At 43.8% G+C, this 72,089-nt stretch overlaps 2 protein-coding genes across 2 annotated transcripts; both read right to left on the reverse strand.

Annotated features, from left to right (window-relative positions):
- Positions 1-17,070: 17,070 nt before the first annotated feature.
- On the reverse strand, positions 17,071-48,408 carry LOC310868705 (uncharacterized protein). Its single transcript, XM_083779161.1, has 19 exons — positions 48,318-48,408; positions 47,419-47,708; positions 46,684-46,766; positions 46,371-46,527; positions 46,008-46,169; positions 44,859-44,984; positions 43,985-44,244; positions 43,277-43,409; positions 36,862-37,023; positions 36,516-36,641; positions 35,626-35,885; positions 35,159-35,291; positions 23,188-23,709; positions 21,646-21,728; positions 19,933-20,089; positions 19,523-19,684; positions 18,835-18,960; positions 18,168-18,388; positions 17,071-17,264 (listed from the first exon to the last, which is right to left on the reverse strand). Exons 1-19 carry the CDS (start codon positions 48,388-48,390, stop codon positions 17,162-17,164), a joined length of 3,339 nt encoding a protein of 1,112 aa, XP_083635287.1. The 5' UTR covers positions 48,391-48,408; the 3' UTR covers positions 17,071-17,161.
- A 19,753-nt stretch (positions 48,409-68,161) lies between these two features.
- On the reverse strand, positions 68,162-71,167 carry LOC310869495 (uncharacterized protein). The gene is made up of 2 exons (XM_083780261.1): positions 69,165-71,167; positions 68,162-68,820 (listed from the first exon to the last, which is right to left on the reverse strand). The coding sequence occupies exons 1-2, from the start codon at positions 71,158-71,160 to the stop codon at positions 68,726-68,728; spliced, it is 2,091 nt and encodes a 696-aa protein (XP_083636387.1). The 5' UTR covers positions 71,161-71,167; the 3' UTR covers positions 68,162-68,725.
- Positions 71,168-72,089: the final 922 nt, after the last annotated feature.

A 72,089-nucleotide genomic window follows, 5' to 3' on the forward strand; every position in this document is an offset into this window, starting at 1 on the left:
CACTCCACACACTCATGACAATCTTACAGGAGATTATTGTCCTTGTTGAAGTCAGTTTGTTACCTGAACAGACCAGCTCCACTCTGCTGGAGGCAGCATTACTATGGTGCTTTAGTCCACACTCCCTCATTGAAGATTCGGATCCATCACATTGAGATCCAATAATCCACCATAAACGTTCGGTTTGAGAACCAGGACTCTGTTTTGATGAAACAACATTACCACAGTCCAACTGTCTACACACTACAGATGCTAACCTAATGTTCCAGGCATAAGGGTCCACTTGTCTCCACTCTCCTCCGTTTTTCAACTCCAGTTTACCAGCACAGTGACTGCTTCCTCCCACCAATCTGACATCACCATCTGTGCAGAGACAAGAGAATAAACAGATATATATATATATATATATATATATATATATATATATATATATATGCATATATATATATATATATATATATATATATATAGATGCATGACATAATTGGTAGCGTATCGAAATCGTCCATAAAAAATGCCATATCAGTATCGAACCAATCTCAAAACTAGAACTGCACTCTGTCGAGTGCATACTTGCTTGTTGCACACTAGTAGGCCAGCGCCAACTAGTGCGCAAGCAGAGCGCGCAAGTACTTTTGACCGCAACAAACTGTCAACCAATTACATATACATATACTATGTATATGTATATGTAATTTGTAAGTTGATTAGCAGTCTACTGTGGTTACTTTGCGCCATACGCACCGTCCCAGCCAACCCGCCACTTTTGATGCGTATGCAACGTCCCAGCAAATTGTGCCTGATACGGCAGTAGTGCCAGATTACATACATGTATACACAGGAGCATTACCTTTAATCCTCCCAACACTAAAACATATCGTCATTACGTTATCATCGAAAACCAATTACACTCTGGCATTGGGTCCTTTAATCCACATATTTCTTACGTCATCATTGAGAGCTAGTCATACATATACTATATGTAATTTGTAAGTTGATTAGCGGTATACTGTGGTTACTTTGCGCCAAAAACCGTCCCAGCCAACCCGCCACTTTTGATGCGTATGCACCGTCCCAGCAAATTGTGCCTGATACGGCAGTGGTGCCAGATTACAAACATGTATACACAGGAGCATTACCTTTAATCCTCCCAACACTAAAACATATCGTCATTACGTCACCATCGAAAACCAATTACACTCTGGCATTGGGTCCTTTAATCCACGTATTTCTTACGTCATCATTGAGAGCTAGTTATACATATACTATATATATATATGTATATGTAATTTGTAGGTTGATTAGCGGTATACTGTGGTTACTTTGCGCCAAAAACCGTCCCAGCCAACCCGCCACTTTTCATGCGTATGCACCGTCCCAGCAAATTGTGCCTGATACGGCAGTGGTGCCAGATTACATACATGTATACACAGGAGCATTACCTTTAATCCTCCCAACACTAAAACATATCGTCATTACGTCACCATCGAAAACCAATTACACTCTGGCATTGGGTCCTTTAATCCACATATTTCTTACGTCATCATTGAGAGCTAGTTATACATATACTATAATTATGTATATGTAATTTGTAAGTTGTTTAGCGGTATACTGTGGTTACTTTGCGCCAAAAACCGTCCCAGCCAATCCGCCACTTTTGATGAGTACATGCACCGTCCCAGCAAATTGTGCCTGATACGGCAGTGGTGCAGGATTACATACATGTATACACAGGAGCATTACCTTTAATCCTCCCAACACTAAAACATATCGTCATTACGTCACCATCGAAAACCAATAGACTGTGCGGTAAGCCCCGCCCGCTCGCTCAGCTGCCTCGATACCGTTGTTAAGCAGGACAAACATCTGCGAACCTCCATTGAGGACCGTGTTATGTCGGCGTTTTTCCGAAGAGGAATAGAAGCATTCATATCAACAACATTCATACTAACGCCATGGTGAAACGTTGCTGTTGGGCGTCCTGCAACAGTGCTTAATAAGTACCCAGAACGTTTGGGGCATTTCTTTTTATTCCTTTTCCCGTGGGTGCGCACATCATGCACATGTCAATGTTTACATTCTGGAGGTGGAGGACGCGGCGGTCACTCATTCACCCTCCCTGCTACTAAATCATACTATTTTGAATTTAGGAACGGCAAAGAAAATAGTTTAGACCATTAGCGGACCTTCACTTTTTGGATGCAGAAGGGGGTAAGCAGCGTTCTTTTTTTTCTGATCCGCAGTGGGAGGGGACGTGACTGGAGCCTGTGGTTGAAGACAGTTATGTGGCTGCTGTCCAACACAAGCAACTAGAAAGTTACAAAGCACACCATTTGCTCCATGGTAAGTTGTTTGTTGTTTATTAGACGATTGATTTAACCATTGTTTAGTAAAAGTTTACGTTAATACTAGTATGATAGTAGCAGGGAGGGTGAACGAGTGACGCCAACGCCGCTTCCTCCTCTAGAATGTAAACATTGTGCGCACCCACCCAAAAGAAAATGCCCTAAACGTTCTGGGTGCCTATGAAGCACTGTTGCAGGACGCCCATCAGCAACGTTTCACCATGGCGTTATAGTATGAATGTTGTTGATATGAATGCTTCTATTGCTCTTCGGAAAAACGCCGACATAACACGGTCCTCAATGGAGGTTCGCTGATGTTTGTCCTGCTTAACAACGGTATCGAGGCAGCTGAGCGAGCGGGCGGGGCTTACCGCACGGTCTATTACACTCTGGCATTGGGTCCTTTAATCCACATATTTCTTACGTCATCATTGAGAGCTAGTTATACATATACACACCATGTAATCTGGTCCCAGCAAATCAGGCACAATTTGCTGGGACGGTGCATGCGCATCAAAAGTGGCGGGTTGGCTGGGACGGTGCATACGAGCCTGGCGATAATGTAATGATTCCGATTATTTTCACCAATGTTAATGACGCAATAATAATGTGACGGTCAATGGCTTTGTACTCGCAGAGCAGACCGTCTCACTGTGGGGAGGGGTCCTTTACCATATACTTTCACCAGCAAAATCGGAATTGGCCATAAGAGAGAAAGAGCAAAACATGTAAGACCATAATCTATCATGTTTAGTTGTTTGTTCATGTCTGCTTACCCGTTGTGTTGTCTGTCTGTTGAACCTCATCTGAAGAGAAAAATGATAAAACTGATGAGTTTCAGTGTAACTAGCATATGACTATAGTAACTAACTCTTTTCTTGTGCATGGAGGGGGGGGGGGGGGGTTCAAGGAAGAAAAAGTTTACATTTGAAGCTCTTGCCACAAATCACTCTTGCCACAAATCATAAATATAAAGGCTTATCCACGTTAGATGTGGCAAAGCCTTCCTACAAAACTGCACAACTGAACTTTTTTTGGGGGGGGGGGGGGCAGCAGGGTAAGTACCTTAGATTTTACATTAATCTTGTTCAGACCTCTATGGAGGCAGTGGGTGCTGCGGTCAGCACTGTGGGGAATGAAAGTTTGTATACATCTACGAGAGTCCAAATCTTTGGCTAGATACATAGATGAATATAACATGATCATAGTAAATATACATATACACAATAACAGAATCACACATATAACAGAACTAGATACCACATTTCATAGTACAATCCATCACATTATAATCACAGAATCGCCCATTACAGAACTAAATGCCACATGGAGGAGGAGGTGGAGAGAATCTGAACACTGACATCTGAGTGAACAATGCACTGCTCTCTATCCACACTTTTCCTGGGCTGTGTGTGCTCCACTTCCTGTCGATTTGATCCAATGAAATCCAATGAAACTGGTCAGATGACCAATGATATTTAATGAAATCGACAGGAAGTGGAGCACACACAGCCCAGGAAAAGTGAAGATTCAGTTCCGTCACATTCAGAATCACGAATCCACCATGTAGGTTTCTCTTCATCACCAGGACTCTCTTTTGTTGAAACAGCACTGCCACAGTTCAACTGTCTGCATACCACAGATGACAAATGAAAGATCCATTTATAAGGGTCCACTTCTCTCCACTCTCCTCCGTTTTTCAACTCCAGTTTACCATCACAGTGACTGGTTCCTCCCACCAATCTGACATCACCATCTGTACAAAGACAAAGACAAACAAATCTATATATTAGAGATGTACAATACAAGACGGCTAGGGGCGAGAAGCGACCTCGCCCGTCGCGTGCACTGGCCATATATGGAGCGAATCTTGAGCGTACAGGGTGTAAGATCAAGATATGCAATGTCAGAACAGGTCAGCTCCATATATGGACATCTAAGGGTTGCAGCAGGGGCAGTGTATAGGATATACAGGGTTTGATGAGGGCCCAGGTAGGGCCAGGCCTTAATTCTCGGGCCTATTGAGAACTCTAGTTTTTGCCCTCTGCCAGGCGCGGGCGGCTGCACAAATAACTTTAGGGCAGGCCCGTCTAGAGTTTAAATGGACAGGTATCAGTCAAAAGGGATACATCGAAAAGGAAGGATGGATGGGGAACGATCAACATATGGAATGTCAGAACAGGTTCTGAGATATATCCATATACTAATATTGATGACATCAGGGATCTCCATATATGGGCTAAATTGTGACAGTATTTACTATATGACATCACGGATCTCCATCCCTGATGATGTCATGCGATGTCACGAGACCTGGGCACCATATATGGGGCTTTCCCCATGTATGGGGATTTTGAGAGATACACTGACTGACTGACTGACTGACTGACTGACGGGAAATGCATGATTCCATAGTTAACTGTGACCTTTGCAGCAACCACAGTGGTTATCATGAGACTGTCACAATAATGACCATATATTGGCATTACTAGGCTTAAGAGGTGGGGACGTGGGTGAATTGCATTGAATTGAATGGGGATTATGGGGCTATGGGGTGGTGTGCTAATTTGCTTATTTCCATCGAAATAAGTAGTAAAGTGTGCCGCTTGGGATATTATTTGCATTCTGAAGAGAGGATATAATACAAAAAAACACCCCATAGCCCCATTCAATTCAATGCAATTCATTTAGGGCTTATCGTAGGGGAAATAGCCAATAAGAAGCTTTTGCACAAAATAACACCTGGACCTCTTTGGTGGGGACGTAACAACGACAAAGAAAGGTAAGAAATCCTTTTAGTATGGAATTCTCCTTTAATATTGATCACAGTCAGGGATCTCCATATATGGGCATAACAGAAGAAGAAAGAAGAAGAAATGCGTTCTGGTAAATCAAGTTTACCAAGGGTAACTGGACTAAGCATCAGATACTTGTTTACAGCCAGGCCCACATGGAGCATTTCATGGTAGTGGTTCAATGCCTTGTCCAAGGGCACTTCAACGGTGGTAATTTTAACGTGTCGGACCGCTGATTCGAACTGGCGACCTTCCGATATCTAGCCCGCTCCGCAATCCACTCGGCCACCGCTGCCAACAGGGATTGTATTAGGGTATCAGCTGGGAATGCCCAAGTATGGAACTTTTTCACGTGATGTCACGATGACCTGGGCACCTGGGGCCTTGCCTGGGGTGAGTGACGGGGATTGCGAGTGAGGTGACAAAAACGCAAGGTTTCATAGTTATCTGCGACCTCCCGTCGCAATAAGCGGTAAGCACCGGTAGGGTATCGTAACTGTACAAAAATCCATATTGGTATGAATTGAACCGATTTCAAAACGATCCCCATTATTTTCACCGAACACAAAACATGTAAGGCAAAATGATCTATAATATGTTGAGTTGTTTGTTCATGTTTGCTTACCTGTTGGGTCTGTTGGTTGAACCCGGCAAGCTGAAGAGAGAAATGATAAATCAATGAGTTTCAGCGTATAGCGCTAGTAACTAACCTTTCCTCCTTGTCCTTGTACTTTTACACAAATTGTACAAATAAAGGCTTCTCCACCAACCTTGTAGCTACATTTAGGACACAGAGGTCATGACCTCTGTATTATATTGTGTTTCCAAGAACATACAGATTAATTCAGACATTTTAATGATTCTGCTGAAACGAAACACTGGGTCAGTTTTCCATTCCTGACTTAAGGTGGCGCCGTTTCTCTTTTTTGTAAAGATAGTCAGATGACTTTTACTATTGCTTGTGTATGTGTGTGTGTGTGTGTGTGTGTGTGTGTGTGTGTGTGTGTGTGTGTGTGTGTGTGTGTGTGTGTGTGTGTGTGTGTGTGAGAGTGAGTGACAGATCAGGAGGAGTCAACTCATGGTTTTTATGTGAACTTTTGGCCTTAGTTATTAATCCAGGACCTGAACAAGATCAATAACCTACACCTACAGTGTCTACAAACAAATTGTCATAGCTGGCTCTGGCAAAGATTGGGGAAGGAGACGAGGTAAATGTGTAACATCACCATCTGTACAAAGACAAAGACAAACAAATCTATATATTAGAGATGTACAATACAAGACGGCTAGGGGCGAGAAGCGACCTCGCCCGTCGTGTGCATTGGCCATATATGGAGCGAATCTTGAGCGTACAGGGTGTAAGATCAAGATATGCAATGTCAGAACAGGTCAGCTCCATATATGGACATCTAAGGGTTGCAGCGGGGGCAGTGTATTGAATATACAGGGTTTGATGAGGGCCCAGGTATAGGGCCAGGCCTTAATTCTCGGGCCTATTGAGAACTCTAGTTTTTGCCCTCTGCCAGGCGCGGCTGCACAAATAACTTTAGGGCAGGCCCGTCTAGAGTTTAAATGGACAGGTATCAGTCAAAAGGGAGACATCGAAAAGGAAGGATGGATGGGGAACGATCAACATATGGAATGTCAGAACAGGTTCTGAGATATATCCATATACTAATATTGATGATATCAGGGATCTCCATATATGGGCTAAATTGTGACAGTATTTACTATATGACATCACGGATCTCCATCCCTGATGATGTCATGCGATGTCACGAGACCTGGGCACCATATATGGGGCTTTCCCCATGTATGGGGATTTTGAGAGATACACTGACTGACTGACTGACTGACTGACTGACGGGACATGCATGATTCCATAGTTAACTGTGACCTTTGCAGCAACCACAGTGGTTATCATGAGACTGTCACAATATGACCATATATTGGCATTACTATAGGCTTAAGAGGTGGGGACGTGGGTGAATTGCATTGAATTGAATGGGGATTATGGGGCTATGAGGTGGTGTGCTAATTTGCTTATTTCCATCGAAATAAGTAGTAAAGTGTGCCGCTTGGGATATTATTTGCATTCTGAAGAGAGGATATAATACAAAAAAACACCCCATAGCCCCATTCAATTCCCATTCAATTCAATGCAATTCATTTAGGGCTTATGGTAGGGGAAATAGCCAATAAGAAGCTTTTGCACAAAATAACACCTGGACCTCTTTGGTGGGGACGTAACAACGACAAAGAAAGGTAAGAAATCCTTTTAGTATGGAATTCTCCTTTAATATTGATCACAGTCAGGGATCTCCATGTATGGGCATAACAGGGATTATATTAGGGTATCAGCTGGGAATGCCCAAGTATGGAACTTTTTCACGTGATGTCACGATGACCTGGGCACCTGGGGCCTTGCCTGGGGTGAGTGACAGGGATTGTGAATGAGGTGACAAAAACGCAAGGTTTCATAGTTATCTGCGACCTCCGGTCGCAATAAGCGGTAAGCACCGGTAGGGTATCGTAACTGTACAAAAATCCATATTGGTATGAATTGAACCGATTTCAAAACGATCCCCATTATTTTCACCGAACACAAAACATGTAAGGCAAAATGATCTATAATATGTTGAGTTGTTTGTTCATGTTTGCTTACCTGTTGGGTCTGTTGGTGGAACCCGGCGAGCTGAAGAGAGAAATGATAAATCAATGAGTTTCAGCGTATAGCGCTAGTAACTAACCTTTCCTCCTTGTCCTGTACTTTTACACAAATTGTACAAATAAAGGCTTCTCCACCAACCTTGTAGCTACATTTAGGACACAGAGGTCATGACCTCTGTATGATGTTGTGTTTCCAACAACATACAGATTAATTCATATATTTTAATGATTCTGCTGAAACGAAACACTGGGTCAGTTTTCCATTCCTGACTTAAGGTGGCGCCGTTTCTCTTTTTTGTAAAGATAGTCAGATGACTTTTACTATTGCGTGTGTGTGTGTGTGTGTGTGTGTGTGTGTGTGTGTGTGTGCGTGCGTGTGTGTGTGTGTGTGTGTGTGTGTGTGTGTGTGTGTGTGTGTGTGTGTGTGTGTGTGTGTGTGTGTGTGTGTGTGTGTGTGTGTGTGTGTGTGTGTGTGTGTGTGTGTGTGTGTGTGTGTGTGTGTGTGAGAGAGTGAGTGACAGATCAGGAGGAGTCAACTCATGGTTTTTATGTGAACTTTTGGCCTTAGTGATTAATCCAGGACCTGAACAAGATCAATAACCTACAGTGTCTACAAACAAATTGTCATAGCTGGCTCTGGCAAAGATTGGGGCAGGAGACGAGGTAAATGTGTAACAGAATGGGATTTATTAAATTAGGCGTATACAAACAATAAACTAAAGGATAAACTGAAGAGCAACAGAACAGAACGGCATGGATCCTGTGAGGTGTGGAGTCAGTAATAACTGGTGTAATGGTGGATGTGTCAAACAGTAGTATAGTGTGTGTGAGGATGTAAAGCATAGCATTAAACATAACAGGACATGGTATGGAGGGAGTCAATTAGCCATTAGCGTAACGAGTCATAGTGTGTGTGTATGTGTGGGGCATCACAAAATACAAATTCAAGGCAACAACACATCTCCGTATCTATAGGACATGAGGTTGATACTTCACTATCATAACCTGTTATAAATGAATATTCTCCAGAACAAGAGAGGTTATCAGTATACTATGAGACACATAAGCTTTAGTAAACTATCTAGAACCAGAAAGTGTAACGGTTCTATGTGCAGTGACGCAAAGTAGCATGTAAGTAGAACATTTACTCAAGTAATTAAGCTACTAAGTGTCCCTAAGTAGGTGTACAATTTCGACCATTCTTTTTTACTTTACTGGAGTCCAGTTTTCACTCCAGTACTCCACTACATCTCAAAGGCAATTGTACTTTTACTCCACTACAATTATCTGAAAACGTTACTAGTTGTGATTATTACAAAACATAAAATGCTCGCACACTGAGGGCTCCATTAATTGCTCCAATGTGACAGATGCTTTAATGCACCAACAAAAAATAAAACTAAAACTGTGAGGAATAGCTTTGAGGTGAAAATGTCACAGTATTTTGTGGAACAATAAAGAATCTGTCGCATTTGGAGCCCTCAGTGTGCGAGCGTTTATTGTTCTCTACACATGTGATCAGTGTGAGATGGTCCAGTCTCACCATGGTATCAGGAGGTGAAGGATTACATCTACTTACAGTGCAGCTCCATGGTTAGGGAGGAAAGGAGGAGAGAGGTCACACTCAGCCACGTTACCATCTTCATCCTGCTGCCTGAAGACACCTTCACCCCCTGTCTGCTCCTGTGTCTGCTGAAGCTCCACAGATACCTTCACCCCCTGTCTGCTCCTGTGTCTGCTGAAGCTCCACAGATATACCAGACACCCACTGTCTGGTCCACCCCCCCTCCATAGCCTCCCCACAACCGGCGCGCGCACGTGCACATGCATGCACATGCATGCACGCACGCACGCATGCACGCACTTTCCATGTAACAGTTCAGACTGACTGTTGACTTTGATAAGAATTGCTCAATATAATGATAGTGAAGGACTTTGACATTGGATTTGGATTTATTTGAGGTTAGGTTCAAAGGGAAAACACATGATATACATATTCAACTATTGTATACTATTGTATAGCACCTTCATGACATGCAATGCAACTCAAAGTGCTTTACAGAGCAATAGAGAATGAAAGAAAAGCAAAGGCATAAAACTGCATTAAAATAATAGCAGTGATGCAATAGAGTGAGGACATGAATAACAAGGATTTCAACTAAAAGCAAGAGTAGAGATAGGTCTTCAGCTGTGCTTTCAAAATGTCTACAGATGCTGCCTGTCAAACGTATAGTGGGAATTTGTTCCACGGCGTCGGCCCGCAGAAGCAGAAAGCTGCTTCACTGTGCTTTTTAGTTGCCATTTTTAGACATCGAGCAGCCCAGCAGTGTAGGACGGTGCAGGGGAGGTTTTGGGACATATAGGCAGTCCTGTAGGTATAGGAAGGTGCGAGACCATTGATAGCTTTAGAAACAAGTAAAGTAAGTTTTTTAATATTTTACTTGTTTACATGCTTCTCAAAAAGAAAGACCTGTGCCATGCCTGGAGGTCGTCTCCCTGACTTTTCCCCTCGTGTCCCCCTGCGCCCCTTCCCTTCACCCACCTTCCTGAGACTGTGATTGGAAGCATTTCCACCTTTGTGCCCAGGTGTGCTAATGACTCCCTTTTAGGGTTGTCCCAATCTGATCACGTGATTGGAAATGGGGGGCCGATGAGCTCATTTTCAAATAATCGGAATCGGATTGGGAGGAAAAAAATGTGATCGGGACATCCCTAGTATCAATATTATATCATGATATTAGACTGGATATTGCCTGTGATTTTGGATATTGTATTGTTTTGATATGCCACAAATGTTATATATTGGATCGGGAAAAATCTGTATTGCCATGGATCGTTCCCAGTGGAAGAAAGCCATATATAGACTCTATATATGGCTTTCTTCCACCGTGTGGATTGGACTGGACTCTATATTATAGAGTCCAGTCCAATCCACACGGTGCCTGGAAAGTAGACTTAAAACCAATGATGATGACGACATATACTCAAAATCAAATGATCGGAATCGCTGGACCAGGGGGAACTCAACCAGGGGTAACTGGACCAGGGGTAACTGGACCAGGACCAGAGTTCCATTGGATGGCTGGATCATTCCGTCAGGACCCGGATGTGTTTCATTGGACCCAAATGCTCATACTCATTTCAAAATAGAATCAGTTAACGACAACTTTACTTAGGAAATAACCAACATTAAACAAAAAAATCACACCTGTGTGAACTGAGTGGTGCAACTCCTCTCTCTCCCTCCCCCTCTCTCTCATTAGCAGGCAACAGTACAGCACTACCTCTCTCTCTGTTTCTGGCACAACAGCGCCCCTACTGGTACTAATAGTCATACTCGTGCTCATTAACGTCACATACATAGGTGAACAACACGGACATTGCTGTTCCTTGGAGTGGTTGCACCACTCAAAAACATCACTTACCCTACCTTTTAAAGGAAGGAAGTCAGATCAGCCAGAAACGTGTCTAAATGCATCATGTCATGATTCACAGATATGTCATAGAGCGTTGTTTCCCCAAACACTGGGTCGGGAGTCGGACCTTCTTCAACAAAACTGATGGTTTAGGATCGCTAAAGAAGGAAAGGCCAACCAAAAAAAGAAATCAGCGATCCGGTTTGATATCAATAAAGCTTATCAATCAATCAAACTTTATTTATATATCACATTTAAAACAACAAAAGCTGACCAAAGTGTTAAAAACAAACAGAACATCAACAGCGCCCATCAGCGCTTATCAGACGGAACGTTACGCCAGAAGCAGTTGCCGGTTAGATTCCAACTGGCGGAACCTTCTGTCAGAAGCAATACATTTGTTAAAAAGGACAATGAACAATACCTGCAATGAAGATAAATATTTATATGAACCACAATGAAGATAGTGTAATGTCACCAGCAGAGTTGAGCTGTAGCAGGATACATGTCCTTATGGAACATGCAGAACCAAAGGGTATCTGATATGTTGTCTGTTATGACCTTTGTCTGATATGTTATGACCCAACTGTAAAGTACCTGATTTCTGTCCTGCCTGTGAAGCACTTTGAACTGCAACTCTGTAAGAAAGGTGCTATATAAATAAAGTTTATTATTATTATTATTATGGTGAAATAAGATGTTAATCTTTAATGAGTTGCTTTCTATCCTAGAGACTAGATTACAATCATTGTTCAAGTCATTGTTTGTCACCTGAACAGATCACCTCTATTCTGGAGATAGATGCATCATCCCACTTTAATATACACTCCCTCAGCAAAGCATCATGTGACTTACAAGAAGATCTGATCAACCATACAGGTCGATTAATTTCTCCAGAAATAATTTCTTTCTCTGAAACAAGAGAGCCACAGTTCAGCTGTCTACACACTGTGCCTGCTGTCCGCTGGTTCCACTGATAATCAGTCACTGTTCTCCACTTTCCCAGGTGATGCAGCTCGAATATACCATTACAGCGACTGGTTCCCCCCACCAACCTGACATCAGTAGCTGTACAGAGAAAATTGAATAAGCGGTTAAAAGAATCATACTTTTATTGTAAACTAATAGTCCAAACCTCAAGTGCATTTTTTATGTATTTTTTTTTTACCTGAGCAGGTGAGTCCAACAGTCTTGTCAGGTGAGCAGGTGTTTCTAGTTGAGTCTAAGGTTCTACAGTCCTGGAGAGCAGACTCACTGCCTTCACACTGGAACTCTTTGGTCGACATTGGAGCCTTCCCTTCTCCATAGAGCGCCCCCTGGAGGACTGAAGGAGCCCCACAGTCCAGCTGCTTACAGACCACCTCTGCATCCTGCTGGTCAAAGTCACCTTCACACACTGAGACCCACGACTGAGTAGACTTCACCTCCACTCTGCCTGAACACGAACTAGACCCATTCACCAACCTTACAAACTCTGGAGAGAGAGAGAGAGAGAGAGAGAGAGAGATTTAGGAAAAGTTTAACTTCACAACCCCTAAGACTAACCACTAAATTATATTCCAAACCCTAATATTTTCCTAATTTTAAGCTATAAATTAACTCCCTGTCCTCTCTCTCAACAGAGCAGAACCTCCACAAATATTTCACTTGGGCCTGTCACAGCATCACCAGGAGGCCGATTCTTGCTATTAAAGATAACATTGGTAGCACTTTATATTAAGGTCGTCTTTATAATGCATTATAATGTGCTCATAAGGCATTATAACACTCATTATAAATGTTTGTAATCATGTATAACAACTTATAACCACGTTTATAACATATTATAAGTGCTGGTCACAAAGCGTTATTATGCTCAGTGGAACAGCACATTATAACTATTATAACTTAGGTGGTTATAAAGGCACATAGAGAAGTGCTGTAATGTCTGTGTCATAATGCATTATAACCAATGTGTAATAAATGGAATAATGTCTTATAAGCATCACTAATGCTATAGCAGGACTTTGAGACCTTTAATTAAAGTGACAAAACTTTGTATAATATGCTATAACATATTATTGATGCTTATAGGATATTATTCCATTTAATAAACACATTGGTTATAATGCATTATGACACAGACATTACAGCACTTCTCTATGTGCCTTTATAACCACATACGTTATAATAGTTATAATGTGCTGTTCCACTGAGCATAATAATGCATTATGACCAGCTCTTATAATATGTTATAAACGTGGTTATAAGTTGTTATACATGATTACAAACATTTATAACATGTGTTATAATGCCTTATAAGCACATTATAATGCATTATAAATGAGCTTATAATGAATTATAAAGGCGACCTTAATATAAAGTGTTATAACATCTTATGCTATGGTTCTGCATGTTCCATAAGGATATGTAACCTGCTACAGCTCAACTCTCCTGGTGACATTACACTGTCTTCATTGTACGTGGTTCATATAAAGGTTTTCTGTGCAGGTATTGTCCTTTTTAATATTACCCCTGACCTACAGTATGGTATGAGGTATTCCAATTGTCAGATTTGGGGAAGCCAACTGTTGACTCATTATATTATAAAGCTATAAGTATGATGATAATTCTATCTTTAGGACAACGTTGTTCCTCTTCTTCTGAAAGAGTTGGAAAATAAATATTTTTATTGAACCACAGCTATGTTTTCTTTGAGGCATGACTCAGAGACGAGATGAGGGTGTGTGTGTGTGTGTGTGTGTGTGTGTGTGTGTGTGTGTGTGTGTGTGTGTGTGTGTGTGTGTGTGTGTGTGTGTGTGTGTGTGTGTGTGTGTGTGTGTGTGTGTGTGTGTGTGTGTGCGAGCGTGCGTGCGTGCGTGCGCCACTAAGCCTATCTCCAGTAATGTTTTTCACAAGCTGATAAATAGCTACTGAAAATGTATTGTCTGCTCATTAAAGAGGTGGAGAGACAGGGAGACCCATGTTATTGAACAAACACTTATAGCAATGATTACTATCAAAATTTAACCTTTTAACAAAAAGCTTTTTGGTTTAAACAAAAAAACATCACTTACCCTACCTTTTAAAAGAAGGAAGTCAGATCAGCCAGAAACGTGCATGCATCATGTCATGCATTCACAGATATGTCATAGAACGGTGTTTCCCCAAACACTGGGTCGGGAGTCGGACCTTCTTCAACAAAACTAATGCAGCTCTGCACAAACTCTACCAGGTGGCACTGTCACTTTTAAGAGTGCCATTTCATAGTGTCGAGGGTTGGCCTAAAAAAACATCTTGAATGCAAAACAAGCAACCTGTGGTGTGGGGGATTCTTTGAAGGGATTATCTTGGTAAAATTGCTATACTTTCATTGTATATTTTCAGATACACGTGTAAGCACATTATTGATGCAGTATAGTCTTTCAAGAGGTTATGTCAAGGTGATTCAGAATGCATGTTGACGGTTGCAGATGGTAAACAAGAGGTGGAAGCTGTGAACTAGTTCAACTTGGTTGAGTTTCTCTGTCCTCATTGTACTGTAAGTACTGCGTATTTGTATAAGGAGAAGAGACTGGAGCAGCACGGACCTTTAGAGCCTTTTATTAGGTGCTAAAATATACAAAGACTAACGTTTCGTCCTTGCGATCTTCATCAGAGTCATAGGGTGGCAGCATTTGGGCATGTCTTAAATACAGGCTGGGCTATCAATGAGCCAATTCCCCAACATTTGAGGGAAGCTGGGGACCCATGGGTCCCCAGGGAATAGACAAAACCACAGCCCCGCCACGGGGAGGTGATATAATCATCAAATTGCTCCGCAGAGAAGCACTGTGGATACATACACTTGACACATTAGAACCTAATGGCCTGAATGAAGAAACTGAGCCTTTCATCTTTTTTTGAGTGTTTTATTGTCTTGTTTTTCTTGTGCCTCTGTATTTAACTTTTTCTATATATTTGGCCACAAGGCCCTTAATTATGTATGTGCACTGTTGTTCCTAAATATTGTTTTTTACTTTGATGGCTTTTTATGGTTGAATTACTGTTTTACTTTATTTATTTTACTGTTCAACAGCGTGCCCAAATGCTATGACTCTGATGAAGACTGCAAGGTCGAAACGTTAGTCTTTGTATACTTTAGCACCTAAATAAAAGGCTCTAAATGTCCGTGCTGCTCCAGCCTCTTCTCCTTATGCATCTTATGTCCCTGTACCTGTGAAGCACCGGATCAGCCGTTTCAGGCTTGAGGCGCGTTGGTAGACTCCCTTTGTTACTGCTTATTTGTGTTTGTATTTCAATATTTTATGTAGCCTATATATGTTTTATCATGATTTAAGAAAATTGCAAGTTTGTTCCCACAAATGGATGTTTTGCTGATAATGTTGTTAACGTGTGTCTCAGTGGAAAGTGTGTGAGTTCGCCATTCCTATAGATATACAAATTCAGAAACGGGTCTCATGGTTGCAGCAAACGTATTTCCAGTAGGCGGAGCTGACATGACATAGCTGCGGTGTAAACCTGCAGTCCGGCACCTCTTCTACTACATTGAATGGTAGAGTGACTGATGTTAGTCTGGTCAAACGTTACTCTTTTACCTACTTTTTACAAACACTAACTTTACAAAGATGCCCAGATCATCGGGATGAACCTGTGTATAGGCTGCTCCAACAGTAGTGGCAACATTCAACTTTGGAGAAAAATGGAATGTCAAAAAATACACCGCCGTGATTGAGACCAGAGCCAGAGTAAAGGTTGAGACGAAGCAGTGAAAAATCCTGAAAGATACACAACGTCAGTCTTACCCAATACCTAATCTTTCTGTTGTATGAACACACGGCTGCTGTACTTTATACCTCATACTTTAAATGCTTAGTATGAGGTACAGGATAATGAGCTTCAAGCACGGCTACTAGGGTTGTCCCGGTCGGATCAAGTGATCGCAAATCGGCTCCGATCACATGATTTTCAAAAGATCGGAATCGGGGGGAAAAGATCGGATTTTTAATTGTCTATACAATGTTGTCTATAGTACTAATGTAATGTAAATCTCAAAGAAAGATGTATAAGCTAGCTATGCTAGTTGTTTTCCTTCTGGTCCCAGTCAGACATTAGACAAGTGTCTATTTGTATGTCTCTAAATGTTTTGATGAATTGAACAATGTGGACCCTGTTGTAAACAAGTGTAATGCTTAATTGGGTCGTCCACTCACAGTTAACAGTACATTTGTATTGAGTTTGTGCTTGAAATGTACTGTAATTCTACAAACTGTTAATAAATATTTCAATCAATCAATCAATCAATCAATCAAAAAACATCATCAAACAAAGACTAGTCACACTCAGAGGCGTGAAAGACACCAATTATGAAAACAAAGGAAATGCATCACCTATATGCATGATGGCATACAGTAGGTGTCTGTAGTACTCTCTCTGAATGAGAGAGATACTCTTTAAGAGTTTTAACTTGACTTCAGTTCTATAAGCTGTAGAACTGTATTCACTCTAATTAACCAATACATCATTATTTTGCTATGATCCCATGCTTTCAAGAAAAAAACACAATGACAGTCATTCTAATAAAGGCATAGTCACATTTTGGCAAAAAAACTTGTCAATCCAGAATGTGTACCAACCGACACCAGGTTCTAGATATCTCAATGGAAGAGTAATTGTAAGTTATATTGTAGTAACATGTATAGGCTATACTGTACAATGCAAATTGATTAAAATAATGTCTTTGCTTATTGATTAAAAATTAAGTTCCAGATGGCAGCTTACGCCTTATTTGGGTGTAAAGCAGACTCTGTTTATACTTCATTTATACCTCCTATGGCGCAGACAGACACACAACAGACAGACAAATGAGTGTTTTAGTCAGTTCATCAGAATACTTTATTGTTGGATTTCTGAGAACGGCTGGCAGCATTGTGTAAAATGTTGACGTTGGGTTTTATCATTCCAGGGTGCTGGCGCTGGAGCTGACCTCCTCGCCGTCGACAATCTCCTTGGTGACGATCACCACCTTGCGCGTTGTTGTTATTGTTTTAGTTTCAGGACTGTGGGACAACACATTGGGACACAGTTAGACACACGCGTCTCGTTTTCTCCACCCGACAGTAACATCTGCTGTGGTGTCAATTTAACTCTGAGAGTGTACAGATTGAAACAAACAGACCCGTTTGTATGCATTCTGTACAATCCGAGTTAAAGAGTTAAAATGTATACAGTACATTAACACAGATATTGTACTATGTGTGGATCAGTCAACCAATAGAAAAGCTGCTTTGCTTTTGCATTTTCTTGCACATTATAATATCTTTCCAACAAGACATCAGTGTGAAATGCTGACGTGAACAATGCTGTTAACGTTTGTCCTCTGGTAGTAAAACATTAGAAATGGCCTGACAGAGGTATAATATATAGTTATATCTTGGCTTAAAGGGAGTCCTCAATTCACAGACAGGAAGTATTCATAATGTTTTCCAGCAAGCCTGTTCGAAATCTGTTGTTTTAAATCTTTTGAAGTGGATGTATGTAATTCCATAATTTGGCTATTCCGCTAATCCTGCCCCCCCATGTCCGCCTTGCATGTTCAGTTATCTGCAGTGGTTCTCAAAGTGGGGTCCGGGGACCCCCAGGGGTTCTTGAGGGAGTTCCATGGGGTCCCCAGTTAAATGATACTTGTCTGTAACTCAGACCCTAATGGGTTCCATTTGTACACACTCAGAGTTAAATTAACATTGATTTTACAATATAAATTGGGGTTCCAGAGATAGAAATGCCAATGGGGGGGGGGGGGGGTCCTTGAAATGAAAAGGTTTGAGAACCACTGATCTATATCGTGTGTGTGTGTGTGTGTGTGTGTGTGTGTGTGTGTGTGTGTGTGTGTGTGTGTGTGTGTGCGGGTGTGTGTGTGCGGGTGTGTGTGTGCGAGTGTGTGCGTGTGTGTGTACACTCACGTGTACAGCTCTCCGTCCAGCAGTCTCCTGTACTCGGCGATCTCCATCTCCAGTCTGGTCTTCATGTCCAGCAGCGTCTGGTACTCCTGGCGCTGACGCTCCAGGTCAGACCGGAGCTGACCCAGCTGGTCCTCCAGGCCCGTCACCTGCCTCTGGTAACCGGCCAGCATGTTGGCATACCTGCTCTGGGTGTCCTCCAGGGTGCCCTCCAGAGAACTTTTCTGTACAAGGGAGGAAGTAGAGATTATAGAGCTTTCCTAAACCAGAAGAAGTGAGCTTTGTTGTCGTTTTTGCATTTGGAGCATTTTGCTCCAGGATCCAAAAGGCAAAAAGATGGAAGAGATTTGAAATGGATATTGGCCCATTTGGCTGTGTTATAAAGCTTTGAATGAAGGAAGGTGCTTGTCTACTTTCTGTTTTACATAAGTGCCGTTTGCTTGGTGTCATTTGACACACCCTGCTGTGGGCCATGTTCGTTCATGAATCTCTTTGTGGAGCACGAGTCTCCCTGAGAACCCAGCCAGTGTGTGTTTTGTCATGAACAAAGAATGAAGGAAGATAAATAATGCTTGTTTGTCCTTTTGAAATGGGAGATGCATGTCTTTCAAGACAAATGAAACGGAAAACGGGGCGTATGATTGGATAAGAAGACAGCTAGGAGACCTACCATGCTGAGCTGTGATTGGAGCTCGATCTCCAGACTCTGCAGGGTGCGTTTGACTTCGTTGATCTCGGTCTTGGATGTCTGGAGCACCTCTGTGCTCACGGCGACCTCTTTGTTCAGATCCTCTGTCTGTGAACGGACGGAGCACATTGTAACAATACTGTTTCATAATCATGTTATATCATATTATTCATCCGTATTTACATTTACTCGATGTGATGTGTTTTTTTAATTTTTTTATAGTCAATTATTATCAATTAGCCCATTTAGACCTGAGGACGCATCCGTGTCACCTTATAGCTTTAAACCACTTTAACCATTATTTTAAACTTTAGCTGTTGAAAAATAGCATATATTACATATATTTTTGGGAGTCCTTAAAGGTATATTCAGTGATTTCACTCAAATAACCTTAGGTTTCGTTTTTGGCTGTGGGACCCAGCCTTTCGTCCAATCAGGATAGAGAGTCAAAAACGAAACCTAAGGTTTTTTGACCCCCAGGGGTTAACTGGGGACAGGAAGGAACTCCTTATATGGCCAGCACACTCTATAGTAGGGAGGATTATCACAACAAAACAAAAAAATAAGTGATATTTGAATTAAGTGAAATCACTGAATATACCTTTAACACAGATTTATATCCATTGTCCTGGGATTCTCTGCTATAGGCGTCCACTATAGGCACACCTACCTTCTGAGTGAACCAGCTCTCCAGGTCCCTGCGGTTCTTGGTGGCGACTCCCTCGTAGTGGTCTCTGATGTTGGCCATGATGGCGGACAGGTCCTGCTGAGGAGCGGCGTCGACCTCCACGTTCACCTGGCCACTCATCTGGCTACGTATGGCCAACAGGTCCTGGAGGAGCACAAGCATTTTATAGTTAATATCCATGGCAACCATGGATCTGACCGTGGCAGGCCACTGACCAATTTGGTCGCTTGTAGTGGTCTCATACGTTGAAAGCTATGCATTTGTTGATTGTAGACATTAACGGTCCATTAGCTACTGTATATGCCTGTAGTGCAGCCGGTGACCCACAGATAATATACAAGCGTTGGTGTTAATTTATAATGTCGGGACAATACGGAAAAGTTCAAGCCCACCTCCTCGTGGTTCCTCTTGAGGTGGATGAGCTCCTCCTTCAGTCCCTCGATCTGCATCTCCAGGTCTGATCTGCTCATGGTCAGCTCGTCCAGGAGCCTCCTGAGGCCGCTGATGTCTGCCTCCACACCCTGGCGCATGGCCAGCTCGCTCTCATACCTGCGGAGCCACGCAGTCACAGTCATCGTCATGGGAAACCAAACAGGTTTATGTATGGAAGTTATCTGCGCCACTCTAAGGCATTGATGGAGTCCGGGGAACCAAAAGCATGGGTCTGTAACTCTTTTTTATTTTTATAATTTTTATCCCACGATTTTGTAACCCATTTTTCACCCCTGTGTCAATTATCTAATGTGATCCTGGGCTCTACACACCCTCCGCCAACCTGGGGAGAGCAACGGACTTGAACTCATGCTTCCTTCATGCCTGAGTGTCCAAGTTGCTCCTTTACACCTGACAGGGGGGAGTTTCCCTGGTTGGACGTAGCACGTGGAAGGAACACATTATTCCAACCAGTTCCATTCCTCCCCATCAGGCGCCCCGGCTGGCCAGGGGGAGGCAGTTTAGAGACCAGGATTACTGCATGTTTTTGTGAGGGTACCTACCCTAGGGGACACGGGGAGAACATGCAAACTCCACACAGAAAGGCCCTTTCGCCAACACCGCCTCGGGTATGGGCACTGATGACGCGGAGGAGGAAACACGCCGCCAGCACCCACAGCGCCCCGAGCGGGAATCGAACCCAGGACCTTCTAGCTGTGAGGCGACAGCACTACCAACTGTGCCACCGTGCCCCTTGGGTCTGTAACTCTTGACAGTGTACACTATCAGAGTTAAAATAACATTACGATATAAATTAGGGTCTCAGACATAGAAATGCCATTAAATGGGGGTCTGTAGTAACCTGACGCTGCCAGATCCAAGAAGCTTGCTACACAAATTTGTTTCACAGCTTATTGGGATCGCGGAAGCAAATTCGATGACGGGGCTGTTCCTTTTTTTTCAAGATACTTGGTAGATGATTGGATGGGACCGTCTGTCTATCACCGTGTGGGCGTGCAAACACAACCAATCATATTGACGTGTCTATATAGCTTCACATCCGGTTTCGCACATATCCCGCCCTTAGCTCACGCTGATTGGTTCGGTACGGAACGGATTGGTGTTAGCTGAACTCCCTGAGAAATCCCAGATGGAAGCTGTGTTGGGGAACATGGTTACCCAATACCGCCCCCATCTGGCAGCGTCAGGTTAGGTCTGTAGACTAATGCGTGTCAAACTTTCTTTCGTGTCTTTGAAATTCAACGGGTTGAGAATCACTGCTGGAGCCGTGAAAAGTTTCTCTTCACTCGCATTATCTCTACAAATGGGAGTCTGCGGGCTAATTAGTGTCAATTTGGGGGTCCTTGACATGGAAAAGTTTGGGAACCACTGCTGTATACTATTAGTGACACACGGAGATGTGGCACCAACCATGTGGACTGAGCTTCCTTCTACCCTAAAGCACCAACCATGTGGACTGAGCTTCCTTCTACCCTAAAGCACCAACCATGTGGACTGAGCTTCCTTCTACCCTAAAGACAAAACCTAAAGCTATTGTTTTGTTTGGAGAGTTTGTCAATAAGTTAGTCTTTAACTATAGCTGTGACCAAACTATATGAATCAGCCAGTTCAGTCACTGCATGGCGCAGCAGTTTGATGTGTAGCCTACTTACTTGGTCTTGAAGTCATCTGCTGCCAGCTTAGCGTTGTCGATGGACAGGTAGATTCCTCCATTGATACGTGTGGCATACTGGATCTAAACCATGGACAAAGAAAAGACATGGGTCAAATGGTAAATATATATATATATATTATGCAAAACCAGTGGAGTTCACTGAATCCCAGACTAGAGACATTGTGTGTGTGTGTGTGTGTGTGTGTGTGTGTGTGTGTGTGTGTGTGTGTGTGTGTGTGTGTGTGTGTGTGTGTGTGTGTGTGTGTGTGTGTGTGTGTGTGTGTGTGTGCGTGCATGCGTGTGTTTCCGTTTGCGTGCGCGCTCGCCCACGGATCAGAGATGCAATCAGCACACTGAGGGAGAGGGAGGGAGGGAGCTCTCACATTAGCTGTGCAGTCTTATTGTCATTAAACATCATATTCCACATGAACATTTTTCTCCTGGTTATGTACATGAACATTAATATGAATATTCTGACAATGTTCACAAGGTATAGGCCCACAGCCTGGCCTTTGATTTTTTTGGTTACATTTCATTCTCTTCATTTACATTCATCTAATCTATTACTTTTGTAGTTGACACAAAGCCAAATCCAATTTGTTTTTGTGAAGGCCCAAACAAAACGTTAAAACTGTGCCTATGTGTGTGGGTAAACCTTCCCCCTGTGTGTCGTGTGTGTTCATCCCAGGTGAGGGCTTTTAGTTGTGGCTCCAGGGCAGGCAGCCATGTCTCTTTGACTTTCCAGTATACTGAAATTTGCTCCAGGATATATAATACCACTGAGCAAACCTGTATAGCAGGTATCTCTGGACTATTGTTCACTAAGCAATGCTTTTCCCTTTTCTTTCTTGTTTCGGTTGAGGACCAGCCTCTTATGCAAACAAAGTGCTCTGTCTACAGAGCCACACCCTGAGGGGAAATCCAACTTTAAGCTGCAGCGCTAATGCTTTGTTCTGTGATGAAACGATACCTCACTTTATATTGATAATGACTTTGCATATAGATTAGATTAGAATATATAGACAGACAGATACAGTGTAGACAGACAGACAGACAGACAGACAGACAGACAGACAGACAGACAGACAGACAGACAGACAGACAGACAGACAGACAGACAGACAGACAGACAGACAGACAGACAGATACAGTGTACAGACAGACAGACAGACAGACAGACAGACAGACAGACAGACAGACAGACAACACAGACAACACAGACCAGACAGACAACACAGACAGACCTGATGGAAATTCAGTTGCCATAGCAGCACAGCGGTAAGGATGAATCAAATATACAGGTAAGGGTGGGGAACAAGTTGAACCTCTGTCTCTCTACCTTCCATTTTAAATTGAGAGGACTGCAGCAGGACTGATGGACCAATGGGCTACTGCAGTGGTTTAAATGGACCCTTACGGGGTCTGAATGGACCCTTTCAGGTTCTGTCTGTCTGTCTGTCTGTCTGTCTGTCTGTCTGTCTGTTCTGATCTAATCTAAACTATGCAAAGTCATTATCAATACGTCTCCGAGACCACTCACCTGGTCCTGTAGGTCAGCGATGGTGGCCTTGAAGGCGCCGTAGTCGTTCGACTCAGGCTTGGTCTTGCTCTCCAGGAACTGCAGGATCTTCAGCTCCAGGTCGGCGTTGGCCTTCTCCAGGTTGCGCACCTTCTCCAGGTAGGTGCCCAGGCGGTCGTTGAGGTTCTGCATGGTGGCCTTCTTGTTCTCGTTCATGTCGATGGCGTCGGACAGGTTGAAGCCCCCCATGCCGCCCCCCATGCCTCCCCCCATGCCGCCGCCCGGGGCGGCCCCGAAGGCCCTGGAGGCGCTGGCGCTGGAGATGCGCACCCCGCTGCCCCCGGCGCCTCCATACACGCTGCCGCTGCCGGACCTCAGGGGCGTCAGGCGGCTGGCGCCGATGCGGCCGCCTGCCTTCTGGTAAGATGGATCACGTTGGGAGTACATGATGGCGGTGGTCTGTCTGTCGGTCTGTCTGCTCTGGCCGGGAGGGAGAAGGGTCGACGACTGAATGAGGAGAGGTTGGTCACACCACTGCCTTTTATGTCACAGCAGGGAGAGGGAGAGTGAGAGGGGAGGGGTGTGTGTGTGTGTGTGTGTGTGTGTGTTCGTGTGTTCCAGCCCCCATTGCGGGTTGGCCTTAGGCCAATACCTTAAGAAAACACACACACACAGAAAACAGACCGTGTACAAAGTCATATCTGATGATGGAATGTTAAATATACGTTGTTGCACAACGTATATGAATGATGTGCAACACAGGAACACGGATGGACGGGGGCGCTCCACTTGTTACGATGTGGTGTAAATGAATTCTTTCAGTGTGACACACAGCGTTGAAAATTCATGGCTCACATGTCAAAGTCTAAACCACCCATGTACACACACACGCACACGCACACACACACACACACACACACGCACACGCACACACACACACACACACACACACACACACACACACACACACACACACACACACACACACACACACACACACACACACTTCCGCTGCTCAGATTCCTTTTTTACTTGCCTGTACCTGCCCTGTTGTTCCTCTTTGTGTATATGTTGTCTCAGATGGGAGGTGCAGAGATGCTATACTTTCATGTCCCTCTCTCTCTCTCTCTCTCTCTCTCTCTCGCTCTCTCTCTCTCTCTAACTCTCTCTCTCATGTCGGTGGTCACAAGGGAACATTGAAAAGCCTTTGTGTCTGTTCTTCACATCACGTGTTTGTTAGCCACAGCTCGAAGAAACACAAACATATATCAACATGCATACAGTACAATACTCTGACTGTGACCCATGCTGTGACATGTGACCTGTGTTTTTACTTTTATTTTGATTCATATTTTTGTATTTACTTTTGTCTTGTTTGTCCTTGTTTCGTTGGGGGGTGTACGTTGTAACGTTGTTTGCTGATTATGTTTCTGTGATGCTTTGTGACGTTTTAAAAAAAGAAAAAGAAATGGGTGACTATATGTAAAGATCTTCTTGTCAGATGTGCCGCAATGTCCCCAATAAAAACACATGCATGCAGTATATCAGGTGTCACAAGTCACATGGACCTAAACTCAGTCTCAGGGGTTGCTGCTGTCGCAGCCCCCGTGGGACGGCATTCCCCTCCCGGCCCCCCTGGACCCCTCCATTGAATCCTCTAAAAGAAAGCTCAAGACTTGTATTCAGTATATAGCGTTTGAATCCCCCTGGTGTGCATGGCAGATCTTTTTTTTCATATCGTTTTTTTATTTTATTGTTTGTGTGCCTTTGTGATGTATGGTTTTAGCTTTTGCATTATAAATACATTGTACGTGACATGAACATGTACAGTATTCTTCCCACAGGAAGTTGCACGGACGTTTTGGGTTGGGATCATAGAGTATTAAAAGGATAGAGACTGATCTGGCCCGAAGCTCCGCCCCCTCCGCTATTCATGTCCGTGGAAGTTGCTCAGTGGCCTTTTGAAGCACCCGGAAGGACCGTCTATTTCTGCCTTTTTGGGCGCATTTCCGCATTGGACCACCAAACTTTGGTGGTCCAATCTCCTTGGGTCCAATGCGGAAGTGCAACCGAGTGCTCAATGTTAAAGCCCAGCTGCACGGGGTTTCCTCGTCATGAATCCACGGGTCCGCCTGCAGTCCTTCCTCTTACCACTAGGGCCCAGCGCTTCAACATTGGAGTGCCTCACTGGCCCCTTGGTTGGGATGCTAGTTTGACAATTGTATGTATTTCCTGAGGACCAGCATATAGACCCTAACTTTGTCACAGTCCTGCAGGCCATTGTGGCCAAACCATGCTGCTGGTTGGTACTGTGTTTTTTTCTTTTTAGAAATAAATGCATTTCGCAATTACATGATGCTATGGGTAATGTTGGTTTATTGTCGGTTTATTGTAATTGTTTATGTAAACTGTAAAAAGTGTCCTGTAAGTCCATATGGGCTGGGCTTCTTCGGAAGCATGACACTTAAATAAAGAATCAATCAATCAATCAATCAATCAATCATGTTGAAGGCTTTTAGCCGCGGTAAAGTACAATATACAGTAACACAGCCTCAAGTGCATTGTGGTTTAGCGAAGGCTTGCCAAACTTTCTTATTTCTGATTGTGATAACAACATACCGAAACAAGAGAGAACTTCAGTGCATTCCGAAGGGGAGTTCCTAATCCCACCATCCCACCACACCATGAAAACCTGTTCCCAGAACCGCCGCACTGATTCAAGGTTAGTCACTTAATTAGTTCTTCGTCACATTCCAAGTTGAACCCATTGTTATCGTGGTTACCATGGTTACCCAGTGTTCTTAATGGGTAATGCAATAAGAACCACATCTCCCAGTAGTAGAACATTAACTAGAGCCGACTCCAAGCTGACCACTCCAGACATTATATCCTGACATTCTGCCCTATTTATGACCTGAGCAGGTTTACGAGGCACTGCATGAATCACACACACACACACACACACACACACACACACACACACACACACACACACACACACACACACACACACACACACACACACACACACACACACACACACACACACACACACACACACACACACACACACACACACACACACCAGTTGATGACATTGTGCATGCCTGCTGTCATTTGTGATAATTGGATATAATTTTGTGATATCACTTAAAAAAAAAGTGCACAATAGCACTTCCCAACATACAGAACAGTACAGTATCATCAGAGGATAAAAAAGAAAAAAGGTTGCTGTATATTAGATTAGTCGATGGGTGGCTCTTCCAAGACAGATTTTGAAGACACATAACACATGACGTAAACATACTGTATGTTTTACTTGACTTTGGTCACTTTTGATCAATGAAGATTACAGATCATTAAAGCAGCGCTATAGTTTGGGGTATATCAGTGGCCACTTTGGACACTATAACGTCCAACGTCTTTGACTTCATTACCCAAGATTATCTGCAAGGACACGTCTGGCATTTCTGCCTTGGTGCTTTGGCAAATGCCAGGATGAAACTCGATATTCTCTCCCAGTTAAACATAGTAATACAGTCAAGGCCCTAGGCTAGCAGGGACCCCACTGAGTCTATACATTTAAGGAAGGATGATTGTTATTGCTTAAACATGTTATACTTGTCGGGACATAATTTCTATATAGTTGTTAAAGAAGTTACATGGTGCTGCTTTAAGAGTCATAAGAGGGGATTATTGTCACTGGGCTGTACACAACCTTCTCAGGTGTCTGTAGATGGCAGTGTCATGATGATGTATTATTCTGAATAGCTACACCTCTAAGAAGACAAACAATGTTCCTGGGCCATTTACCGAGATTGATGATGAAACATCTTTTAGTCATTGCTGTAAATAAAATAAACATATTATTGCAACCAATCACTCAGCTGATTGGATGTCATCTTGACCAAACAGACATCACCACATACTCCACCCATTTACAATTAACATAACCATAAATAATAACTGGCAAACAAGCTACAGGACATGCTGGAGGTTACTGCACCAGACAAATATACATAGATATACTTACTTAATCCTCTTTGTGCTGGATAGCATCTCCGCCAATGAACGCCAATGCTGTCTGTCTGTCTACTGCCCAAAGCTGCACTTAGGCCTCAGGTCAGATCACTATAGATTATGTACATAAAGGATAAATGAAAACGGTGCTAACATACACCAGGAATACAGAAAACAATGTTTCATTGAACTAAAGGTTGTTCTCTTTTGATATTATGTATTTATGTATTAATTTCCATTTATCATTTACACACACACACACACACACACACGCACACACACACGCACACACACACGGGTGGGTCAAACAACCAATATGTCAATTTGAAGCTATGATTCCCTGCTTTAATATGACATGAAACGGAAATTTAAAAAAGAAATCCAATGGCAGTCCCTCAGTCAAATTTAGTTTAATTTAAATTTGGCTTTCATCCAAGTCAAACAGAGTCTGGATGCTGCAGCCTTGCATGTTGGCTCACTGGTAACACCTGTGTTTACCCTGATATTTGATGTCCTGTGGCTGCTGTGGAAAAAAGCTCTTTTGTAAAGGTGTGACATTGCCACTGGGTTAGTTGTTCGGCTCTCTCTGTTTGGCAAATGGGACTTTTTACCTCAAATCTGATCTTTATAGAGCGGTGGTTTTCAAGCAGTTCCCGGTGGTCCCCAGTTTAATAATAATAATAATAATAATAATAATAATAATAATAATAATAGAGAGTTGGTAACCAAAATGGACCCTTTAATCTTATTCAACGACAAAATAAGACAAGTTTTGGGTCTGAGTGGCTAAATGCCATCAAATGATGGTTTGTGGCTTAAATGCAGAATAAATAATGGACCTTGACATGAAAAACCAACAAAAAACAAACAAACACTGCCCTAGAAAGCAGACACAGTGAATTGATAGACACTCCCTAAGCAGGCTACATGCGTTCTATAAAATCCTCCGGTAGCCACGCCCCCCCCCCCCCCCCCCCCCCACACACACACACACACACACACACAGACACCCGCTGCAAACAACATACAGACGTAAACTGTTTGGTAGTAAAACGAGTGAAATAATAAACAACTTATATAATGTAAATTTACACCTTAAGTTGAGTGTAGTAGTCTGGGTTGTTAGGAAGTGAAAACTTCTCAGTCAAAATGAAGTGTGTGACAATTTCAAATAGAAGTTAATTCATCTTTAAAACAAACTGCCAGATTGTTTTGTTTTTATTCTGCAGGTGAGTTAGCTAGTAGCTACCTATGCTAAGCATTAACGTCACCGGTGCACGTGCGTGCATGCGTGTGTGTGTGGGAATGTGTGCGTGCGTGAGGTGCGCGTGTGAAATGAACAAATGTGCTTGAAGTGTTGCTAGTGTTGTGACAGGATATAATAGGATATAGGTAGGCTATTGTATAGGCTACTACTAGGCATATGTTGTAACCAGAAGGATGCAGTATAGCCTATATATGTTTGTCTATGTATGTTTGTCTGCATGCTGCTGTTAGTGAGTTGTGACAGTGTACAGTGGCTCTTGGTCAGCTCACTTTCTTTCTTTCTAGTTACTACGCCTTACTTAATTATACTCAAAGCTTAATGGTGTCTCTCGCAACCTGCTTCACAGGTACACGAGTCAGGGTGATGACCCATGAAGACTCCCAAGCTCAGCTAGCTTCTCAGCCCTGAGTCCATTCTCCTCCTGTGACATTCTGTGATTGCTGAACTTTAGAGCCTGCCCTGAATCCCTGACCACTGCACAGTCTGCACTACACCAGAATGCTACTGCCAAGGCTGAGTGAGAAGATGTCAGCCAGGAGAATGAGGTTGGTCGGTGGCGCCCTTGATACTGGGAGGAAAGTACTGGGAAATTAGCCAGATGTATGGAGGATGGAGATGACTAGCCGCAATTTGCAACTCTAGATTTTTTTTTCTAATGGGATGAATCTAGCCCTCCAAGCAGAACCCAATGCTACTGAAGTTTCTGACATTTGTTCGACCCAGTGCATTGGGTCCTGTTGCATCACTACCATGCCACCTGGTACACGGCCATTCATAAAACATAAACAACATGTTTAGCGCCTGTCTGCGCTCTTTGACGACATTTTTTCGTGTGAGCGTTTCTGAATATGTGAAGTATAAGTACCCATACATGCCGCTGCGAATATCTCCTGTGGCGCGGAAGCCGTTAAGTATTTTTAATCTTTGTTTGACCGATTTGGTCGCTTTGATTCTTCTCTTCCTTCCTTGTTTATTGACACCTCATTGTACCGCCTATCTGGCTAGCTAGTTGCGCTATAGCTATGACAGAGCAGATCAGAGGCAGGGACGTAGCCGCACAAGCCAACCGCACACCGGGAGGCGGTACAATAAACGGTAAACAAACAAGAAGAAATAAAGCCACCAAATCGGTCAAACAAAGATTAAAAATACTTAACGGCTTCCGTGCCACAGGAGATATTCGCAGCGGGATGTATAGGTACTTAAAGTTCCCGAATTCAGAATAACTCAAGCAAAAAAAGGCCGTCACACGCCGCAGATAGGATCTTAGAGAGCATGTTTACTTCCGCGTTCCGGAATTCCCATACGAAAATATAGTCATGACCAGGGACCCAACATAAAACTCATAAAAATTTCAGAAAAGCTTTATGTAGGGTCCCGAAAGGGGCTAGGATGAATCTAGAGTTGCAACAAGCTCCATCCACTTCCTATTCATAATTTTTGGTTTGCGATCTGCTTGTCTTAAACGACGTTAAACTCACCAACATTGCAGCTGTAGTACAAGCTTGAATTATCCTCTTTCAATCTGCCGAGCTTGTTTTTCATAAAAATCCACCGTAGAGATGTTATGAGCTACTTTCTGTCAAGACATCCTCTGCAAATGATTTTTTTTTAAAGTGTTGCAGTTTGGAAGCACTCGTTTCTGTTACCGGGTCGCGCTGCTGCCTCCTGCATTATGTGCAAATGAAACAGGTTGAACGCAGGGCCGTTCAGTGACGTACGACGAGTGCTTCCAAACTGCAACACTTAAAAAAATAATCATTTGCAGAGGATGTCTTGACAGAAAGTAGCTCATAACATCTCTACGGTGGATTTTTATGAAAAACAAGCTCGGCAGATTGAGAGGATAATTCAAGCTTGTACTACAGCTGCAATGTTGGTGAGTTTAACGTCGTTTAAGACAAGCAGATCGCAAACCAAAAATGATGAATAGGAAGTGGATGGAGCTTGTTGCAACTCTAGATTCATCCCATTATAGTTGCCGCTGGAGGGCTCATCATGAACTCTATATCCATGGGTTCCACAGTTTGACCCTGGCATCACTTACACAACTGATGAAGTCAAGTAGAAGACGGCTCAAGGTTGTTGTTTTTTTTGTTGCTTATTTGCTGCTGTGTTGTATGCTGTCTGTATACTAGTTTGATGATTCAAGCTGTTGTATTGTGTCATTTTGGTATCCAATGACAGGGTGGCAATGAAACATATATGGCTGGCTCTGGCAATGAATGCTGACATGAATGTACAGTTTGTATGTTGTGTTGTATCTGCTGTTGAACAGGGAAGTGTGTGTGTGTGTGTGTGTGTGTGTGTGTGTGTGTGTGTGTGTGTGTGTGTGTGTGTGTGTGTGTGTGTGTGTGTGTGTGTGTGTGTGTGTGTGTGTGTGTGTGTGTGTGTGTGTGTGTGTGTGTGTGTGTGTGTGTGTGTGTGTGTGTGTGTGTGTGTGTGTGTGGAGAGAGAGGTGTTCATTCTCGAGGTCGGCTGTACCTTTGACTATAGCCTGAAAAAAGCCTTTCTAACCAAAGTAATGAAGTGTCAGCAGCTAGTGCAGACCATCTCACAGCTAGGCTACAGATGTAAACTTTTAGTTTTGATCTTTGGCAGCCTAGGGCATGTGCATAAGTTGGTTGTGAGGGGCTTACAAATGGCCCGCCTTTCCAAAAGGAGATCCAAGCAGTTAGCGAGGTACTGCTCAGTTTCAGCCATTATAGGAAGCTGCTCAATTTGGAGGAGGCGTTGTTTCCTTTATCCATGATGTATGTCTGTTGTCCTGTGTCCGACATGTCAGCTGTAGCCTACTGTATGTAACGATGCTTTGCCGTCCATGCACGTTGTAACTGGCTCCTATTGTCAAACTGCACTGGCAGTGTTTATGTCCTTTGTACTTTGCATTTTGTACTTAACAGCCATCATTCTTCTTTCTTTCTTTCTTTCTTTCTTTCTTTCTTTCTTTCTTTCTTTCTTTCTTTCTTTCCTTGTGAAAGAGTCTGGTTTTCTACCTTGTTCACTATAAGCCATTGTTTCTCAAAAGGGGTTACGTGTAGTCTTGTCCCCCTAGGGGTATGATGAGGAACTACAGGGGTACAACTTTCCAATCAACTTCTGTTAAATAGAAGGTAATACTTATGTGCCGTTACGCTATTCTATTTCTGAACATTTTTACATCAAAACTGGACTAAAGTTAAATATTATGGCCACAGTTTACAATTGATGATATGCACACGGCTGCCATCTTGCCAGCAAGGTGCTACCTACAGTAGGTGCAACTTCCCAACAGTCCTATCTAATTGTATTAAATAACATCAAACTCATCAACATTGCATCTGTACGGAAAGCTTGAATTATCCTCTTTCTATCTGCAATGTGTTTGTTTCATAAAAATCCACTGTAGACATGTTATGAGCTACTCCCTGTCAAGAAATTCCTTGCAGATATTTTTTTAGCTGGAGTTTGAAAGTGCTTTGTTGACTATCACTCAACAGCCCATGTGTACCACCTTTTTAGAATTTGCACATAATGTAGGAGGCAGCAGGAGGTTGCTTTACTGATAACGAGTGCTTCCAAACAAATTTCTTAATTCTTGACAGGAAGTAGCTCAACATGTCTACGGTATTTTTATGAAACAAACACTTTGCAGATAGTAAGACGATAATTCAAGCTTTTCAAGTTGGTGAGTTTGACGTTATTTGACACAATTAAATAGGACTTTTCTGTTTGGATGAATGGGCGGTCTATGGGATGTTGCACCTAGGTAGCACCTTGCTGGCAAGATGGCAGCCGTGTGCATGTACATCATCAATAGATCTCCTCAGGAGGCTCTATTTTTAATTCTTTCTCTCCATTTCTTAATATTAATGTTCTTAACTTATATTCTTCAAAAGGTGAGTTATCAATCATTCATTCATGCTAGCTATGGCGCTCTGCAGTTTTTAAACCAAAAATGCTTTAGTCAAGTAAAGCGGATATAGGCCCATACTGGGATTCTGCCTTAGGGCCGATTCATACTCCTATTTTACCGCTGTTTCGGCGCTGTAGTGCCGAAATGATTTTGGCTCGTCAGAAAATGTCAGTATGGCAAGAGAACAGGAGGAGTACAGTATGTCTTATGTGAACACAGTGATGTAGAGCAGGGGTCTGCAACCTTTTCGACATGAAGTTCTGTGTCTTTATTTTCTTGATAGTCGGAGTGCCATATCGACGTTTAATTATGACACCACATACAAACTATATATTTCCATCCGATTTTGATTATTCGTACACACATAGCAACCTTTATTTTTTCTCTTTTTCTTTAGAAACATTTTCTTTCACATCAGCATGTATGATTTTTAGACTCAATTATTATTTTTACCACTGTCTCTCCAGTCAGAGTTCAATGAATGTGAGTCTAAATGAATGTAGAATTATGTGCAGGATGTAATTTGCATACAGATGTGAGTGGACTTAATGTAACTGTAAACCTTTTTTTATATACATTTAAAATAATGTATATAAACATGTGCCAGTGTGCCAGTGATCACCCTCTGCTGTGCCTAAGGTTGCCTACCCCTGATGTAGAGAGCGTGCAAACATAACATTGAACTGCTGTTGTGTTCCTTGTGAGTTCTTTAAGTTCTTATGAAGTAAATGAGCTTTTACTAGAGCAAAATCTGCACAGAATGAACCGTAGAAAGTAAACTGAGGAGTATGCCCATTACATAGGGTCTATGGAAGGGCTTAAAGTCCATAACAGGCTAGGAATGTTCTGTTTCTTTCTTCCTGACTTGCCAGAGGCAGTGCTTAACACTGGATAGTATCCATCTTGCACACATGCAGTTTGAGTACTTTAAGTCACCTGTGTGACCCATGCCACTGTCAAATATGTTCCTTGTATGTTCTTGCAAATAAGAAAGAAATGGGAGTGGAGTGGGACTGCCTAGCCCACCATTATGGGAGTAGGATGTGCTGTCTATGACTGCTTCCCCTAGCCAGTTCTGTAAAGATGTGCCTGTGTAATGCCTGGGATTGGAACGCAAGTCCCCCGTGCAGGGACTTCAGAAAGGCCAAACATCTTATCCAGTGACTATATAGCCTAAAGGGGAATTCCCCAGGCCCTTTCCCGAGGGAGATATGCTTTTGGTCTTCAGAAAGAGGGCTCTCAAGGCCTATTCATAGTCTGGATTTTCGGTGGTGAGGTGACCACCGCTCCAGTGGTGAGCTGACCACCGGAGCTGAAATAACGTTCAGCGGTGGTGAGTAAAAACAGAGAGAAGGGCTGGAGCGGTGGCGGTGGTTTGCTCTTCACCGCGGCTTGTGAGGGGGCAAAACCTTACATATACTAAATAATACTAAATTGTTTATAGGTTCAATATAAGTCAAATAATATAGCCTTTCCACAGGAGTATCTTTTTATATTTTTCCAAAAAGAATACAAACAGCCAATAGCATATTACAAAGTTATCCCCCTCACTGGGGAAAATTCCGGGAGGAAAAACGGGCAAGCACCGGGGCGAGTAGTCCAGTATTCGACAGGGGTGCTTGCTTCTGAGTCTGACACCTATTCCCAGTGGAGGAGTAACCCTATATTTTTGCAACTTGTAGGGCAGACCCTACAAGTAACTGGGTCTCAGAAACTATAATGCTATCTATAAATGTTATCTATCATCTATTTTCCTGTCTATCATCTGTTTATCCCTCTATTGTCTGTCTGTCTATCTACATGTCTGTCTGTCTTCCGTGCTTGGAACCCGTTAATTGCGACTTGCAGCTATTTTTATAAAGGCTGTCATCAGAACGTTCTCTCCTTTCTGTCACAATAGATACGGCTCTATTATGGCTTTTCCCATGAAATGTGTTGTATAGTCTGACTCTGTTGTGTTTGACCCAACAGTCAAACTTACATAATTACACTGGCAACAATGTCAAGAAGGACGTACTGTATTATTTCTGTTTACTTTAGGCCTACTACTTTTCCCCCTGAGGTGTGTTGACTCGCTATTTGCTGACGATGGCGCTTGACACGCAAATATATAATTGTGCATGTCGCCATGCAATTAAATATGCACTTTCAATGGGCAAACAGCCTGGAGGGCATATGGGCATAGACATCCAGGTCTATGCCCATAGACCTGGGAAATCCCCCATTAATTCTGCCTACCTACATGTTTGGCTCATTTAGGGCAATACCCTTAGTGTTGGCCAGATGCTATACTGTAGATACAGCATGCAGAGGGCAGTTTTGTAACCACAACCCAGCTGTGCATACTGAATTAATCTATTTAGGTATTCCTAATGTTTGCACGATGTTTGCAACGTTAACGCTGTTCCACGGCAATAACAATTACAATTTGTGCATTTTGTGATTTTCAGTCCAGAGACAATAATTGCATTTTCTGCCTCTCAGTGCCAATTCTGAACGACCAAATCTTCTTTCTCCCTCTACTTTCTACTGTCTATACACAGCATATGAGCATTAGACCACGTACATCTCAGCGTTAAATACAGGAGGATTTTACAGAGTAGATTGGGGGCTCCCAGAGATAAATTAGTATCAAATGGGGGGTCCGTACACACATAGCCTTACTGCATATCAAAAAGAATAAATCACACCAGACAGCAACCAATTTAAGCTTGACCTCTGAAGCTATTTTATTGAGTGTTGTGTGAGATCAGATCAGCAGAGTGTTGCTCTCTCAGTGATCATTCATCAGCCTCTATGCTCTCCACCACCGTCTCCACCACTGTGACGGTCTTGGTGGTGACCGTGCTGGAGCTGCTGGAGCTGGAGCTGAGGCCTCCAGACAGGCTGAGGCCTCCAGACGAGGCGGACAGGCTGAGGCCTCCAGATGAGGCGGCTGAGACGCTGCAGCGTGGGGAGCAGACAACATATCGGTCAATGGCGGGGCGTCTCATACGATTTACAATTTAGGCATTTAGCAGACACTCTTAATCCAGAGCGACTGACAGTAAGCAAGAACAACACATGGTAATATATCAAATGCATCAAAATAGTCATAAGGAAGCTAAGGACCTATAGCATCTGTCTAACAGTAGAAAAGACTCTAAAGTAAAGCAATGAGTATACACTATAGAGTGCTATATATGTCTACATAAAATACTATCTAAATTACATAATGATGTCGAGGCTAGGGCAAGTGCTACGGGGCTAAAATGGAGTCTGAAGAGGTGAGTCTTACCTCATGCCACTGCTGATACCAGCGCTCAGACTGGCGCTCGCGCTGGCCTCTCCGTCCAGCAGTCTCCTGTACTCTCCGATCTCCATCTCCAGCCTGGTCTTGATGTCCAGCAGCATCTGGTACTCTCCTCCCTGGCGCTCCAGGTCAGCCCTGAGCTGCACCAGCTGTCCCTCCATGCTGGTCACCGAGGCCTGGAAGCCGGCCAGGGCCATGGCGTAGCGGCCCTGCGTCTCTCCCAGCGTGGTCTGCATTGACATATTCTGCAGGAGGCCAACGACAGGGAATCAGTCAGACCCGTATCGGTGTATGATGTGTGCATCCTGTGTTCAACTCTTGTGGATTCATATATTGCCAGATAGCGTTGTCCCGGTCCGATCACGTGATCGGAAATCGGGGGCCGATAACGTCATTTTCAAATGATCGGATCGGGAGCAAAAAAAAGAACGTGATCACAGCCATCCCTAGTATCAATATTATATCCATATCATGATATTAGACTGGATATTGTCTGACATTTTGCAGAACTAAAAAATGGGTATCGGCAGAAATCAAATGATCGGATCGGGAGCAAAAAAAACTAGATTGGGATATCCCTAATTGCGGAAAATGCAATTTACAACATTTACAGACATTTAGTGGATGCTATTATCCAGAGCAACATAAAAAAGTGCTAAATCAGCAGAGTAATGGTGAACTCACATATAAGTAGCATGCAAAGAGACGCACCTTATACAAGGTGAGCAAGCATCAAACCTATATCTGTCTAGAGACAACATGCTCCCTAAATAATATTATTAACATTAGTGGTGGTCACTGGTCAAGCATAATAACCTGGTTAGCAGCATCTAAAAAGAAGAAAGTTGTGCACAGTGACTTGACGATTACCGTACCATGCTCATCTGTGACTGCAGCTCGATCTCTAGGCTTTGCACAGTGCGTTTAACTTCCGAGCTTTCTGTTTTGGATGACATTACGACTTCTGTGCTGGCGACGACTTCCTGGTTCAGTGTCTCCGACTGTGGACATGGAAAACCAAAACACAAGGAGGCAATTATGGTTAAAGCTCATTCATTCATCTGGAGTGCAGTAGGTGGGATTGTGTATAGGCAAAGAAATACATTTTGCAGTGCTGAATGGAAATTATCATAGATTTATAAAATTACTTTTGTGTGTGTGTGTGTGTGTGTGTGTGTGTGTGTGTGTGTGTGTGTGTCTATAAGCAAGTGAGAGTGTTACCTTGGCCATGAACCACGCCTCGAGGTCCTTGCGGCTCTTGGCGGCGACCGCCTCGTAGTGTTCCCTGATGTCCTCCATGATGACTGAGAGGTCCTGCTGAGGAACGGCGTCCACCTCCACGTGAACCTGGCCGCTCATCTGGGAGCGGATGGACAGGAGCTCCTATAGAACAACAACGGTGCAAGCTCGCTTTAGTAGTGTAACAGCATGGTGCAACCACTGGCTTATAGATAAGCCTCCCTTCTTGCTTAGCTACAGCAGGTATACCCATCGGTTGGGTCCTGTTGCATCACTACCATGCCACCTGGTACACGGCCATTCATAAAACATAAACAACATGTTTAGCGCTTGTCTGCGCTCTTTGACGACATTTTTTCGTGTGAGCGTTTCTGAATATGTGAAGTATAATTACCCATACATGCCGCTGCGAATATCTCCTGTGGCGCGGAAGCCGTTAAGTATTTTTAATCTTTGTTTGACCGATTTGGTCGCTTTGATTCTTCTCTTCCTTCCTTGTTTATTGACACCTCATTGTACCGCCTATCTGGCTAGCTAGTGGCGCTATAGCTATGACAGAGCAGATCAGAGGCAGGGACGTAGCCGCACAAGCCAACCGCACACCGGGAGGCGGTACAATAAACGGTAAACAAACAAGAAGAAATAAAGCCACCAAATCGGTCAAACAAAGATTAAAATTACTTAACGGCTTCCGTGCCACAGGAGATATTCGCAGCGGGATGTATAGGTACTTAAAGTTCCCGAATTCAGAATAACTCAAGCAAAAAAAGGCCGTCACACGCCGCAGATAGGATCTTAGAGAGCATGTTTACTTCCGCGTTCCGGAATTCCCATACGAAAATATAGTCATGACCAGGGACCCAACATAAAACTCATACAAATTTCAGAAAAGCTTTATGTAGGGTCCCGAAAGGGGCTAGGATGAATCTAGAGTTGCAACAAGCTCCATACACTTCCTATTCATCATTTTTGGTTTGCGATCTGCTTGTCTTAAACGACGTTAAACTCACCAACATTGCAGCTGTAGTACAAGCTTGAATTATCCTCTTTCAATCTGCCGAGCTTGTTTTTCATAAAAATCCACCGTAGAGATGTTATGAGCTACTTTCTGTCAAGACATCCTCTGCAAATGATTATTTTTTTAAGTGTTGCAGTTTGGAAGCACTCGTTTCTGTTACCGGGTCGCGCTGCTGCCTCCTGCATTATGTGCAAATGAAAAAGGTTGAACGCAGGGCCGTTCAGTGACGTACGACGAGTGCTTCCAAACTGCAACACTTAAAAAAATAATCATTTGCAGAGGATGTCTTGACAGAAAGTAGCTCATAACATCTCTACGGTGGATTTTTATGAAAAACAAGCTCGGCAGATTGAAAGAGGATAATTCAAGCTTGTACTACAGCTGCAATGTTGGTGAGTTTAACGTCGTTTAAGACAAGCAGATCGCAAACCAAAAATGATGAATAGGAAGTGGATGGAGCTTGTTGCAACTCTAGATTCATCCCATTATAGTTGCCGCCGGAGGGCTCATCATGAACTCTATATCCATGGGTTCCACAGTTTGACCCTGGCATCACTTACACAACTGATGAAGTCAAGTAGAAGACGGCTCAAGGTTGTTGTTTTTTTTGTTGCTTATTTGCTGCTGTGTTGTATGCTGTCTGTATACTAGTTTGATGATTCAAGCTGTTGTATTGTGTCATTTTGGTATATCCAATGACAGGGTGGCAATGAAACATATATGGCTGGCTCTGGCAATGAATGCTGACATGAATGTACAGTTTGTATGTTGTGTTGTATCTGCTGTTGAACAGGGAAGTGTGTGTGTGTGTGTGTGTGTGTGTGTGTGTGTGTGTGTGTGTGTGTGTGTGTGTGTGTGTGTGTGTGTGTGTGTGTGTGTGTGTGTGTGTGTGTGTGTGTGTGTGTGTGTGTGTGTGTGTGTGTGTGTGTGTGTGTGTGTTGAGAGAGAGAGGTGTTCATTCTCGAGGTCGGCTGTACCTTTGACTATAGCCTGAAAGAAGCCTTTCTAACCAAAGTGCTGAAGTATCAGCAGCTAGTGCAGACCATCTCACAGCTAGGCTACAGATGTAAACTTTTAGTTTTGATCTTTGGCAGCCTAGGGCATGTGCATAAGTTGGTTGTGAGGGGCTTACAAATGGCCCGCCTTTCCAAAAGGAGATCCAAGCAGTTAGCGAGGTACTGCTCAGTTTCAGCCATTATAGGAAGCTGCTCAATTTGGAGGAGGCGTTGTTTCCTTTATCCATGATGTATGTCTGTTGTCCTGTGTCCGACATGTCAGCTGTAGCCTACTGTATGTAACGATGCTTTGCCGTCCATGCACGTTGTAACTGGCTCCTATTGTCAAACTGCACTGGCAGTGTTTATGTCCTTTGTACTTTGTACTTAACAGCCATCAATTCCAAATGTTAATTTTCAATTGAAGACTGATAAACAGTAGGTTGTGTTGTGTAGTGTTGTGCTGTGTTGTGTTGTTTGTTGAGATGCATTGTGAGTTTTTGTGACAGGGTGGCTGTTGGTTAATGACTGGCATGCTGGCAAAGAATGTCTCTATGTAGTTCTTTCTTTCTTTCCTTCTTTCTTTCCTTGTGAAAGAGTCTGGTTTTCTACCTTGTTCACTATAAGCCATTGTTTCTCAAAAGGGGTTACGTGTAGTCGTGTCCCCCTAGGGGTATGATGAGGAACTACAGGGGTACAACTTTCCAATCAACTTCTGTTAAATAGAAAGTAATACTTATTACTTATGTGCCGTTACGCTATTTTATTTCTGAACATTTTGACATCAAAACTGGACTAAAGTGAAATATTATGGCCACAGTTTACAATTGATGATATGCACACAGCTGCCATCTTGCCAGCAAGGTGCTATAACCTACAGTAGGTGCAACTTCCCATAGACAGCCCATTCATCCAAACAGAACAGTCCTATCTAATTGTATTAAATAACATAAAACTCACCAACATTGCATCTGTACGGAAAGCTTGAATTATCCTCTTTCTATCTGCAATGTGTTTGTTTCATAAAAATCCACTGTAGACATGTTATGAGCTACTCCCTGTCAAGAAATTCCTTGCAGAATGTTTTTTAGCTGGAGTTTGAAAGTGCTTTGTTGACTATCACTCAACAGCCCATGTGTACCACCTTTTTAGAATTTGCACATAATGTAGGAGGCAGCAGGAGGTTGCTTTACTGATAACGAGTGCTTCCAAACTAATTTCTTAATTCTTGACAGGAAGTAGCTCAACATGTCTACGGTGGATTTTTATGAAACAAACACTTTGCAGATAGTAAGACGATAATTCAAGCTTTTCAAGTTGGTGAGTTTGACGTTATTTGACACAATTAAATAGGACTTTTCTGTTTGGATGAATGGGCTGTCTATGGGATGTTGCACCTAGGTAGCACCTTGCTGGCAAGATGGCAGCCGTGTGCATGTACATCATCAATAGATCTCCTCAGGAGGCTCTATTTTTAATCCTTTCTCTCCATGACCATTTCTTAATATTAATGTTCTTAACTTATATTCTTCAAAAGGTGAGTTATCAATCATTCATTCATGCTAGCTATGGCGCTCTGCAGTTTTCAAAAATGCTTTAGTCAAGTAAAGCGGATATAGGCCCATACTGGGATTCAGTTTGAGAACATCTGCCTTAGGGCCCATTCATACTCCTATTTTACCGCTGTTTCGGCGCTGTAGTGCCGAAATGATTTCGGCTCGTCAGAAAATGTCAGTATAGCAAGAGAACAGGAGGAGTACAGTATGTCTTATGTGAACACAGTGATGTAGAGCAGGGGTCTGCAACCTTTGAAGTTCTGTGTCTTTATTTTCTTGATAGTCGGCGTGCCATATCGACGTTTAATTATGACACCACATACAAGCTATATATTTCCATCCGATTTTGATTATTCGTACACACATAGCAACCTTTATTTTTTCTCTTTTTCTTTAGAAACATTTTCTTTCACATCAGCATGTATGATTTTTAGACTCAATTATTATTTTTACCACTGTCTCTCCAGTCAGAGTTCAATGAATGTGAGTCTAAATGAATGTAGAATTATGTGCAGGATGTAATTTGCATACAGATGTGAGTGGACTTAATGTAACTGTAAACCTTTTTTTATATACATTTAAAAGAATGTATATAAACATGTGCCAGTGTGACAGTGATCACCCTCTGCTGTGCCTAAGGTTGCCTACCCCTGATGTAGAGAGTGTGCAAACATAACATTGAACTGCTGTTGTGTTCCTTGTGAGTTCTTTAAGTTCTTATGAAGTAAATGAGCTTTTACTAGAGCAAAATCTGCACAGAATGAACCGTAGAAAGTAAACTGAGGAGTATGCCCATTACATAGGGTCTATGGAAGGGCTTAAAGTCCATAACAGGCTAGGAATGTTCTGTTTCTTTCTTCCTGACTTGCCAGAGGCAGTGCTTAACACTGGATAGTATCCATCTTGCACACATGCAGTTTGAGTACTTTAAGTCACCTGTGTGACCCATGCCACTGTCAAATATGTTCCTTGTATGTTCTTGCAGGCAGTTCAGAAGAAGTAAAAAAAAATAAGAAAGAAATGGGAGTGGAGTGGGACTGCCTAGCCCACCATTATGGGAGTAGGATGTGCTGTCTATGACTCATTCCCCTAGCCAGTTCTGTAAAGATGTGCCTGTGTAATGCCTGGGATTGGAACGCAAGTCCCCCGTGCAGGGACTTCAGAAAGGCCAAACATCATATCCAGTGACTATAGAGCCTAAAGGGGAATTCCCCAGGCCCTTTCCCGAGGGAGATATGCTTTTGGTCTTCAGAAAGAGGGCTCTCAAGGCCTATTCATAGTCTGGATTTTCGGTGGTGAGGTGACCACCGCTCCAGTGGTGAGCTGACCACCGGAGCTGAAATAACGTTGAGCGGTGGTGAGTAAAAACAGAGAGAAGGGCTGGAGCGGTGGCCGTGGTTTGCTCTTCACTGCGGCTTGTGACGTCATGTTGTTGTTCGGTGGTCACCTAACCACCGAAAATCCAGACTATGTATGAGCCTTAAGCCGCTCTGCTACACCTGGACAGGGGTGCTTGCTTCTGAGTCTGACACCTATTCCCAGTGGAGGAGTAACCCTATATTTCTGCATCTTCTGCCCTACAAGTAACTGGGTCTCAGAAACTATAATGCTATCTATAAATGTTATCTATCATCTATTTTCCTGTCTATCATCTGTTTATCCCTCTATTGTCTGTCTGTCTATCTACATGTCTGTCTGTCTTCCGTGCTTGGAACCCGTTAATTGCGACTTGCAGCTATTTTTATAAAGGCTGTCATCAGAACGTTCTCTCCTTTCTGTCACAATAGATACGGCTCTATTATGGCTTTTCCCATGAAATGTGTTGTATAGTCTGACTCTGTTGTGTTTGACCCAAAAGTCAAACTTACATAATTACACTGGCAACAATGTCAAGAAGGACGTACTGTAGTATCTCTGTTTACTTTAGGCCTACTACTTTTCCCCCTGAGGTGTGTTGACTCGCTATTTGCTGACGATGGCGCTTGACACGCAAATATATAATTGTGCATGTCGCCATGCAATTAAATATTTGAACAATAGTAATAGTATTTTTTACAAGCCTGAGCCTGCTGAGTAAAACTAAAGGACTGATCTTGCAGCCTCTCATTTTGCACAACGACATATCGGTGTGTGGATGAACATCTGCACTTTCAATGGGCAAACAGCCAAACAGCCTGGAGGGCATATGGGCATAGACATCCAGGTCTATGCCCATAGACCTGGGAAACCCCCCATTAATTCTGCCTACCTACATGTTTGGCTCATTTAGGGCAATACCCTTAGTGTGGGCCAGATGCTATACTGTAGATACAGCATGCAGAGGGCAGTTTTGTAACCCAGCTGCAACCCAGCTGTGCATACTGAATTAATCTATTTAGGTATTCCTAATGTTTGCACGATGTTTGCAACGTTAACGCTGTTCCACGGCAATAACAATTACAGTTTGTGCATTTTGTGATTTTCAGTCCAGAGACAATAATTGCATTTTCTGCCTCTCAGTGCCAATTCTGAACGACCAAATCTTCTTTCTCCCTCTACTTTCTATACTGTCTATACACAGCATATGAGCATTAGACCACGTACGTATCTCAGCGTTAAATACAGGAGGATTTTACAGAGTAGATTGGGGGCTCCCAGAGATAAATTAGTATCAAATGGGGGGTCCGTACACACATAGCCTTACTTCATATCAAAAAGAATACATCACACCAGACAGCAACCAATTTAAGCTTGACCTCTGAGCTATTTTATTGAGTGTTGTGTGAGATCAGATCAGCAGAGTGTTGCTCTCTCAGTGATCATTCATCAGCCTCTATGCTCTCCACCACCGTCTCCACCACTGTGACGGTCTTGGTGGTGACCGTGCTGGAGCTGCTGGAGCTGGAGCTGAGGCCTCCAGACAGGCTGAGGCCTCCAGACGAGGCGGACAGGCTGAGGCCTCCAGATGAGGCGGCTGAGACGCTGCAGCGTGGGGAGCAGACAACATATCGGTTAACCCATTCTGACCTGAGATCAGATTAAAAAAATGTCTATTACATCCTGACAGTTTCATTATTAACCCATTCTGACCTGAGATCAGATTCTAAAAGTGTCTTCGATTAAAAAAAATAGCAGACCTACAAGCTCGTATCGCGCCACTCGGTGGCGCGATATGAGCTTGTAGATCTGCTATTTTTCAATAGCTAAAGCATAACATGATGCCAACACCAAAATCGGTGCCCGGTCAGAATGGGTTAATGGTGGGGCGTCTCATACGATTTACAATTTAGGCATTTAGCAGACACTCTTAATCCAGAGCGACTGACAGTAAGCAAGAACAACACATGGTAATATATCAAATGCATCAAAATAGTCATAAGGAAGCTAAGGACCTATAGCGTCTCTCTAACAGTAGAAACAACTCTAAAGTAAAGCAATGAGTATACACTATAGAGTGCTATATATGTCTACATAAAATACTATCTAAATTACATAATGATGTCGAGGCTAGGGCAAGTGCTACGGGCTAAAATGGAGTCTGAAGAGTTGAGTCTTACCTCATGCCACTGCTGATACCAGCGCTCAGACTGGCGCTCGCGCTGGCCTCTCCGTCCAGCAGTCTCCTGTACTCTCCGATCTCCATCTCCAGCCTGGTCTTGATGTCCAGCAGCATCTGGTACTCTCCTCCCTGGCGCTCCAGGTCAGCCCTGAGCTGCACCAGCTGTCCCTCCATGCTGGTCACCGAGGCCTGGAAGCCGGCCAGGGCCATGGCGTAGCGGCCCTGCGTCTCTCCCAGCGTGGTCTGCATTGACATATTCTGCAGGAGGCCAACGACAGGGAATCAGTCAGACCCGTATCGGTGTATGATGTGTGCATCCTGTGTTCAACTCTTGTGGATTCATATATTGCCAGATAGCGTTGTCCCGGTCATTTGGTCATGGTCATTTTCAAATGATCGGATCGGGAGCAAAAGAAAATACGTGATCACAGCCATCCCTAGTATCAATATTATATCCATAATATTATCATGATATTCGACTGGATATTGTCTGACATTTTGCAGAACTAAAAAATGGTTATCGGCAGAAATCAAATGATCGGATCGGGAGCAAAAAAAGCTAGATTGGGATATCCCTAATTGCGGAAAATGCAATTTACAACATTTACAGACATTTAGTGGATGCTATTATCCAGAGCAACATAAAAAAGTGCTAAATCAGCAGAGTAATGGTGAACTCACATATAAGTAGCATGCAAAGAGACGCACCTTATACAAGGTGAGCAAGCATCAAACCTATATCTGTCTAGAGATAACATGCTCCATAAATAATATTATTAACATTAGTGGTGGTCACTGGTCAAGCATAATAACCTGGTTAGCAGCATCTAAAAAGAAGAAAGTTGTGCACAGTGACTTGACGATTACCGTACCATGCTCATCTGTGACTGCAGCTCGATCTCTAGGCTTTGCACAGTGCGTTTAACTTCCGAGCTTTCTGTTTTGGATGACATTACGACTTCTGTGCTGGCGACGACTTCCTGGTTCAGTGTCTCCGACTGTGGACATGGAAAACCAAAACACAAGGAGGCAATTATGGTTAAAGCTCATTCATTCATCTGGAGTGCAGTAGGTGGGATTGTGTATAGGCAAAGAAATACATTTTGCAGTGCTGAATGGAAATTATCATAGATTTATAAAATTACTTGTGTGTGTGTGTGTGTGTGTGTGTGTGTGTGTCTATAACCCATTCTGGGCGGGAACCAGGGGGGCAGTCAGCCAGATATTTCGTGAAGCCTCATTTGAAATCGGTAGTTCATATAATGGCCTGTTGTGGCGCTGGACTGGACCCAAAAAGCCCCATAGCTCCATAGAGGCCCATGTATTTTGGCCCAACTTCACCTAGACTGTATTACCTTAATAAACATGGTCATGAATACTTTCTTCTTCCAGTCACTAGTTTAAAGTCTCATTTCTAATGTCATAATATTCTTTTTGGAAAATTATGGTCCCATTAATTAAAAAAATGACCATAAAGTCGCGTATGTTCTGAGGGGCGTGGCTACCGTTACAGTCTATGATCGGGATTCCCCTCCCACTCAAGAGTCTTCTCCTCCCACTCGAGTCAAAATAAAAACCAACAGAGAAGAAGGGGGGAAGTCCCGCCTCGTTGTCTGGGCAGCCAATGACCAGCTGGTACAAAACGGAGCCAGCCAATGGCCAGCTGGTACCAAAAGATGGCGACTTACATCAGGAATTAGCATATCATTACAGGCTTCATTTTACGTTCATGTTAGACCCGGGGAACGCTTTGTCCATATTTTTTACAGTCTATGCCGGGAACCCATTTTGGTGTTAGCACTATGTTATTCTTTAGCTATTGAAAAATAGCAGATCTACAAGCTCATAGCGCGCCACTCGCGAGCTTGTAGGTCTGCTATTTTTGAAAAATCGAAGAGCGACTGACATAGAACACATTTTTAGAATCTGATCTCAGGTCAGAATGAAAACTGTCAGGATGTAGCAGACATTTTTAGAATCTGATCTCAGGTCAGAATGGGATAAGCAAGTGAGAGTGTTACCTTGGCCATGAACCACGCCTCGAGGTCCTTGCGGCTCTTGGCGGCGACCGCCTCGTAGTGTTCCCTGATGTCCTCCATGATGACTGAGAGGTCCTGCTGAGGAACGGCGTCCACCTCCACGTGAACCTGGCCGCTCATCTGGGAGCGGATGGACAGGAGCTCCTATAGAACAACAACGGTGCAAGCTCGCTTTAGTAGTGTAACAGCATGGTGCAACCACTGGCTTATAGATACGCCTCCCTTCTTGCTTAGCTACAGCAGGTATACCCATCGGTTTATGTGTCTGCATGCGTAAGACATTTAAATACATGACTTGTATTGTCGCGCGTGTTTAGGTGTAATGCAAAGAGATGCCAGTCTGACCTCCTCGTGGTTCTTCTTGAGGAAGACCAACTCCTCTCTCAGACCTTCGATCTGCATCTCCAGGTCGGACCTGGTCATCGTCAGCTCATCCAGAACCCTCCTCAGACCAGCGATGTCTGCCTCCACTGACTGACGCATGCCAAACTCGCTCTCATACCTGCATGGGGCAACACAGAGGGGCTGTTGGTTCCTGTGTTGTATATAGCGTAGCTTTCTTTTTAACAAGCGCAAGATCATGAGGCGGGGTGCAGAGGGAAAATAAACACAAGGAGGACAGGAGAGGTTTGACTTCAAGGAATTTGAATTCACTCACTTGACTCTGAAGTCATCGGCAGCAAGCTTGGCGTTGTCAACTGAGAGGTAGATTCCACCGTTGACGGTGGTGATTTCATAGAACTAAGAAGCAATGCAAGCAGAGATGGCAGAGAAGATGGCACGTTTAGTGATTAGTTACAGCACTGGCAGGGCCAAATTAGCCATTGGGCCAGTGGGGCCGTGGCCCAGGGGCCCTTGGCTCTCAGGGGCCCTTCTGGGAAAATGTAAAGCCCTGTGATGGGGTTGAGGCCCTGAAAAAAAGCTCCTGGGGACCTTCATTGGCCATTGGTTTTGTTAAATTTAGGTAAAATGTTTTATAAAAACACAAAAAATCTCAAATTCTAGGGAGGGCCCCAAAGAATGTACCGGCCCAGGGGCCCTTGTGGGGTTACATGAACACTATCAAGAACAATCCAGTACTATGCACATGCAGTATCAATCACTGGACTTAAATATAGGCAGTACTTAAAGATAATCTATAAAACAAACATCACAAACACTTGTACTATAGTTATTACAGTTACATCTCTTATTAATTTGAAAGTAACATCACCACCACCAGAAACACATTGTTTGATTGGCATGTAAAGTCATGCATGTTCTGAGATGCTGTTAGCGCTAGTACAAAGACAGTCTGTTCGAGTGATGAGTGATGAGGACAAGCTATGACGGGAACGCGCCGGCTGACAGTGGGCGTGGCTGACATGCATGAGACGCGTGTCTGTCTCCTTACCGAGACCTGCAGTTCGGCGATGGTCACCAGGAAGCCCCCGTAGTTGGCGGCAGAGGGGCCGGCCTTGTTCTCCAGGAACATCCTGATCTTGTACTCCAGGTCGGCGTTGGCCGCCTCCAGCTTCTTCACCTTGTCCAGGTAGGTGCCCAGGCGGTCGTTGAGGTTCTGCATGGTGGCCTTGTCGTTGGTCTGGAAGTCGAGATCTGCGCCGCCGCCAAAGCCTCCGCCGAAGCCTCCGCCGCCGCCGCCACCTCCACCTCCTCCCAGGCCGAAGCCTCCTCCTCCGCCACCTGCCACCAAGGGTCGTCACAATTATTACATGGACGTCTTTCGTGTCAATGTTGAAAGATGTTCGTTCATTCGTTAAAAAAAAAATCAGAAATGGCACATCTACAAGCTTACGAGTCAATTTCTTGGTATATTTCAGTTATTTGTCATATCAGCCCCTGTGCACTTCTTTATTACGAAACCTGAAGCCTAAACCGCACCAATGCAACTCCTTGCAACTGCCATTGGGGATGCAAGTAGTTGCATGCAAGTAGTTGCATGCAAGTAGTTGCATGCAAGTAGTTGCATGTTGCAAGGACTTGCATGTTGAATCATTGGGGCAAACATCATTGTAATTTCTATTCATAATGTTCTAATTTCCAATGCCAAAAACACAATTAAATCCTTAATCGAAATTATTTGTGTGACAATTAATCGCCAACTAAAGCCCACACCAATGATTCGCCATTCAACTCCTTGCAACATGCAACCACTTGCAACTGCTTGCAACCATTATCCTCAATGGCAGTTGCAAGGAGTTGCATTGGTGTACTAGAGAATGTTGCAAGGAGCTGCGACTAAGTTGCATCGGTGCGATCTGGCACCTCAAAATCGTGCAATCGTGGTCCTACCTCCCAGGCCGAAGCCTCCTCCGCCACCACCTCCCATGCCGAAGCCAGATCCTCCGCCACCACCTCCTCCCATGCCGAAGCCGGAGGACAGCCTGGAGCCGCCGGCGCTGGAGACGCGCACTCCAAATCCACCTGCTCCTCCGTACACGCTGCCGGCCCTCATGCCTCCACCGCCGCCGCCGCCACCCGACATACGGGAGGAACTACCCGACGACATCCTGAAGCTCGCCATGATGCACCTGTGTGGCGTTGATGATGATGATGATAATGACAGAGACGCAGGAGGTCCTTCTGCACTCAAGCTGGAGAGGAGAGAGTGAAGAGCTCCGACATCGCAGGCTGTGATTTATACCATTCTACCGACGGGCAACGTGGGGGTGTGGGGGGGGGGGGGGATAGGGGGAGGGAGAGATTGTGCCAAGGGTGGGAGGAGAAACACGACCTTTTGCAAATCACGAAGGAAAATTGCTGACATGTGTAGAATGTACAGTAGGTAACGGGGGGTTGTAGGTGTGGCACATATTAACACATCAATCCATCTTACTGTAGCTTGATACGCTGCCTGAGCAGAAAGGGCTTGTTCATGACAGTCTTGTCATGTCCTGTATGTGCTGTACTGTACGTACCTGTTCATCTGACACCGGCGAGCCCTCGGGATGCTCATTCAATTCTATTAATAATTTGTGTGTTTGTGTGTGTGTGTGTGTGTGTTTGTGTGTGTGACATGTGTAATGTGTAGTGGCGGTGACATTTATGAGCCACTATATTGTGCACATGAGGTGGTTTATTTAAGTTCACGCTCAGCATGATAAATGGTTTTAAGTCAGTGAGGCTTTTCTCCCGTACTCCAGATGCTGAATGAACACAGGCTGACCTCCAATGAGCCTTTGCTTAGTTTACACAGTAATGGAGAAATGCTGCCAGTGCAGAACTGGTTTAAAGAATAAAGGGCCTGTCTGACTGACAGTGCCTATGTTCACCTCTCTAACGCCGTGTTGCCTCACCAAGAGTAAACAGAAACGGGCCTGACGGCGTCGCCCTGCAGGGGTGAGATGAGATGTAAAGAAGTAGCCTATGCCACGTAAATGGTAAATGGTGCATTTATACAACACCCTTATCGAAGGCGCTTTACAGCGATTGTGCCGGAGGGAACCAAGCAAGGCACCAACCTGCACATCGGGAGCAATGTTCAGTGGTTCAGTGTCTTGTCTTGCTCAAGGACACTTCGACACTAACTCTGGGGGAGCCCGGGTTCGAACTGGCAACCTTGCGGTATCCATCCGGTCACTCTACCCCTGAGCCACCTCCGCCCCACGTAGTGTGTTAAAGACTAGTTAAGGAAAACAAGCCACCATTAACTATTTCTGAACACCTTATGCCTGATTCATACTTGGTCGTGCGCATCTGCAATGCGTGGTGCACTTGCAGATCTGCTATTTAATATTCTGTGCACGACACCGGTGCAAGTAGGCTACACTGTAGATCAGGCTTATGACAGCGCAGGTGTCTTTCCGCTGACAAATACTCTGCAAACAACTCTATAGTTTACTTAGCAATTAAAGAATGTTCTTTGCTCTCGAGTAATTTGTGATATATCAATAAAACGCTTTCCAAAACATAGTATATTACGTGATGATTACACTAGATGTCATATTTATCTATCCTCCCAAACATCTTTTTTTTATCATCGTCATATTCATTTGTATGTCATATAATCATATTTCCTAGTATATAAATCCTTCATGTGTCAAATGATGTGCGGCGTAGGGTTGAGAGCAGGTTGACTAGATGAGACCTGCGTGGTATTTGACTTGAGGCCTATTCTCGTACTCATCCATCTCTTCCCAGGCTGCAGGCGGAGAACCGACAAGTTCACACAGAAAACCCTATGCTTTTTCCATCGAAATCATTAATGTAAAAAAAAAAAACCTGCATGTTCAGATAAACCTGATTGAAAGCTTCTCGTGGCTGTTGGAGGGTTGGTGAAGTTATAGTATGTGAACTTCTCCGTGTGTAATAATCTGCTGATCCAGCTGCAGTGTATCTGTCTTCTGACAGTATAGCCGAATGGTTTGTCACGCGATGCCTCCTGCAAAGTTGTTGGCTTAAAATCAATGAATTGGCCTGGACATTAATGGATGCACAATGCTTCAACCTCCTAACTTATTATGAGGTGAAACGCATTTCGTTTCATGCTTTTTGATAGATTCTGTTTTATTTTATTGGTATAAATTAAATTAATTACAAATACACACACAATTCAAAAGGATATAAACATTAAAACCCTTATTTCCATTGAGGTCAACGGTTAGTGTAGAAAAGGGTCACCCTAGTCAGCGATCCTCCTCCTATGCCCATGGATTGGATCCACCCATCTCACCTGCTCTCGCTCACTCCCAGAGCCATTGAAGGAGAGTTGCGCCATTGAGGGGGAAAATAATGTCGCCGGTCACTTTTGGTTCATGGAAATCCAAATGGTGACAAATGCCCACAGACTTCAGTGTATTCCGTAAACTTCCGGTTCAGGGCTTTGTCACCTTGCGCCAATAGGTGTGGATCGACCTGGCCCGATTAAGTGAACGAAGATGACGCAACTCTACCTCAATGGCTCTGCTCACGCAGTGACCTGCTCAGTGACCTGCTATATTATGCCACCTGTTCTTCAGTTCTGTTTGGCAGCAACAACAACTAGGCCCTCTATCCTGGAGTCTCAGACTAGTTTGGATAATTATAACTGTTGAAGCCTCATCATCTTTTTCTCTTGCTCATGTGTGCACACAGTGACAAATATAGGGCTTAAACGGAACCATCGGTTCTCCATTTAAGCAATATTACACTCGAGGGGGTGGTATAACGTCATTAACGCACGCCTGCGATGCTGCAGGTACTCACCCTGCGGGCCGTGCATTAATGACGTTAAACCACCCCCTCGAGTGTAATATTGCAATTATACAACAGTTACCCTTAAAACTAAGAAAATCGCTAGCCTAGCCAGTAGCCACCGAGTTCGCTGCGTTCTGGGAGAACAGAGCATCTGAATTCTTTGTTTTGATTAGGTGTGTGCTCGTTTGAAGTTTGAACCACGGGTAGAAGGCTGTTTCAACCAATCAGATTGCTTCCTCGAAACGACCTGATAATATACATTATACTGATACCTGATTTTATATACTGGTTAGTCATGGTAGATGAACAAGTCTGTTAAGAGTTGGTCTGATGAGGATTGCTCCATTGAAATCTGTTCTAGGTAGTTTAGTTTAAATGCAAATTTAACCCACAGATCATACAAATCAGTTGAAAGACTCAAACAATGTCTGTTGGACAGTAGTTCAAATTGTAAATCATTCCTCTCCACCAAGGAAGTTACAGTAGCAAACACTTATATTTACAGATATAGGCTATACCTGATAGTAGAATTAAGACGTCAGGACAGCAAACATTACTTTAAATGGCTTAAATTGAATGAATCGTTGCATCTAAAAAATATTAACTTAAAAAAAGGTTAAACTGCAGTTAATGACCGTCATATATTGTGAGGATCAACTCATGCTTGAACAGGGTGACGAAAGGTTTTCAGTCGCCTCTGACCAGCAACACCCTTCCTTAATGTTTTGTCCACAACAATGTTTAGGTTTGTATTGTCAACGCTCTTTAAACATGGTCTTTCTCTGTGCAGGCTTTTGTTTGGAAGAGAGTCTTACCTAGAACACCACAAACTACTGTCAAGGTGTTAACACTATATGAGTTACTACTATTGTGATAAACATTGGATAAGGGAATAAAAAAAATTAAGAAATGGTAAAACAGATGCAGCCGGCGATGTATCAGTTGCATTCCCTCTACATTTTGACTCTGCCGACATTGGATGTCAGTTTTTGCAGCAGTCAGATAACTATCCAAATGAAACAAAAAGCAAGCTATAGCTGCCGGTGATAACACTATTCATCACATACTGAACCAAGCCTTTATTTGCTCTGGGTGAGGGGAGTAATAAAAGGACCGGGATGGTAAAGCATGCAGTGATTCAGCTAAAGCTGAAGCTGTATCAATAATCAGCTTAGTTTGCGCCAGTGGTGGAAAAAGTGAGTTTTTACTCAAGTAAAAGAGTCAATATTGCAATGTAGAAGTTACAAGTAAAAGTCTGGAATTCAAAATGTACTTGAGTAAAAGTATAAAAGGTATTGGTGTCAAAATGTACTTAATAAAGTACTGAATGTCCCCAAATTTCAAGTTTTCAAACGTATAAAATGTCAAAAGAATGTACAATATTTGCCTCTTAAATTCCAATTAAGTACAGTACTTGAGTAAATGTACTTAGTTTACACCACTGGCAGAAGCGAATGCGTCTTTTATACGTGGTTGTATGACACCCACATGTGACACAGTAAAACGTAACCTTACAGTGCCACCACGTGCCGAACTGTAACCACGAGTGACCTCACTGCTGAACGAACGCACCATGTGTATTGTGTAACATATGTCAACATATGTCAACATATGTCAACATACAGTATGTCAACATTATGTCAACAACTGGTCCACAGCCAACAGGGGCTGACTGTACTGTGGATGGTTTGGTAGAATTTAAGGCTGAGTTGAACTAGATTCTGGAGTGCATATCCAGGCTCTAAGGAACCAAAACACCAATGTTTACATAGCGGTTAACATCAGTAGGCTACCAACAAGCCAACTCCATCCTCTTACTGTTGGAAAATCCCTTTCATTCACAGAGGCGGTTCCTTGCTTACAGTAATATTAATCTATTTATTCAGTTCAAGTGGTGATCATAATTATTTTCTTAATAGGTATGTGATAAACTAATTATCGCTCGGCATTCGTCTCGGTTTCCAACTTGTCAACCTCGCACATGGCTGCTCCTTGCTGGGCTGACACGCCCGGCATAGGATATCTTTGGATGATTGTTTATACGTTCATTCAGGGCTAGCTTTGTGTGATTCTGGAAATATTATTGTGCACTCATTTTGTATGTCCGTGGCAGAAAAGGAATTTTGACAAAAGTGTCCACCACAGGCCAGCATGGCAATGACCCCTGCTTCACGTACTCTTCTACTCGATCCCTTTCCTCTCTCCTTCCCCCCCACACACACACACCCCCCCGACAGCTTGAGGCCATCCTGCCCCACCTTCAAAACCAGCCCCAGCCGGCCCACCGTGCATTAACCTGTCACACACCCTGCCTGTTCGTACCTGACTGATATAAGAGCCTGATTGTATGTCACGCTCTCCTTACCTTATGTAAAAAGAAAAAGAAAAAAAAGAACGGCAGGCAGACAGACAGGCAGGCAGACAGACAGGCAGGCAGGCAGGCAGGCAGACAGACTGACAGAGAGGTGTGCATTTGTCACCTACATGTCAGAGGCATTCTGTTGCTGCAATTAGTATACTGTCACTTCACCGTCTGATTTTAGAAGGAGCAAGAGTAGATGTACGCTTTCTCTGTTCACACAGGTCAGCCGAAAGTCACAAATACCTCGTACTTCATGCAGCACAGGCAGTCTGCTGTTTATATATACTGCCTTTCATCTCAGGACTGCTGATGTTGTCTGCCATATGTTTCACCGTGTTGGATGTAAAAATGAACACAGAGGCCTGTATTATGTGTCCCTCATTTACAATGTACACATTTATGTTGGTCTGTGGTTCTAGTCTAGTTGTTGTGGCTAGGAGCTAGAGTTTCCCCTCTGGAGGGATTAGTGAAATCTAGCTAAACTAACCTTTTAGTCAGTTTGTCACTTTTAGTCAGGCAGCTAATCAAACTGCAGCATTGTGATAAGATTTGTGGAGTTCAGAATCTCTGATTCTGATTTGAGAAGTCAAAGAACATTGGTTCTCATGGTGTTTCCATTTGGATCCAGCTGGGTATAGGCTCTGTTTTGCGGCTAGGTCGTCTTCTACCCAGATGTAAAACACACATATACACATTTCGACCAATAAAGTAATCAATCAATCAATCATTGGATCAGACCCCCGGGCAGACCAAGGATCAGATGGAGGGATCATATTCATATCTCCAAAATGGTCTGGTAATGCCTCGGGATCCCCCAGAATGAAGTTACTAATGTTGCTCTGGAGAGGGAAGTCGACCCGACTACGGCTAAGCGGTTCAAGATGGATGGATGGATGATCCATCCATCCATCCATGCGAGCATCATCGCCATCATCAGGTTTGGACGCTGCTACGGGGCAGCCGCCATCGCCGACGGGGCCACCAAGTCTGTCATCACAACCTGTTTGGCCTGTAGCCTCCGTGGGGTTGGTGCTGCAGGGCCCCCCTCGGAGGTTACAGGGGCGCCGGGGCAGTTATAGAGTGGCTGTGTGTGTGTGTGTGTGTGTGTGTGTGTGTGTGTGTGTGTGTGTGTGTGTGTGTGTGTGTGTGTGTGTGTGTGTGTGTGTGTGTGTGTGTGTGTGTGTGTGTGTGTGTGTGTGTGTGTGTGTGTGTGTGTGTGTGTGTGTGTGTGTGTGTGTGTGTGTGTGCGCACGCACGCCTGTTGTCGCCACCGAGGTGGCGTCAGGACCTGATGCTGCGAGGCACCCCCGTAGGGTTTACTTTGTATCAATCTACAAAGTAAACTGTGTAATATACAGTACAATGTGCCCTGTAGGTATATACATATTACTGTAAATAGAAACATATCCCATTTAGATCTGTTTAACCTATACGTCTTTGGGCGAGAATTGGCCTCGTGCATTACATGGGATACAATACACTATAGACTGGAGGGGCCGGTATAGCAGTGTACTTAAAATACATAATTAAACTGCAGACTCACTCCCAATCTTCTGCCGGAGTCTGAAAATATATGCAATGCATAGTTTCATTATATAGATATTCCACTGTTACGTTCTTAGTTTACGTATGATTCATGATAACAGTTTTGTATGTATGTGATGTATTGCCATGTTCTGTTCTTGCTTAATGTAATGCTTGCTTAATGTACCCCCTGCAGGATCCCACTGACAACCAGTCAAGAAGCAGAAGGTATGCGGCCAGGTTCAGACCTGGCTCAGGGAGTAGGACGCCCCTGCCCTGCATCGTCCCGAGTCCAGCTGCAAGGAGCGGCAGGGGAGACGTCCCTGACGGCGGGCCCCACCATCCGGAGATGTTCTGGGATGAAAGGGGCGAAACATCAAGGAGGGATGGCTCCCAGCTGATGACCCTGACAGCTGGTACTCGCAACGCTCAGACCATCCATCCACCGAGGATTACCAAAGAGGAGGAACTTGCAACACCTGTAAGTTGCTCTAGCAGATTCTGCTTGTAGCAAAGCATATTCAATGTTTACTTCACCTAAATTGTAAATTGTAATTACGCACATATGAATAGAGACGGCACCTGGAGGAAACCCTGAGGTGAAATGGACATAGTGGCCGAATTTGGTATTGCAGTGTGGGCCCAAAAACATGAACGCGCTGGTCCGTTGACTATCATTGTGCATGTTCATGATGACAGGTGAACACTGTTTCATACGTGAACGCACATGAACGCGTGCAATGATAGTCAACGGCAGCGCGTTCATGTGTTTGGAGCAAATCCATCCCAGAATGCACTCTGTTCCTACCCGGAAGGAGGAGTGAAATCGCCTCAGCATCAGCATGCAGTGTAGCTCTCCACTCGAAATGAATGAATCTCTGCATGTTCTCATTTTAGTTTCGATTGTGCCTATACTTCGACTTTGTTGCGTGGTGGCGGTACCGCACACCCAGCATAGCCGCTCTACAAGCTCACAACGCGTCGCCTGCGACGCGTTGTGAGCTTATAGATCCTATATTCTGTGTGTGCGCACTGTGCACGCCTGCACGGTCACGCGCTTTTAATGCAGAAGCGTTCATTGCACTGATGACACCGGCCAGGTTCAGACTCAGAGCCTCAGAGGGGCGAGAGCCAAGAGGGGAATTGTTTTAACATTCAGTTCAGGACAGAGAGGACACTTTTCTCCGACGGTCAAAAAGGCAGTGGCTAAGCCCCCTTTCATATGCACAAGATGAACAACAGAACAAGCTGATGATTTCAGCAGGAGGCCTACTGGAATGCCTTTTTTCTCCTTTTTTGGGGAAATGGGGGTGGGTGACCCCCCCCCCCCGCCTGCTGCGCGATAATTGCACTGAAAACTTTGACCCGCCAACCCGCGGGACCTGTGGGCAACGGGCCGGCCCGCGCATCACTACTTGAATTGAGTATACATGTCTCGACTAATGCAGTAATTTGCATTCTGCATACACCACCCTGACAGAAAGACACACCTGCGTCTTGTCTTGACACACTTCACTCTTTTGTGAAAGTTACACCATTACAGATGTTATTACAATAACAGATGAATGCAAATGTATGTCGGTGACAATAGTGCAGTGACAAATACACGAACATGAACATGATCAAGAGTCATCATTTAAGGAGACTTGTCAACCAACTGGTGCTCTCATTCTAGTGCAAATGGAATGTGCAGGGCAGAACAGCAGGCCTATAGATCATTACATAGTACTGTATATGACACTGTCAAGATGTGCAGCTGCATGCAGAGTGCATACTGTACTGTGCGTTGACATGTTATGGCCTGGAGGCCTGTCATGTGTGACAGTCTCCAACAAAAGACCGAGAGAAACTGAAGACTCTTGAACATTGTCTCATTCATTCATTCATTCATTCATTCATTCATTCATCCATTCATCCATTCATCCATTCATTCATTCATTCATTCATTCATTCATTCTGCAAAGCAATTCACAAACAAAACACAACTGGGTTTGCATATCCCATGCCCGAAAAGGAGCATATCAGACTTGCAGTAACTGAATGAGCAGAACAGAGAGTGGGTGGACTGACTGGTTTGAGACCTGATACTCTCTTGGGGGAGCAGTGTTGCTGGAGGCGGTGTCAGGGTTTAATACAGACGCTGCTATTTTCACAACTATAACGCCACTAAAGACTATAATGATATGGAATTAGATAATGTAATTTAATACAGAGTGATGGTGTACTATAAGGACATTGCTGGCTCAGAAACATTCTACAGACTCATAGGCCCTCATTTATCCACTCGGCGTACGCCAAAACATGGGTGCACGCCGAAATTACCGCAATTTTCAGCATTTACTATCTCTGCAAAACCTTGAACTTGAACGTGAGCCAGGACAAAAATCACGTTAGGTCGGGAGCTGTCGTAGGCTTTGTCCTACACAAGCGGAGCAGCATTGTTTGACCAGCATTGTTTGGCCAGCTGACATGCTGTCACAGGTATCTAAGCATATGTATTCACTCCTAAAATGTTAATATAGAACTGTATGTATACATGTAAAAAATAAAAAGAGAGATACAAAAATAATAATCGCGCAATTGAAAACTATTACATGTTTACAATGTACTAGGTTGTGCTTAATCAAACAGTGCTTTACTGGCCTTGTTATATGCGAGCACACTTGTGAGATGATTTGGGAGCGCATGAGTGTGACATCAGATGCCTATATATAATCACTGTGATATTATTAAAAGAACATTTTAGGCATATATGGACTGCACACCTTTATTTCCAAGTGACAATGACAAGCATTCAGCTTGCCTATTTTCAACTGTAGGCTATATAAGGCGTAAGGGGCTCAATCATTCACCATTTAAATAAGTGCTTTAACAGTCACTCAGATAAAAGCGAGATCATTTTCGGGAGTCGGGAGGACGTCACGGGACCGCGGCGTACGTCGCCAGCACATACCAGCACACATGCAAGCCTTCATCCATATGTTTATGATCCGTTCATCAATGATCAAATCACCCCATAAACGTTGGTTATATGACTGCCTTGACGACATGCCTCTCATGCCGGCATCACTCACCCACAGCACTTATCACAGCACTGATAAGTGCTCACTGATCGCCTTCGCCGTGCAAAATTAATATAGTAGGCTAGCCTACAAACGTACTCCATTCATGGCGATATGCAACTGTGATGTGTCATGTAGCCTTGGTGTGTGCGTGCGTGCGTGGACATTACAGCCAGACAATCGTTCTTTATTTATTTAATATACAACACACCAGTTGGGCTTAAGTTGCGTGTACGTGCGTGTGTGTGTGTGTGTGTGTGTGTGTGTGTGTGTGTGTGAGAGGGGAGGCGGCAGCAAAGCAAGTGGGGGAAACTTTTTTAATTTTCTTATTTCGTCATGTAACTATGGTTTCCAAGGTCGTACTGCAGTTGTTCATGTCGCAAAAACGAGGGCGAGGCTTGATTTAATAGGGCGTGCCAGATAGATTTCAGCCGTCACATTTATTAACGTCGGTACGAAATTAAGGAAGGATCAGCTGTTTTACGATCACTTTATAAATGCTGTGGCGACGTGAGTGTACTACAAAACCTACATTCGAATTTGGTGCAGATTTTACACTAAATTGATAAATGAGGGCCATAGGGTGCATGCTGAGCTTATTTCCTACCTAATTTTATTTTAAAGCTTTCAAAACGCTTAGCTTATGTTATGATGACATGCACAAAATAGGGACGCCACGTTGAAAGTGGTCAAGTGCCTTGCTCAAGAGCTTATGCAATAGACTGCACAATCACAGTAGACTTGTGACATAACGGCGTGTATTTGAGTATGCTGGTCCCTAATGAGCAATAGTTAATTAACAACCGCACATGCACGCACGCACGCACTCATGTGCAATTCCTTACTATCAGGCTGCCCTTAAGTCTCCAGAATGCTGCTGTGCGTGTACTGACAAGAACTAGGAGGAGAGATCTTATTTCTCCCATATTAGCTTGTTTTTGGGTTGGGGTGCATGGGGATTCACATACACATGTGTGACCGTTTCTAACTGAGGTCATTGATTTTTTTTGTTTGTTCATGTCATATGAAAGCAGGGATCTCATATAGCTTCAAAATGACATGTTGGTTGTTCAGTTTGACCCACCAGTTTTGGAGATTTGAGAGTTGAGAAAACAGGCTTGAAAGGTTCACTACTGTGGACTTAACATTACACCTATAGCTACATGTTTAAGCATTTATTTCATATTTTCATGTCGATTTCAGCTCTGACATTTATTTCAGACATGCTCTAGTATGTGAAGAGTCTGCCTGTGCCATTTTGGATTAAAAACAAAACAAAAAAACAATCTGTTTTTCTCCTCCCCTGAACAGTTAGTCTTGCCACCATGACTGTCTCAGTATCAAACAGAGTCACATATTGCTATACCCTGGTTTGTTCAACAGGCCTGTCTCTCCAGCCCATTATAGGATTATACACATGCAGCATGGGACCCATTTTATCAGGAGAGATAACTCATTCAGGATACAGGATATAATAAGCAAGTGAAATTGAAAGTAATAATTGCAGATACTTTTGGAACGTGTCACCACGTGTCACCTGTCACATCTGAACATGTTCAGCTGTAGAGATGCAGGGAAACCACTGTTTCTGAACAAATACTCTATTGCAATTCATTTGAAGCTTATATATATATATATATATATATATATATTTTTTTTTTTAATTTATTATTATATGACAGCGGTGTCTCTCCTCCAGCCAAAGCTGTTAATGGTCAGGCACCATCAAAGAGCTCATCATACCCTATTACCCCAGCACTCCAATGCTGGGACCGGGGATCCCCAGGGGTCCAAATGGACCCTTACGGGTCTGCATTGGGTTGTTGTTGTTAAATGAACAGTGTGGATTTGACCGTGTAGGGTGGGGTCCCAGAGATAACCCACATAATACACTGAGTTACAGAGCCATTACATTGGGGGAATTTGGGATGCAGAGCCTTCAACTAGCTGTCAGGCACCTCTCGAGTGGAACCTACCACTAGTTTCGGTCCAGGAGGTATCGATACCCCCCTCTACATCTTAAAGAACACACACACACACATATGCACGCACACGCACACACACGCACATACACACGCACACACACGCACACACGCACACACACACACACGGGGCGAGGCAGCAGATTCATTCCTTATGGTAGTTTACCTTTCTAACCTCAGGCGTTAATCTTTGTCTAAACATAAATCTGTCAATGTCTCTCTCTCTCTTTCTTTCTCACTCCTTATCCATCTCCTTATCTCTCTCTCTCTCCCCCTTCTCTCTCGCTCCCTCTTTCCCCACCCTATATTTTTTGCTTCACTCCTCTCTCGTCCAACACCTCTTCTTATACTAGCTCTCGTTCACTGCATCTCTCTCTCTCTCTCTCTCTCTCTCTCTCTCTCTCTCATTCTTTCTCTGCTGTATCCATCAATCATCCTCAGCCTCACCTTATGGTTAATTCTTGCGACATCATGGGCCCGTCACACGTCATTATACTGTCACAGTGCATTTGATATGCTCTGCTGCTATGCATGCTGTGCATTGATGTTGGGAAATTAATTTAATTTAAGTTATTCAACTCACAAAGTATGGTGTCTTTAAGGCCTGTGTGGGCTGTACTGAGGGCCATGCCGTGCTCTGTGTGTGTGTGTGTGTGTGTGTGTGTGTGTGTGTGTGTGTGTGTGTGTGTGTGTGTGTGTGTGTGTGTGTGTGTGTGTGTGTGTGTGTGTGTGTGTGTGTGTGTGTGTGTGTGCGTGCGTGCGTGCGTGCGTGCGTGCGTGCGTGCGTGCGTGCGTGCGTGCGTGCGTGCGTGCGTGCGTGCATGCCTTTGCAATATGCATGGTTCTTATACTTCTGAATATCCATATATCCTTGCTGTCAGGCAGAAACCTATTATCTCCATATTCTAACTTTTAGTTTTTCCTTAAATGAATGCCCCATTAATCAATACTACAGTGTCACAGAAAATAATCAAAAGTAGCAGATCGACAAGCTTGAAACTTTTATTTATTTATTTATTTCATTTAGGGACAATGCACATGAATCAACACGTCATCAGAGTTAGCCATAAGCACATTTTCATCTGTAGTCCCTGAGCAGGCTCTTAAAAGTGGTTACACATAGTATAGGGGCAGAACAATTACAGGGAAAAGACCTTCAGCTCTCACTGGACCGGTTCGCAGCCGAGTGTACGGCGGCTGGGATGAGGATCAGTGTCTCCAAATCTGAGGCCATGGTTCTCAGCAGGAAACCGGTGGATTGTGCAGTCCGGGTAGGGAATGAGGCATTACCCCATGAGGTGAAGGAGTTCAAGTATCTCGGGGTCTTGTTCACGAGTGAGGGGAGAACGGAGAAGGAGATCAGCCGGAGAATCGGAGCGGCAGGGTCGGTATTGCAGTCGCTGTACCGCACTGTTGTGACGAAAAGAGAGTTGAGCCAGAAGGCAAAGCTCTCTGTCTACCGAGCAATCTTCGTTCCTACTCTCACCTATGGTGATGAAGTGTGGGTCATGACCGAAAGAATAAGGTCACGAATACAAGCGGCCGAAATTAGTTTTCTTCGACGGGTGGCTGGCATCTCCCTTAGAGATAGGGTGAGAAGTTCAGTCACACGAGAGAGACTCGGAGTAGAACCGCTGCTCCTTCGCCTGGAAAGGAGTCAGCTGAGGTGGTTCGGGCATCTGGTTAGGATGCCTCTCGGGCGCCTCCCTAGGGAGGTCCTCGACGCATGTCCCACTGGGAGGAGACCCCGGGGCAGACCAAGGCGCAGTTGGAGGAAATACATAGACTCACTGGCCTTGGAACGTCTCGGAATCCCCCAGGAGGAAGTCACTAATGTTGCTCTGGAGAGGGAAGTCTGGAGCTCTCTGGTGGAGCTGTTGCCCCCGCGACCCAACTACGGATAAGCGGTTGAAGATAGATAGATTACAGATTTGGTTTGCTTTAAGCCACTCCTTAAAAGGTTCAATTTGAAGGTCAAATTGTCGGAGGTCTGTAGGGAGACTATGTTCCAATGATGGCATTTTGACCATGTCCATCTGCTACTATTGAATTTGTGTGTGTGTGTGTGTGTGTGTGTGTGTGTGTGCGTGCGTGCGTGTGTGTGTGCATATTTTACTGCGTGCGTGTGTGTGCGCAATCTTAATCTGCAAATAAGTGTCTTGTGCCAGTGTTGTTGGTATGTATTGAAGAAGGTGTGTGAGGCGTGCTGTGTGCGATTGTGTGAGAATAGCTGCCTCTTCACGGGCCACATAAATCTGTCAACGTCCCTCTCTCCTTATCGCTCTCTCCATGACCTTGCCCGTGAAGTGTTTTACTGTCAGACCTTTACGACAGTGAAATGTAGACAACGTACACTTGATCTGCATCCTCCCAGTTAGTCGAAATCCCACGGTGTACACATTTATAAGGGTCAAAAACACAACCGGCAGCAATTGTGCAGCAAATGATTGATTGTCGCACGCACGCACGCACGCCACGCACGCACTTTGCTTTGCTGTGACCGTCATGGAACAACTGCAGACATCAATTCATCAACCATATACTGAATTATTATTATTATTATTATTATTATCATGATTATTATTATTGCTATGTTTTCATTATTTCTGACAATTACCAGTTGGCATAAAGAGCTGATCACTTCAAAGACTAGAAACTTGGCAGTGAACGACGGACTTGGCAGAATGAATCTGTCCTCATTCTGTGCTGTGCAGTGCACTCCTCCTCCGCTCTCTCTATTTTAGAAACAAAGTTATCAAGAGAGTTTGATCCGTGCCTCCCCATGGGTCAATGTCCAAGTGTCCTAGAGCAAGACAACCCCAAATTGCTCCTAATGATGAGCAGGTTTCTCTGTCGGCGGCGGCGGTGTGTGAATGTGTGAGTAAATGGATGACTTTATTGTAAGGCACGTTGTAAAGTTCTTTGGATGAAGGCAAGATATTAAAATAGGGTGCATTTTGCATCCCAAAACGCAGTTTATAGTTAATGAAACAACGACCTCTGCATCCACGGGATGCACTACTACGGCACTGTTTTTTTATTCTAGTTTATTTTGCTAGCTTTAGTTATAATAATTATTTCTTCTTCTGTATTCTACATGAATTTAACCACATTATAACCATATAAAATTAAATGGGAGTTAAATGCTGCAATTTGTAAAAAAAAAAAAAAAAAAATGACTCGTAATGTCGTTGTATTGGGATAAAATGTCCCTGGGACTCATCTAAAAGACCATCCCTGCATCCCGGGACTCATTACATTGAAAACCTATTTACATCACTGTAAGGTGCTATGAATGCACTACTGACCACGATACTGACATTGTATTTACCATTCACTGTGTAGATGGTAGTGGTTGTGTATTTATTGTACACTGTAATGAGTGTATACATCGACCGTCCCTGGAAGATACAGTGAAGGTGAAACTCATAATTTAAAACCAGTCCTTCCTGTTGTTTCTGGATTTAGTAGGCCTAGACAGCAGCATGCAGTCACGTAGTGTTGCATAACTGTTATACACACAGTGCTAAGAATGTTTTCACAAGTCATTCAATTGAATGTTTGTTCAGTCTATTGTAAGGTTATTTAGTTAGTACACAGACAGACAAAGGGTGCATTGGCATTGCCCTGTCGCACATGGAGGTGGGCAGAGTAATTCATGTAAAAGAAATATGACTGTACTGCAAAAAGTAATTGTATCTAATAATCATTATAATAAACAATTAACCTTCAATTAAGCGGACAATAGAATTAACATTTTACAGTTTAAACTGCCATAAACTACCTAATGAGTAATGATGAGCAGATGGCTGATGATGGTGATTCTCATTTTGGATTAACCCCACTACACCAGAAGGACATATGTTCATGCCTTTTTTACTGTCTTTAACACAGAGAGGGCCGTGTTCCAGCAGGCCTACATGTGCCCAAGACCTCCTGGGTGGCTGCAGTCCTACAGGCAGGCAGGCATGTTCAAACATGTGAGATGACACAGACACTCTCATACGCTTGGTTTTCATTCAGGCATTTTATTTTCTATTTTTTTGCTCCTCTTGCAGAGCCTCTGAATAACACACACATTCCAACGTTACACAACCCAATACAACACAGCAGAATATATGATTTTTCTCCTCTCTCAGTTGCCAAACTCAACGTCAGGACACACATGTACCTGCCATGCAAACTGCAGCCTGATGCACACAATTGTTGTACGCAGTGTTGATTTCGTCGACTGAAACTAAGACGAAAAATGTTCGTCGACTACCTTTTTTCACTGATGAAAACTAAATGGAAACTAAATGAAAACTAAGCTATGGTGACTAAAACTAAGACTAAATATACTGACAATTTCGTCAACAAATTAAAAACTAGATAAGGGACTAGTGGACAAGAGATCCACTATAAGACATTTTACAATTGTTGCATGCTGAAATTAGCTGATCTACAAGCTCACAACAAGCTTGTAGATGGGCTATTTTCAAGTGTAAAAGTGTAAAATGGGCTATTTCCAAGTGTCAAAACAGTCATTATGACGGCATCAAGCCCCGCTAAAATACAATTTAGTCGACTAAATCGTAGACTAAAATCTTATGACATTTAGTCGACTAAAACTAGACTAACACTAAGACATTCCAGGTGACCAAAATGTGACTAAAACTAAATGAAAACTATTCCAGAGACTATGACTAAAACTAAAATAAAAATGTGCTGCCATAAACAACACTGGTTGTACGGAGTATGAATAATTGCTGCATGCTGTGTGCAGCAATGCATGTGCAACAGCATTTCTCCACTGTCTGTTGGCTTCCCTCTGATGCTGTTACTGTTCTCTGCTGTGCGTTTCTGTATAGACTCCAGGTGGAAATAAATCAGATGAAGATCGGTGAGGCAATTAAAAAGTCATCAGATGCAATATTGATTCAGAATCAGATTACTGTCATCAATTTCCTTTCCTTTTACATGCAGCACGGCCCTTAATTGTACAATTATGCATTATACACGAATTACACGCATGTACACATGCATGTGCACGTAAGGACGTGCGCACGCCGCACACATGCATGCCCACACGCACACACACGGTTAAAACAATTCATAATAAGTTGATTGGCCCAGCGCTTACATAAAACAGTAAAGTTACAACAACAAAGTCATTCGATTAGCTACCTTATTTTCAGTATTTGCCATAAGTTAATTATAATTATAAAATTCTTACATGTTAGTATCAGTATGTAGGTTAATGGCACAGTTTCCAGCCATGTACGTAGGAGGTTCACAGGGTTTGTTTTTTTTACCACCTGCACTGGGTTGGCAGTTGGCACACCTTCAGAGAGTGAGGAGTTAATCTCATCGGTGCATTCAAGCTGCCATAATGCCTCACTCAGCCGTATGGAATTTAGGAGGAATTTATTTTTCCCTCAGGCAATCAGAGCTCTGAAGCCATCTGTCTTGAACCTGTAATTATTTTCTCACCAACAGAGCACACGTTTGTGTAACCATTTTTCTCTGCACTGCACAAATTGTTCTTTAATTATTGTATATAGCTCAGGGAAGTTTTACACCATAAATGTGTTCCTATTGGGGGGCATGCGTTACGTGGCCGGTTAAGACTCACAAGTCATATTAGTCTTGCCGAGCCATGTGGTCCATATAGGGCTGGAGCGTTTGTCCTGTTTCTGTAGCGTGATCTGGCTTGACGTAGCTACAACCAGGGTTAATTTCGTATCGCCACTGAGCTTGGGTAAATTTGCTATTTGCTATGCATATTATTTTTGATCAACCGGCTGCATATGTATTAAACGTTATGTCTTTGTTTGCTAATATATTAATTATTAATCCATTTGTAATCTAATATATTCTGTATATTTTCCTCTGGCTGCAACACACAGAGTATATGCAATTCATTCTGAATTGTTTATATTATTGTTTATATGCAGTGGTGGCCGTATGTTTCAATCATTTCAATTGAAACGGGCCTCGAGCCTCCAGGGGCCTTCTTTTGTAAAAAATAAATAGTATAGTAGTATTAGTAGTAGTAGTAGTAGTATTCATAGTAGTAGTAGTAGTAGTAGTAGTAATTGTAATTGTTCCCACTTCCCAGTGTGTGCACTCACTGCACTAACAGCGCTGACAGTTGCGATTGCATCATTGTATAGCCTATGCTGCCTTCCAGTTATACCTTAAAGTAAAAAATTGTTTAATCAAGCAAGCTGCTTTTGTGTATTTTCTACTTGGCTGTGTATGCTGTTCATGCTTTGAACAATTATTAATTATTAAAATTATGACGTCATGAACGGGGTACTACACCAATGCCTTTGTATTTTATGATGTTTCTTTGCATATAATTTACAGCATGGGTGCCCAAAAGGTAGATCGTGATTGGACTAGTGTTGAGCCAATTGATCACCATAGCAACCCCAGCCTAGGCCTGATTAGGTAAATTCCCAACACTTGCTAAATCCTCCAAACCTGTATCTTGATTGGAATCAATCTCCACTCACACTCATGCCTCTTTTACACGGCGACCATCTCCAGATAAAACGGCAAAGTCCTGTTGCGTTCTCATTTTTTATTGACCATTTATACGACAACGCTCACTTTATGAAAACGCTATAACGTCACTAGGTGGCGGTAACGGGCTGCCAAATAGACCAGTCACCCACGTACAAGAAGAAGAACCCCTTCACGCAACCCAGAGCATGCAGGCAGAGCGCGCCACGGGATGGTTATATATTTTATAATACATTAGGCTACATAAACGCTGCTGTGGCTGCCGCCTATCACAAGGCTTTTTATTTACATCATGGTTTTACATTCACCATCGCTGATGAGCAGCGCTTTGTAGGCGAGGAGGGAGGCTTGTTCAGGAACTCCATTATATCTATGTATGGCTCTGCATTAATGTAATAAACATATGCACTCTGAGCCAACGTGAGCCATGATGTCATAAGTTTTGCAGATTCACTTACACGGAGAAGGGATAAAACGGCGTTCTCAAAGATTTCCACTCTGGGAGGTGGTTTCACTTTGTTGCGTTTTCACCTCCTGAAAACACCGTTCTTGTCTAAATGGACCACAGCAAACGATAATTTACTTTGCCGTTTTCTATGAACACCATCCTCCTGTAAAGACCACCTCAGTCACTCACACTCCTCTCAGTCATGCAGCTACACAGACACATCCCAGGCACACTTTGGTAGGCCTATAGCCCTGTCTGATTATCGATTATTATTTATATTTATATTTATATAAAACAACGGCAGGTTACACTTTTTTTGTTGTTTTTCTTTGTAATTATTTGTTTGGTCCAAAATATTGTGTGTGTTGTCATGATTTGTCACGACAAGACTTGGCTTCGTACGACGCTTAAAGGTCTTTAAATAAATACTTTCTGGAAAGTCTATGAGGAAAATGCATTGAGATTCATTTCCTGGGCCACTCATTGTTCTGAAAGGGGGAGGGACTGCGACGCTCTATAGTAGGCTACATTTTGAATCAATTTTCAGCAATGGGATAATACTTTTTTGGTGGATCTTGTTGAGCTGGTCATTTTGTGGGCACCCCTGATTTACACCATTATACAGATTTACACAATTTTTACCGAACACGTTACACTTTATTATTTTTAGTACCATCCTTGTATTAGAACTTGTATTACCTGTATTCTTACTCTTATTTATTATTTATGTATGTTGGACATTGTTTTCTCATTCCGGTGGGTTCCGCAACAGGCTACAGCAGCCACACCAACATTTCACTGCACATATTTAAGTACTGTAGGTCTACTTGCATGGGCATGTGACAAACACAGTCATGAATATTTTGGCAGGACTGTGACTCTGCTACCATCTTGTGGTCAGATTGGAACTCTCCACCAGAACTGTCCAATGACAGTCACTCTCACACTTTGTAAACTCATTACAATACCTTACCCTTACCAGTCCACTTTATTTGACAGAATAGAACTTGCAAGACAAATAAAAAAACACAGAGGAAAAACGAAAATAACAAACTACCATTTAGAGATAGGGCAACAAGTTAACATAAAGACGTTTAATAATAATAATGCATACCACCTCAAAGGTAAACATTATGGTGATGTACTGTCAGGTACTCAACAGTGCATTTTATACAGAAGCTGAAGAAACTGATCCCAGGAAAAACTGCAGTTTAAAACGAACTCTTTCGCTCTGCACTCACTCCACATGATCAGATCTGGACATTTCCTGGAGAGTTGATCATGACACAACTTGCGTGAAATATTTCAACTCAGAGATTAGAGACAGGCCAGATTTTAGTCTTAGTTAGAATTAAAATAGGAAATAAAATCCTGCAGGTTTATTATAGAAAATATGAAGCATTATTTGGAGTCTGCCCACAACCAATGATAATAGTGTTAAGCATATTTATAATTTGAGTATGGCTAAATCAGTGCTAGTGCATACAATGGTGAAACACAGGTTGATACTCTGAGCTGATGTTCCATTGTGTGTGCGTGCGTGTGTGTGCATGTGTGCGTGCGTGCATGCAAGTATATTTTGTGTGTCAGCTAGAGTGGGTTTAGATGTCTTCATGGCTGCTTCTACCGTTGTCCAATCAGAGGGGGTTGATGCCACTGAGGTCACCACTAGGGTCACCTCCCCGGCCCCCAACCCCCGTGGCCAACCAGTGTTGGACCCCAGGACTGGCACCTAGAGAAAGAGAGAGAGAGAGAGAGAAACAGAGAGACAGAGATAAGACACAAAACGGAATCAAGACCCCAGGACTTGTTTGTGTTATCCGTTTAGCCTGAATGACTAGTATTCAATCAATCAATCAAAGAAACAAACAAACAAACATGAACTTAGTAAATTAACTTAGTATACAAGAATAAAATGTTGACCCCTTATTTCCCAATCATGGAGATAATAAACATTTGATTCATGTTCGATCAGATAAAACTATATTTGACATATGTAACACAGACATTGAGGTGTGTGGGTGCGTGCGTGCATAGGTGCTCGTGCCTTGGAGATGTACAAAGATGTGCTCGTACCTGCAGCCTTGTCCTGGCTCCTCTCCCTCCCTGCGGCCGAGATGCTCAGGGCCGTCATCTTGCACACGCTGATCCGCTCCCTGGGGCCCCCTGTGGCCCCACTACCCGCGATTGGCCCATCACTGCTGGTAATCACCCTCCCCCCTGTGACGTTGGTCCTCACCACGCCGCCCACGCTGCTCATGCGTCCGGTCGCTGAGCTGTATGTGGGCTTCCACTCCCCGCTGCCCGAGCTGCCGTACCTGGCCGGACTGGTTACCCTGAAGTTGCCGGGGACTCCGCTGGCGCTGAGCCTCCCACCGCTGCTCGCGCTACTCAGTCTGGCACCACTGCCCACGCTGGTACTGAGCCTTCCACTGCTCCCTGCGCTAGTGCTAAGTCTGCCTCCACTACCTGCACTAGTGCTCAGTCGTCCTCCACTACCTGCACTAGTACTGAGTCTGCTACCACTCCCTGCGCTAGTGCTCAGTCGCCCTCCACTTCCTGCACTAGTGCTGAGCCTGCCACCGCTCCCTGTGCTAATACTCGGTCTGCTACCACTCCCTGCGCTGGTGCTCAGTTGTCCTCCACTACCTGCACTAGTACTGAGTCTGCTACCACTCCCTGCGCTAGTGCTCAGTCGCCCACCACTTCCTGCACTGATGCTAACTCTTCCATCCCTTCCTGCACTAGTGCTGACTTGCCCACCGCTGCCTGCGCTAGTGCCGAAAGTTCCGCTAGTTCCTGAGCTTGTGCTGACTCTTCCACCGATACTGGTGCTGCTCGTTCGTCCGATACTCGAACTGTAGAACTTGTAATCCCCACCGCCAAATCTGCCCCCTGGGCTGAGTGGTGTGGGGCTGAGTGCTCGTTGCCCAGCCCCAGTTACACTCACCCTGACTCCGCTTGCTGTGCTAGTTTGCGTGCTGCCACTACCACTTGCTGTACTGGTTACTGTACTACCACTTGCTCTACTGGTTACGGTACTGGTTACTGTACTACCACTACCACTTGCTATGCTGGTTAATGTACTCCTACCACTTGCTGTACTGGTTTGCGTACTACCGCTAGCTATGCTGGTTAGCGTGGTACCAATACCACCGGCTGTGCTGGTTAGAGTGCTACCACTACTGCTTGCTGTTTTGGCTAACGTGCTACCACTAATCTCTGCTGTGCTTGTTAGTGGGCTGCTAGTTGCTGCTCCGGTTAGAGTGCTAGGATATTTTGTGCTGGTTAGCGTGCTACCACTACCACTTGCTGTTCTGGTTAGCATACTACCAATACCACTAGCATTTTTGATGAGCGTGCTGCCAATACCACCAGCTGTGCTGGCTGGAGTGCTACTGCTTACTGTTTTGGTTAGCACGCTACCACTAGCACTTGCTGTTTTGGTTTGTGTGCTACCACTATCTTCTGTGCCGGTTGGCGTGCTACCACTTGCTGTTCTGGTTAGCATGCTACCAATACCACCGGCTGTGCTGGTTAGAGTGCTACCAATACCACTTGTTGTTGTTGTACCCTCTGCTGTGCTGGTTAGTGTGCTACCACTACCACTTGCTGTTCTGGTTAGAATGCTACCAATACCACCTGCTCTGCTGCTCAGTGTGCTACCACTACTACTTACTGTTCCAGTTATAGTGCTACCGCTACGATCTGTTGTGCTGGTTAGTATGCTACCGCTTGCCGATTTGGTTAGCATGCTACCAATACCACCGGCTGTGCTGGTTAGAGTGCTACCACTTGAATTTCTGGTTAGCATGCTACCAATACCACCATCTGTGCTGGTTCGAGTACTACCAGTACCACTTGCTGTTTTGGTTAGTGTGCTACCACTACTCTCTGCTGTGCTGCTTAGCATGCTACCAATGCCACCGGTTGTGCTGGTTAGCATGCTCCCAATACCACTGGCTGTGCTCGTTAGAGTGCTACTGGTTGGTGATTTGGTTTGTGTACTACCACTACGATCTGCTGTATTGGTAAGTGTGATACCAGTATCAACTTCTCTGCTGGTTAGCATGCTACCGCTACCACTTGCTGCACTTACTGCCCCAGTTAGCATGCTACCAATACCACTTGTTGGTTTTGTACTCTCTTCTGTACTGGTTAGCGTGCTACCAATACCATCAGCAGTGCTGGTTAGAGTACTACCAATACCACTTGCTGTTTTGGTTAGCATGCTACCAATGCCACCGGCTGTGCTGGTTAGCGTGATACTGCTACCACTTGCTACACCTGCTGCACTGGTTAGCATGCTACCAATACCAGCTGCTGTGCTCGTCCGCGTGCTCACACTCCCACTTGCTGCACTTGCTGTGCTGGTTAGCGTGGTACCACTTGAATTTCTGGTTAGCATGCTACCAATACCACCAGCTGTGCTGGTTAGAGTACTACCAGTACCACCTGCTGTTTTGGTTAGTGTACTACCACTACTCTCTGCTGTGCTGCTTAGCATGCTACCAATGCCACCGGTTGTGCTGGTTAGCATGCTGCCAATACCACTGGCTGTGCTCGTTGGAGTGCTACTGGTTGCTGATTTGGTTTGTGTACTACCACTACGATCTGCTGTACTGGTAAGCGTGATACCAGTACCAACTTCTCTGCTGGTTAGCATGCTACCGCTACCACTTGCTGCACTGGTTAGCATGCTACCAATACCACTAGCAGAGCTGGTTAGTGTGCTACCACTACCACTTGCTGTTTTGATTAGCATGCTACCAATGCCACCGGCTGTGCTGGTTAGCGTGCTACCGCTGCCACTTGCTGCACCTGCTGCATTGGTTAGCATGCTACCAATACCAGCTGCTGTGCTCGTCCGCGTGCCTACACTCCCACTTGCTGCACTTGCTGTGCTGGTTAACATGGTACCACTTGAATTTCTGGTTAGCATGCTACCAATACCACCAGCTGTGCTGGTTAGTGTGCTACCACTACCACTTACAGCTCCAG

Source organism: Protomyctophum parallelum (genome assembly GCF_964188405.1).
Source record: "Protomyctophum parallelum genome assembly, chromosome: 13".
NCBI classification, from domain to species: domain Eukaryota; kingdom Metazoa; phylum Chordata; class Actinopteri; order Myctophiformes; family Myctophidae; genus Protomyctophum; species Protomyctophum parallelum.

What these genes read in the sequence shown, in the direction of transcription:
- LOC310868705 (XM_083779161.1), bottom strand. Translation starts at nt 48,390, where the DNA reads ATGGGAGGAGGTGGTGGCGGAGGATCTGGCTTCGGCATGGGAGGTGGT. An exon ending in AGAGCTGGTTCACTCAGAAG is followed by an intron (nt 18,961 to 19,522) that starts GTAGGTGTGCCT and finishes GTCCGTTCACAG; the next exon opens with ACAGAGGATCTGAACAAAGA. An exon ending in TCCAATCACAGCTCAGCATG is followed by an intron (nt 18,389 to 18,834) that starts GTAGGTCTCCTA and finishes TCCCTTGTACAG; the next exon opens with AAAAGTTCTCTGGAGGGCAC.
- LOC310869495 (XM_083780261.1), bottom strand. Translation starts at nt 71,160, where the DNA reads ATGCTAACCAGCAGAGAAGTTGATACTGGTATCACACTTACCAATACA. An exon ending in GAGCCAGGACAAGGCTGCAG is followed by an intron (nt 68,821 to 69,164) that starts GTACGAGCACAT and finishes CTCTTTCTCTAG; the next exon opens with GTGCCAGTCCTGGGGTCCAA.